General features: G+C 37.7%; 1 pseudogene; it reads right to left on the bottom strand.

Moving 5' to 3' along the window:
• Window positions 1-40,207: 40,207 nt before the first annotated feature.
• On the bottom strand, window positions 40,208-70,269 carry LOC101617709 (annotated as a pseudogene).
• Window positions 70,270-72,089: the final 1,820 nt, after the last annotated feature.

The following is a 72,089-nucleotide window of genomic DNA, read 5'->3' as shown; positions in this document are numbered from 1 at the left end:
GGAATGTGGAAGGATTTGAAACCTTGGACTAAGAGATGCCTTGCAATGCTGTAAGTACTGGACTATCTGGTCAGAACCTCATGACCTGAATAGAGTAAGAACTATGGACTGTGAGGTTTGGCTTATGAGGGTGAGAAAGAGCTTTGCTTGGACTAGGGTAGCAATTTGTGTGAGGTTTACTGTTATGCCTGTGTCCTATGAAATTGTGCAGGATTGCTTTGTGTAGAAATTAACTTGTGTGAGCAGAGGGATATGGCACAGAAAAAAAAAAGAAAATCTTTGGGTGAGCTACTGCCTATTCAGCTGCAATTGAGAAATTGCAACCTTTGAGATTGGGTCAGCTGATCTGCACTGGGGCAACAGGAAGAATGTAGACTCTTTTGAAGGAGCCTGAGTGCTCAAGGAGTGTCCTGTTCTTCAAAGTCTGCTTTGTTCTCCCCTGGATTAACAAATTGGCATCCTACCTTGTATTTTGGAGTATAAGAAATGCAGGAAAGGGAGGCTCATTGAGTTTGCAACATGATCTTGTATTTTGGAAATGGCCATGGGCAGTGTGAAGCAGGTTTGCTGGATGCCTGCATGGAGACCCCATGGGTCCATGAGGATGGACCATGGATTGCGTGGAGACCCAGTGGAGATGCCCGGACCATGAGATGGCTGCACATTAGAGCTGCTGGTCCAATTAAGTTTTCCAGATCTGTAAATAGCCTAGCTGGAGGGGTGGAATTGGAACTCCAGAGACTTGTTGCTGGTTAGAATTATCAGACTTGGAGATTTTTCACTGCCTAGAGTTGTTGGACTTGAAGCTACAGAGTCTGATGTTTGCCCTGGTTTTAACTCTTGTATTGGTTGAATATTTCTTTGATATGCACAATGCCATCTTTTGCAGTGTGAGTGTTTATTCTGTGCCATTATGGGTTTTTGTGGGACTTTTTGTATTATGCCTCAGTTAAAAGACCTAGGATTATGGGTTATATGAATATCATTGGAATTGTTAAAAAAAAAACTATGGGGGCTTTTAAAGTTGGAGGAATGCATTGTATTTTACATCATGGATGGTTATCAGTTTATGGGGATCAGGGTGGAATGTAGTGGTTTGTTTCAGGTGCCCCCATAAACTTAGGTGTTCTGAATGCTAGGTTCCCAGCTAATGGAGATTTGGGAATTAATGCCTCCTGGAGGCAGTGTATTGTTGGGGGCAGGCTTATGGGTATTTTAAAACCAGTTTCCTCTTGCCAGTGTTTTGGCAATTCCCTATGGTCCACCTTATGTTGGCCGGGGGGTGATGTCTACCTTCTGCTCATGCTATTGTTTTCTCTGCCATCTCAGAGCTTCACCCTTGAGCCTGTAAAGCAAAATAGACCTCTTTTTTTCCCCCACAAGCTGCTCTTGGTTGGGTGATTTCTACCAGTAATGTGAACCTGAGTGCAATAGTATATATTTCATAAAAGTTCAATATGCATCAGTAGTATAGCAAGACACATAAAATATCAATAATGAATGATTAAAATATAGTTCAAAGATTAAATAGGAAAATTAATTAATTTCCCCTAAGAAATATTTAGGAAAAGCCTTGTATGTTTAATTAAATATAAGGCTACTATCAAATTATACATATGTATATATCTGTTTATGTATATATAATATATATGTATATATATATATATATATATATATATATATATATATATATATATATATGTAACTATTTCAGATATTCAAATAACAAAATTAACAAAGAGATACATTGATTGTATACAATGCACTTAGCTATTTCTATAAAATGGATGTTTCACCACAATTATTATTAACAACATGCTTACCTGCAAGCTGCAATACAGACCAACCATGATAATTAGGTGTTTTTATGGCTTGGATGTGTGGAGTCTGTATTTGCTGAAATTGAATGATTGAGTAGTATTTATGGTATGAATCATTCTGAAGCTCATGTTTCTTTGTTGTGAGGACATTATATACAATGTGGTTCTTTAAATTTCAAAGCTGAGGAATTTGATCCCTAAATCTTTGGCATATTTAGCACTTGAAACCCTCTCATCATGAAATTCTTTCAAAGAATTAATTATTAACACCTTCCAAGCACTAGGAGTCTTCAGACACCTTAGTTAAAGTTCAAGACACTTACTTCAGAAAACAGATGGGGAAAAAGTGAAACCTTCGATAGATGCATCGCTTGGCTTTCACACTACATGACAAATCTAATTGTGTGCTACTTACCCTATTACAGGGTAATGTGAATGGCATCTGTGTGAAATACGAGTGCAATTAAGTGGTTTCCCACAGTCATGTATGTGCTGTGTCTGTCAGCTTGTAATTGGGTTTATGCTGAAGTAAAGGGACTCTGAGTAGCTTTATACACATCCTAGAATTACCACAGAAAAGTAATTCAACTGTGAGAGAAGGGAAATACCTTAGCATACCTTTTAACATTGGGAGACTCTGCATTAGTTTTCTTGAATCCTCTACTATTGGATTTTGAAGAAAGATTTTGAAATCAGTCATCAAATCCAACTTATACTTTGAAGTTAAATAAATAAATTGAAAGTGAAGTAAGAGGAAAAAGTTTTTGGAGATTTAAACTCTTGTTGTGGGGCAAGCATGAAGGGAGCAGCAACATTTTACACAAGTGTCTCAGTCTTTCATTTTCTGGCATAATGACATGGTATTTTGAGTGCATAAAAGATCTTTTGAAACTAAGAGAGAAATGACGAGTTCTAAGTCTGAAATACCAGTAAAAGTACCCTAATGGTTTGATTCAGGTGTCCCCCATAAACTTAGGTGTTGTGAATGCTAGGTTCCCAGCTGATGGAGATTTGGGAATTAATGCCTCCTGGAGGGAGTGTATTGTTGGGGGTGGGCTTATGGGTGTTATAGCCAGCTTCCCCATGCCAGTGTTGGGCACCCTCCTGTTGCTGTGGTCCGCCTTCTGTTGGCCAAGGGGTGATGTCCACCCTCGGCTCATGCCATCATTTTCCCCTGCCATCGTGGAGCTTCCCCTCGAGCCTGTAAGCCAAAATAAATCTCTTTTTCCCAGAAACTGCTCTTCGTTGGGTGATTTCTACCAGCAATGCGACCTGGACTGCAACATGGTTTGAGAAGGAGATTAAATAATCTTTTTTAAATTTATAGCTACTCATAAACCATGGGAAAATTATATAATTCACACCAACTTATTTTCAGAAGATTCTTTTTCTTGATGTCTGTGTTACTGACTACAACATCTGATTTCCATATAAAGTCTAGGTAGCATGTCTTTTGAAAATAGGAGTACTTGGAATGCTGAATTAGTCTCTTTGCTGTGTATATAGAAACTACTATAATAGATTTTGAGTTAAAGTATATGTCTAGGCAAAGGTCCTGAATGGGCTAATGTCCATTAACAATCAACAAATTAGTAAATTGCCTTTATTGAAATTTCTTTTCTCAACCTAATGGTTTGTTTAACTGATGGCTGATGTGACCATTAGGAGCTATTAGCCTGTTAAGAGGGTATTAAATAAAGCCAACAGTTGGCCTTAAAAACAAAAGGATAAACACAGCACAATTTATTATTTTGCTAGGCTAAGCAAACATGGTTTCAATACATTACTGCCTTCTAACAATGCCAGCAGTCATCTGCTGAATAAATATTCTAAAGATTCAGGAACAAAGAATCAACAAATCCCTGAATGATGAACTCCTAATTGTTTAGGCTGATTAGCTGACTTGCAGACTGTATATGTGAGCTATGTGTATTGCCTACTGTGTTGAACCGTGTGTGTTCTATTGTGTACTGTGCACTGTGTGTACTATGAACCGTGTCCTGTGTGTGCTGCCTGCACTGTCCACTGTATGCATCATGTGCTGTGTGTATTGTGTATTGTATGTAATGTGTACTGTCTGTATTGTTGAGTGGATGTATTTGCTCATCTAAACTTTTGTGTTGTCTTCCATTTTTAATTAATTGTCATTATTGCAGGCATGAAAAATGCATGTTGCAAGCAGAATGTGGATGAAACTGCCTTAAAATGAGGTTAGTGTCCCATGTATTCAACTTAACATATGTGATGGTGAAGGAGTGCCCAATTCTATTGGAAACATCCTATAGAATGAAATGTTTGAAACCCTCACATTGATTCTTTCCTGCTTCTGATACATATAGTATACATAGACTGTCATAGATTGTCTCTGCCCAGAACCAGAGATTCACCTTAGATCCCATTCTTTTGACCAGTTATTGTAGTCCTGCAGTTTTAATTGTTGGTTTTACAAACTGATGATTCTGAGGGAGGGTTCTATATTCCATGATATTCATGGCTAATATCTGACTATCTATTGCCCGCCTCCTCAGAAAGGAAATTTCTATTTGGCATCCGTCCCCATCACATTACCGGCACTGTCCTCATCACTGAGACTGTCCAGTGACTCCAACAAGAGCATAATCTCCATGTTTATGAACCTCACATTACAGTGGAGGAAATCACATGGCAGGCAGTCAACTGAGAGGATAAGAATGCCATAAGACAGTGCTGTAATCAAGGAAACAACACATTTTGGCAAGGATGCAGGTTAGATTATACACTACTATTGGTAATTCAATTAGTACAGCCACTGTTAAAATCAGAGTACAGGTTGCTAAAAAGAACAGAATAGGAAGTACTAGATGAGTCAACCATGGTACCTGTGGGTATTTATTCAAGGAATCAGTCAGTGTACAACAGAAATATCTGCATATCCACATTAAGTGTGGCACGATTCACAATAGAAAAGCTATGCAAACAGCCTAGATGCCCATGGGTAGGTAAATGGATAATGATAATGTATATAATCAGAATGGAATTTTATTTCATATATTAAAAATAGATTTAGATATATAATGTATAATCTGCATGTAATTGTAATATATATGTATTCATTTACATACATGGGTGAATATAAATATATGGATGGATATTTATGTAGTATATTATTATATATGTAGTATATTATTAAGTAGTGTATTATTGAATATATATTCAATAATAGAGACAATAGTCTCTGTCTCCATATGGCTCCCTGTGGTGGTTAGGGTGTTGTCAACTTGATTTGTTTAGTAATCCTTAGACATTCCTTTCAGTGGGTATCTAAGGTTCCTTCTAGGAAGGATTAACTGAAGAAGGAAGTCCTTCTCCCAGAGTGACCCCTTCCTCCAGAGTGGATGGCCCCTCTCAGAGGGGAACTTTATATAAGGAAGGTCTGGGGGAAAAGAGCCCTTTCTTTCTTCCCACTTGGCTGCCAGAGCTGCTTGCAGCCTTCTAGCGTGGATTGAAGACCAGCATGGACTGAAGACCAGTGCGGACTGAAGACCAGCATCGACTGAAGACCCACATGGATAGAAACCCAGCAGCAACTCAGGAAGCCTCCAGGAACTTCCAGTACCATTTTCAGTGCCAGATCGAGACTGCTGTGGCATCTGGCCATGTGGACTGAGCAGCTACCAGGTTCCTTGATTCTCGGGCCTGTAACTGCTATTGGACTACTGTAAGCTAATCCAATAAATTCCCTTTTTTAAAAAATTTAATTTATTAGTTTTCTTTTCAGCAAATACAGGCAGTTTGGTACCATTATTAGGCTCATCAGTGACCTACCTCCTCACTATTGGCCCCTCCTTGTTGAGGTATATGGGTCATGCATTGTGGAGTTAGCCCACAGTTATTGTTACAATAAATGTCTCTGCATATCTTGACCCAACATGTGGCTCTGACATTCTTTCCGCCTGCTCTTCTGCAAAATTTCCCTGAGCCATGTGGGTTAATTTTTGGTCTGCTTCAGTGCTGAGGTGTTGGGGGCCTCTGAGACTCTGGCTCTCTGATTTGGTAGGAGTTGATTTTTCTCTGTGTTGGTCTCCTTCCCCTTTGTGCTGATATCCGGTTCATCAGGAAAACAGCACCCTTGCTTGTTTCGCCAATTGTCCTTAGTTTCAGTCGGGCCCCTTTTGAGATATGTTGGGGCAGCTCTCTCCTTAGGATCTGCATCTATCTGAAAAAGAGAAGCAGATTCTCCAACGGAGAGTAAGTTAGCACCCAGAAAATTGAGATAACACTTACTTTTTGATAGAGAGTTTGATAGGTGTAGGCCCTCTTGTACCCCATGATTGATGGTAGTTTGATATTGGAGAGTAAATTAAAACCTATCAAAGTTGCTTGATATTGGAGAGTGGGCTTATGTTTGGGTATGGTTCTGACTTGTTTCCCAGCTGCAGCTATGGGTTTCGTACCACTGAGGGGATCAGTTAGCCAAATCAAGAGCAGTTGGTTCCCCACCATGGCTGTGTGCCACTATTGCACTTGTGTGGGCATCACACCAGGTTATTTGTTGATAATTAGGTTAGACCATGAGCTGCTTGGACAGATATTGGTCATTTCCCCCAGTTGCCCATGTAGCACCTTCTAGCACTAGACACGCTGACTGTCTGGGGACTGACTCTCTCCTGGCTTCCAGCCATGCCATTCCATTTTATGTGTCAGCTGCGTATGGAGTCTTCAGCAATAGGGTCTTACCACTGACCTTTGGTGGGTCATCAAGTACTCTGACAGAAATCTGTCATTGTTTTAGGAAACCTTGTAGGTTTCTCTGATCAAAAGCTCATTGTAGATGATAGCCCCTTGCTGGTATTAGGGGTTACAGGTCAGTGCCCACTAAGAAAATGAGGAAAAACATAACTAATATACAAGAGTTGGGGGGGGGGGGAGAGAGGGAGGGAAGGAGGGAAGATGTAGAAAATTTAGGTTAGTCTTGATCCTACCCTCTCCAGTGTCTTGTGGTTCAGGTGTTTCCTGTAAGGGCCTAGTGAAGGTTCAGCCATTTAGTCTGCCTTTTAGGAAGTAGAATTTTATAGTACCATTGCCATTTGGGTCCCTTTTAAAAATAATTCATTCTAGCAGTTCTGTCCCGACTAATACACTCCAGTTCTTATTTCATATATATAGCTCCCCTCCTTATTTCATTATAGATATATTCATGGGTCAATATATTCATGGATGAATATATCTATAATGAAATAAGAAGGGGAGATATATGTAGGCAAAGACTATTGTAAGGGAGAGTGTGGAACAACAGAAAGTAATGTTTTAGAAAGGCTAATATCATGCACTTCCTCTCATATACAGCACATATATTGAGCTACATACACACATATATTATATGAAAGCAGAAGATAGACTATTTGTGGGATTGAAGGAAACCAGTAAGAGGGAGTTAGTAGAGGAGCAAGAGAAGGTGATGAAGTGAATATGAGCAAATAACAATGATGTGCATGTACAGAAATGCCAACATTAAGTTAGTTATTTTGTCCCCTAGGTTAGAAAATGGAAAAGGATCATGCTATAACAAAATAAAACAACAATCTATCATAGTAACGAGGGAGGTGGAACAAGTAGACTTATATTTTAATTTATTTTTGGTGTGTGTGTGTATGCAGGCGTATGAGTGCTGTGTAGACTTGGATGAATGTAAGCACACGGTGGAGGCTGAAGGAGGATGCCAATTGTCTTTCTCTGACACTCTACTGCCTTCCTTCTCTTACGAGGCAGAGTCTCTTACTGAATCTGTAACTTGCTTTTATCTATTTATTTTTAAGACCAGATGACCAGTGAGCCCAAGTGATCGTGTCTCCATCCTCCTCAGCTCTGGGGTTACAGGTATATGCTTCCACACTCAGCATGTTTTCATATGGGTCCTGCAGCTTGCACTCAGGTTCTCATGCTTATGCAGCTAGAACTTTGACCCTCTGTGCCATCTCTCCAACCTCAAGTATTTTAAAGAGCAATATGGTTAACCTGACCGACACAAAAGCCAAGTATTAAAAGATATAAAGGAATTTGGTTTTTCTTAGATGTCAAAGGAAGGAACATGCTGAACAGAAGCAATCAATAGGAAGGATTTAAGTCAGGAAATTGCATGGCATATTAAAAAATGGACCAAATTATATTAGGATAAAGGAGATTTGTAGGAAACAAAGTCAGAGAGGGAAAAGTAGGGGCAGCTGATAGTCCTTTTGAAGAAATTTGGCTTTTACAATAAAAGTGACCTCACTTATGTTCTAAGGGAAGATCTCAGCCTGCTTATTGAGTCAACTTTAACAAGGCAATGACTAATTAAAGTGCTTCTGATCAGAAGGGAATTGAAGTTTTCCTAGGCAAAAGGAAGTGAGACCTGGTTATGACAGAGGGGTTAGCATGGCATGACAAGTAGAAGTTTATCTGATTCCAGGTATCTTTTAAAGGTAGAACTAAGAAGATTTGACTTGGTTTTGGAATGTGTGTGTGTGTAGTGGGGGTGGGGGTTGCAATTACCTTCTTGTTTCTAGGACAAATACCCTGTCAGATGCAGCTTATGGGAAAATGGTTTATTTTGATGTACTCTTGGGAAAACTTCATCACGGAAGAGGAAGCTAGCTTGATTCATCATCCATTCACAGGGCAGAGAGGAAAAAGAGAATGGCCAGAGCTAAAGCTGTCTCAGAACACTCATCTAGGACTGGTCTTCACCTCTAGGTCTGCCCCTACACCTGGTGATGTACTTCCTCTGTCAGGGTTCTATCTACCTCTCAAATGCTCCAGGCTAAGGACTAAGCAGGAAACTTAATCATGAACATCTGAGGTTATGGGGACATTTTACATTTAAATAACCATAGGGGCTAATAAAGGAAGGAGAGAAATCAAGGACTGATCTGTTCTTGATTATGGACTGGACACAGGAATGACATTTCATCTCTTGTGAAATGCTGGGTACACACTTCAACTTCAAACATATACTAGGCTTTCCATATTTACTCCATAAAACTACAGGGTACTAAGTTAAATTTAATTCTGTATTTATGTGGGAATTCAACTATATTGGCTCTGTATTGCATACAGTACAAATCAATGGAAATACGTGAAAGCATATGGTTTTCTGAGCCTGGAGTTTGGAGCACAACTGTGGGTTGATCTTATAGTTGTGTGAGTGTATTAGTTACTTTCTTCTTGTTGCCTGACAAGAAGCAACCTAAAGGAGAAAGGGTTTATTTATTTATTGTTTTAGCCTGGTGACAAATATATGATGTGGAGGAAATCATGGCAGAAGGAGCATGAGGCAGCTGGTCATATTGCAACTGCAGACAGGAAGTGTAAAGAATGAAAGCTGGTCCTCAGCTCATTTTTCTTCTATACATATAATTGACAACATCTATACTTACAGAAAACAAACCACGGCATTTCCCTCCCCTCCCCCAGTTTCCCCTTCATAACTCTGCTCTATGTCAGATCCCCTCCCTCTCTCCATTAGTCTCTTTTTTGATCTATTCCTTTCCAATTTGTATCCTTTTTATGAGTGTCTCTTGTCTTATTGCAAGAAGGTCGATGAAGGGCTGGAGAGATGGTTTAGTGGTTAAGAGCTTGCCTGTGAAGCCTAAGGACCCCGGTTTGAGGCTCAGTTCCCCAGGTCCCATGTTAGCCAGATGCACAAGGGGGCGCACGCGTCTGGAGTTCGTTTGCAGAGGCTGGAAGCCCTGGCGCGCCCATTCTCTCTCTCTCCCTCTATCTGTCTTTCTCTGTGTGTCTGTCGCTCTCAAAAAAATAAATAAAAAATTTTAAAAAAATTAAAAAAAAAAGAAGGTTGATGAAGGTGAAAAATCTGTTGTTTGGTCACTGTTGCTGCCTGGTGTGTCTGGCAGGGTGGCACCAGGTGCAGGCTGCAAGCCTCTGGCCATTTTCCTCCTTTCTGGTGGATCTTGGTCTCTCTGGCTTCTCTGCTGTGTCTAATAACCTGTACCCTTTCACTTTTCAGAAGAAGAGTGTATTTTACTGGGGTTTTGCTTAAATCCCTCCCTGGGCTGGTTTGGCTTGGCTCCTATGCCACCATTTTATCCCAAAAGTCCATTTTTCTCCTTTTTATTCCATATCTCAATCTATCCTATGGAATAGCAATGCCCACAGTTACATTGTCTTCCCACCTCAATTGATCTAATCTAGAACCCTCCTCATAAATGTGCCCAGGAATTTTTGTCCTAGGTGGTTCTAGATTCTGTCAGGTTGGCAAAGTTAACCTCCACATTGAACATGCAGATGGAAGTTGAAGCCATAAGAGGGTTTGGTCAAACAAAGAATGTGAGTGTAGCTAATGTCAGAAGTCCTGCCCCATTTTTAACAGAGACTGTTGGGGACTCCAACTTTGCTAACAACTGGAAAGAAGAAGCAAATGCAAGTAAGACTGAGAAGGAGAAGCCAAATGCTATCAGAAAAAAGTATGCTGTGAGCATGTGGAAATGAAGTAGCCCCACAAAGACTACTGTGTTTGAAGGAATGGTCTGTAACTGCTGAATCCAGTTACTGAGAAGCCACAGGGTTATAAGGTCTTTGGTTTCACATTAGTTGACATTATTGGTAAGTGGGAGGAGGTAAGGCTGAATTGGAGGAAGGAGCTTACTGGCCACATTCACTGAAATATATGTTTCCACTAGCCTCTTCCTTTCTGTTCTTGGCTGATTTGAAATGAGCAATCTTCTCCACCATACATTCCTTCCCTCATGATGTTTACCCTCTTCTTGGACCTAAACTAATGGGCCAAGGGACTATGGATTGAAACCTATGAATTTGTGAGCCCACCTTATATCTATCTTTATGCCTTTACTTCCATGCCTCCTAACCCATATCCCTTCTTAAAACATGATCCCAAACAAGTCTGTTTTTCCTTAATTTGCTTTTGTTAGATATTGTCACAGCAGTAGGAATAGTAACTAATGCACAAGATGTTGTGTTATTCAATGCACGTCCACACCAAAGTAGAGCATATAGGCATTTATAATGAAAATTAAGGACAGAATGTATCAAAGAAATTGTTATATGCCAGGTTTCACATAGTTTTTGTGAGCAGTATTTAAGTGTAGTAGACAGTTCAACAGTATAAGGGATTAATATATAAGAATTATTATGCTGAAAGTCTTTTCCATGGAGATGAAGAAAGCTACTAATAACTAAACCTAAAATAGGTGAGAGGTTTGTACATTTCATAATGACAGAAGTTCTAAAGAGCTTCTGAGAGTAGCTTGCAGATTCTCTCATGTTAAAAATTCATGCTCTGGTTATCAGCATTCTCTTCAAAATGTCTTAAAAGGAAGCCATGAGGTGGATTATGCCTCTTTTTACTGTGCATTTCAATTGTAGCTGCAAAAATATACTTTTGGTTGTATTCCAAACACTATGTGCTTAGTGAGGTGCATCCTGTAAGGACAGAGTTTTTATTCTGTTATTTTCCTGAGTATTTTGTTTATCCCAACAAGCTCAAAATCTGGAAAATGGAGATGGCTGATGTTCCTTACTATAAAAGAAGCTATGTGATGTAGCTACCTGCTTCTATAACCAGCCAGAAAACCCTTTGCATTGTCCATGACTCCTGTAAGCTAAATTCTGTCTAGTGAGATTTTCCCAAGAAAAGTCTTCTATTGAAGGCTAAAGAAAAGGAAAAGGAATTTTAAATCTGTTTTATTGAGGGAATTTTTTCTTGGACACTCAGTGAAAAAAATCTGTATTTTTAATAGTACTATGACTTTTTATGTAATCATTCAATAGTTCATCAACAGCAAAAGCTTAAATGCTTATTATACCTCATATTGTCCATTCATACAGTTGGCTGTCTGTGGTGGTAGTTTCACCAGCTTGTGGTGAAATAAGATAGACAAGGGAATTATGAGATTGCTAAATGTTCTTTCATGGAAAGACCTATAATTCAAGATCATATATAGTAATAAGCACTTGAGTAACTGCCTGAGTGAAAAGGTAAGAACCTGTTGCTGAAGATACCACATGCAGGTGACATAGATCATCAAGAGATCTGGCTGTAATCTAGAAAGACGCCCGTTTCCAGATGGTTAGCCCATATAGTGCTGGAAAGTGCTACATGAGCTGCTGAGGGAAGATAGTCAAAAATGGCATGGGCAAACAGGGGATACTGCTATATAAAGGCAACCAGCCTGACAAGACATACACACCTGTGCAATGGTAGCACCCAGCATAGGTGGGTAACCAATGGCTTTCTGATTGGCTAAGAGATATACTTAGTGGAAAGGAACCTATAGTTGAAACTGAAAGTTGAGTCATGATCCTACAGACCCCAAGATTATGGTCTCCAACAAGAAGCTCCCACTAGTTTATGGATAAAAAGAGTCTATACACATCAAAACCTCTCTAAATTAACAATGATTATCCTCTTTAATGTATTCTGATGTTACTTTCCATTGGGGAGTCTACTTTTTTCAGAAGGCAGCAAGAACTGAAGGCAACCAAATTCTATCAATAAGACATAAAAAGTTAGCTGACTCCCTGGAAGGAGATGAACCAACCCTCACATATCAACCAGAGACCATGTGAAACCACAGAGCAATTGATGAGATGAGCAAGAGTGCTGCTTCCATGGTGAGCCTGACAACCTGCACCAGGGTAATGGAGACAGACACTGAGAATACTCAAAATGTAACAAAGCAGAAATCCAGAAGCTGACAAGAGCATGGCACTAAAGTAGACTTGAAACATACCCACCATGGCTTGAAATTTGTGGAACAAGTGGTGGAAAGATTATAAGAACCACAGGGTGGGAGGGATTAGTCAGAAACATCGTACCCTCCCCCTAGTGACTGACTGTTGCTCTCAAAACTTCATGGTGAATACCAGCAATCCCACTGAGGAGGGCCCTCAGGGGAACGTGAGCAGGGAAGAGGGAAATGATGGTGCCAAAATGTGATGTGTCTGTACAAAGTTTCTATTTAATAAAAAAAAAATATTTAAAAGTACAAAAAAGGGGGTACTGGAGGGATGGCTTAGTGGTTAAGACACTTGCCTGTGAAGCTTAATGACTCATGTTCTACTTTCCATTCCCATGTAAACAGATATACAGTGATGTAAGCATGCATGGGTGCACATGTATACAAGGGGGTACATGTGTCTGGAGCTGAATTGCAGTGGCTGGGTGCCCTGGCATGCCAATTCTTTCTCACTCACTCTCCCACATAAGAAAAAGGCCAATTTATTGGGGTTGCCTCACAAAAATTTACGAAGCAAGACTTTTGGTCTTATACTATGCTTGTTTTTCAAAAGAGCTGGACAATTCTATTCTTTTCAGTTTGTTTTCACTATCTAATAGCTCCCCCCCCAATACAAATACATTGTCAATGAACTAGTTAGTCTGTGTATGATTCAATGAAGAACAGTGCATATGTAGGTGCTTGGGAATATAGGGATCTGGGGGAGAGAGCAGCCCTTGTGTTCTCTTCACACCCAGGTAAGAATCTGTTAGACTCCAGCTCAGAAAATTTATACTAGTGCTCTCAAATAAGTTTATGGCATATGCTTTTCAAATTATGTAGGAGAATGAAGATTTGATCATGGAAAGTGATTCTTCTGTGATTGATCTTTAATATCATTTATGCTTCCTTTATATGGAAACCACATGTTTACTTTTATGAATATGTATTTGCTTTTGTATGTGAGGCTGATCTAATACTTAAAAGGACAATGTGCCATAGGCAGATCCTGTACAGGATCTCAAGGCAATTCCCTCTTGCATTGCAAAGGTCTTTCTGGTTAGATGTGGAGATACCTGCGCAGATTACCAGAAAGAAGAGCCCCAGGATGCTCCTATAGAGAAATGAGTCACAGCACTGGCTGCCATTAAAGCTGAAGTCATGCAGATTTACTAAAATGAGTCTTATTTATACCTGGATAAGATTTCAAAACAAACATGAAAGAAATATTACCTCTAGGGTGACCATATCTGGGGAGATATGCTTTTGTTACAATATATACAAAATAACAAAAAAAAGCTTGAGAAGACAAAAGATGTTTTAAAGCTCCAAATTTCCCTTATGTTCTACAAATTTTTGATCATTAATAACAGTTGGCAAGTTTTCAGTAATAGAAAAGAATTTTTCTAATTATGAATATTAAGATTAAATTATATAGTTTCAAGTTGAAATAGTTGTCCTATGGGATGATTATAATAAAAACAGCAAAGAAAGAAAACAACTATTTGGAGCTTAAGTGTTTAGTTATAGAGTACTTGTTAGAAAATTGGTTATATCCTGGTATCCTGTGACATAGTTTTAAAGAAATAATAGTTCAGGGAAAATTTATATGCACTTTGGAATCAGACATTTCTGTCACAGCATGTCTCTCAGTTGCTATGTAAAAGGGGGAAATAGCTTAATTGTCTCATTTGGCTTTTGCAATTAGAAAATTTGAGTTAATGATAGTATATCTACATTATAATTATTGTTGAGAATAATGATAAATGAGATATTTGAATGATAGATGTCATTCTATGAAATTGTTAGCTATTTTAAAATAAAAAATTGAGGCCCATACAAAGAATTAGTAAATTACATAATATACAATGTTAGGTTACAGAGACAGTATATACAATTGGATTTTATAAATGGTCTACTCTTCACAGATATGATTAAAGCAAACCAAGCATACACAATATGTGTAGGAAAAATATAGACCTTTATAAATTCATATTCTGTCTTAAGTTAGTGTTTGTTTTGCCCAGCTGATTCAAAACTGAGTCTCAACTTTAAATTTGCAAGTTACCAGAAATGTCCTGCCCCTTTTACAGGTTAACTCTGTGATAATGCTACCTTGGAGAGGGACACGTGAGGGCTGAGACGAGGTTGTCTGTCATGCAAGTGCCCACAGTGAGCTCTGCTGTGGTCATCAAGGTTAATAGGAATTATAAATCTTATATTGCAAAAAAAAAGTCAAACATTAAACATATTGCTTGTTCAACTTCTGCTGCTTTGACAAGTTTTCACTTTATATTATCACCATAAGTCCTTATTGTACACAGCCTCTTGAGAATTCTGGAGGAAGTTTCCCTTTCTTTAACAACAGCAACAAAAAATCTCTCTGAGGAATAAATACACACACTTTCCTCATTAAAATCCTGTCATCCATAGGGATCTACAATATAAGCGCCCCCTGCTCAAGCTCACACAGTTCAAGTTATTAAAGAATGCAATTTCAACATCATCTCCAGTTGTTAGGCATGGCTTATGTAATAAGTTATAAAATTGTTTTAATGGTAACTTAGCAGATAGATGGAGGCAAATGAATTGGACTTTAATGTTTCTAAATTGTTTATTTCCACATTATAGCATTCTTTATTATAACATACCTAAGCCGGAATTGAACAATTTGGGAAAAAGAAGAATATTGAAGGACCATATTTTCTGTGCCTTTTCAGATTTACTTTGTATATTATGAATTGATATCACAAGAAAGCATTTATTCATTAGAGAGGCAGTGAAGTATTTTCCTTATGACACAATGAGTAATGTATGTATGAATTTACTTCAGTCATACATGGTAAATAGTAATTTGTAACTTCATCCTGACAAAGTACCTGTGGTCAAATTACCCAAAGCAGTTCATATTTATACAAGTTTATATAGTTTTCTATTAATGAAAAAGATTATATTAGAATGTTTTTTTTCATAAAATGCAATGAAACTTTATAAGAGGCATTTTTTTAGTCAATATATCTGTGATACATTGATGATAAGATTATGATATTACAAATTTCTTTAAATAACTCAACATAGCAAGAGTTTTGTTGACTTTTATAAACAAAAAAGATTAAACTATTGGTATGATAATAATATTCTAGAAACTTTCTGTTGTTACATTTTATATCCACTTAGCAATTCTAATGCTGCAGTAAAACTTGTAATTAGTAAATTACACCCTTCAGGAGCACCTGTGAAAGAACTTCACAAAACTTTACTTCAACTTAGGTTATGTCGAGTGAAATAAATGCATTTAATCTTCTCCAATACTACTGATATTCTCTTTCCCCTCTGTAAATAATCATACAAAATATCCCAGGACAGACTCAGGGAAGCAATACAGACTTTACTGAAGATTTGAGCAAATAATTATATAATCCTCTTGGGCATTAAGGTAAGGGATAAAGTAACTAAATATTTCTCAACAATAGTAGTGATAGACTTGATGGAAAAATTTTCTTATCTACATTCAAGAGTCCAAAATTTGACTCATAAATAATTAATGAAGAACCTGAAGATGAACCAGGTACAATTCTGGATTTCTTCAACTCAATAGTTTAAGGCAGGGGGATTGTGAGTTCAAGGCCAGTGTTGTCTACATAGCAAGACCCTTTCTAAACAAATAAATAAAATTAAAACTATAAAATTAAAAAAAAAATAAAGAAGTTAAAGGGCAAGAAACAAATGTGTGAGGAATTCAACTTGACTCCTCAGTGACTGGCTCCCCTTTCTCCAGTAGGCCTTGCTCACAAGAGCCACCTCACACATCCAAACTAACCCAAACCTTATCATTTCTCCACTTTTCTCCATGTTAGGGTATTAACCTGTGGCCTAGGAATAGATATTTAGCAAAGGTGATATTTTGCTTTTCTAATCTGTTTAGTCCCTGTTGGTTCATCAGGCTACTTCAAACTGTTGGTTCATCAGTTCTGTTATCTGTTATAGGAGGAAGCTAATTTAGGCAGACAAGTTGGTTGTTATACATTCTCAGTATTCTCTTAGACACTTACACATTCATATTAAGATAGTTGGTATAGTGTGTACAAAATCAAATAGTTCATGGAATTGTTTTTCTCTTTAACTCTGGAGTAACAAATATTTCTCAGAGAACATCTTGCTGTAATAAGGAGATAAATGAAATTTCCATTCCAACCCTTTGCTTTCTTTCTCCATCCACTCCACAAAATCATTTGTTTTGCTATGTAAGTTCTGCCAGGCCTCTCTACTCTACCCAGGAGGCTCATGAAGCACACAGGACTGCAGCTAGTTTCTTATGAAAGACCTGAGACATGGAGGTGTCAGTTGGCTGACAGGTGCATATAAAGTCAAGTCCCACTCAAGACTCCAGTGATGACTGAAATGAGGACTGTCTCTGGCATCAGTAATTAATGACACTCTTTTCTGAATCCAGCCCCCTTTCTTAGGATTTTCTCTGGGCTCAAGTCTCCAGTGAGTTTATTCCCTTGACATAAAGACTTCCAATTTGCACACACACACACATCTAATTAACAGTGAATTTGCATCTATAGCATTGATTCTCTTTTAGATTCTGAATTTGACACTTAGGAATCAACATATGCTACTAAGAGGCACTGGATTAGATCTTGTTTTTTAACATATTGTAGGGAATACACTGGGGAGTACAGTCGCTTAAAGTGAATCTCTGCAAATCAGTGGTTTAATCCAGACCTGTAGTTATTTTTGCTCAAATCTCTCTATTTTTATTCTAATGGAATTAAAATACGCCTAACTTTAATCAATAAAAAAACTGTATGACAATAACCCTACAAAGATAAAGAGGCATTTTTAGAAGCAAAGGGCACAATTAATAGTGACATTTAGGCAAACTCATGGTTACCTTAGTCCATGTTTGTATTGTGTGTCTTGAATTCTGACCAGAACCACCTTAGACCAGCTAAGGGCAGTCTCTGCCTGGACTCTGTTTCAGAGAGGATGAAGCACAGTCAGTGAATATAAACCACACAGCTGTCAATCAGTTGGGATTAGGCGTTCCTGACCTGTAACCCTTAATCGTCCATTGTTGTAAATAATATCACATAAGCCTCCAGTGAAATGATTGTTTCACTCATATTTTTGCCTCATGACATTGAAATAAAAGGTGACTTTGTGCTAATAATAGGGTGCACAGAATGATCTAGTACTACCTTCTAGCTTCCATGAGAACTGGTCCAGGATGGCCTAAGAAAGCAAGGTGAACATCAACCAGTTGTGGCCAGGGCAAGCCAGTGGTTCTTCCAGTGCCCTGAAGCTGGTCACAGTCACATGGCTGAGCAGAGTCAGGAGAACCACACAGAATATCACATTCCTAGGGCCAGATATATAGAACTGTGAACTAAATAGATACTCTTAAACAAACAAACAAACAAACAAACATTATTTTTAGTTGGCCTTCAGAGATATTAATTTTGGAACTTTTAAATACAATTTGTTATAGATGATTTCTCATTCCTCCCTTTCCCCATAATTCCTATTAACTCCAGTACCACTCTCTCCCCACCAATATCCTACCTCCTTTTGAGTACATGTCACAGGTGTCTTTATCCTTCCTTCACCTCTGTTCATGCTCATTTCTTTTTTGTAAGATTTATTTTTATTTATTTATTTGAGGCAGAGAGAAAGTGAGAGAGAGTGAGAATTGGCGTGCCAGGGCCTCTAGCCACTGTAAATCAATTCCACCACCATGTGCATCTGGCTTACATGGGACCTGGAGAAACAAACCTGGGTCATTAGGCTTTGCAGGCATGTGCCTTAACCACTAAGCCATCTCTCCAGATCCTCATGTGCATTTCTTTATCCTCGCTCTTGGCTACTATTCTACCTTTATAGACTTTACTCACATTTGTCCCCTATGTATACAAACATATAGACATAACAAACTAGGATCCACACATCAGAAAGAACATGTCATTTTGGAATTTCTGAGCTTGAATTACATCTCTTAATATGATTAATTCTTGATCCACCCATTTTCCTGAAAATTTTCAAACTGATTTTTTTTTTCTGTTCAGCAGAATACAATTCCACTTACATATCTAGCACATTTTCATTATCCATTTATCTGTTTGTGGACATTTATGACAATCTCATAGCCAACATTATATTAAATGGAGAAAAATTGAGACAATTTCCTCTAAAGTCAGGAATGAGATAAAAAAGTCCCCTACTACCACTTCTGTTCAACACAGTGCTCAGAGTCCTTAGTACAGCAATAACACAAAAAGAAGATGTAAAATAAATAAAAATAGGAGAGGAAGAAACCAAACTGTCTCCTTTTTCATCAATTATATCAATGCTATCAATTATAATCTCCAAGAAAACTTTTAGAGCTAAAAAAGAAATACTTTCAATAAAGTTTCAGGATGCAAAACCAGCAAACCAAAATCAATAGCTTGCATATGCAGAAATGATAAACTGGTAAAAAATAAAACTGAAACATCCTATTCACAATAGCTACAAAAACTTAAATGCCTTTGAATAAGCTTATTGGAAAATATGTAAGACCTCTACAATGAAAGCTTAAACACACACACACACACACACACACACACATGAGAGAGGGAGAGAGAAAGAGAGAGAGAGAGAGAGAAAGGGAGAAATCAAAGATGATGTTAGATGATGGAAAGATCTCTCATATTCTTGGATTGACAGAATTAATATTGTGAAAATGGCATCTTGCCAAACATAATCTATAGATTCAATGTAATCCTCATCAAAGTCCAACAACCTTCTCAACAACTGATCTTGGAAAAAGGAATACAAGAATTCCCATGGAAGCATCAAAGATTATGACCAGCCAAATAAATCCTAAGAAGAATGAACACAGCTGAAAATATCACAATATCTGATCTCAAATATAATACAGGACAATAGTGACAAAGATAGCTTGGTCCTAGTATATACATATACTAGGACCATATATATATGTGTGTGTGTGTATGTATGTGTATGTGTGCATATATATATATATATATATATATATATATATATATATATATATATATATATATATTCCAGTGGAATAGAATAGAAGATTGAGAAATGCATCAATAATGCCTTGGACACTTAATCTATGACAACCGAGTCAGAAACTTACAGTGGATAAAAGACTTCCAATTCAACTAATGATGCTAACTAAACTGGATATCCAACAGCAGAAGAATAAAATAGATTCCATATCTTTAACTCTGTACAACTATCAACTTGAGGTGAATCAAAGACCTTAATCTAAAACCTGAAACGTGAGAACTGCTAGATGAAAAATAGGGAAAGGTCTGTTCTGTATAGGATTCTAAAAGCATAGCAAACAGCCCCAAGAATTAACAAATGTGACTACATGGAACTAAAATATTTCTGCTCAGCAAAAGAAACCATCAACAATGTGAACAGACAACCTATAAGACAGAAGAAAATCTACCAGCTGTATTTCAGACAGGGGCCTAATAACCAGAATTTAAAAAGAACTGCAAAATTTAAATACCAAACATTAAAATTTCCAATCGGTAAATGGACGGTGAAATAAACAGACATTTCACAAAACAAGCATCACAAATGGTCAATAATGTTCAACGTCCACAGCCATCAGAGGAACGCAAAGTGAAACCACTCTGAGGTACCATCTTACTCATGTCATAATGGCTAGCATCAAGAAAACTGACAACAGAGGCTGGCAAAGATGTTCCAAAAGAAGATATTTTATTGCGGGTGTGAGTGCAGACTAACTATTATAGCCATTATGGAGATCAACATGGAAGTGTCTCTAAAAAATAAATATGACTCAGCTGTATCACTCCTAGACATATACCCAAAAGACTCCACACACTACCACAGCAATAGTTACACATTCATGTTCATTGCTGATTTGTTTACAATAGCTAACCAGTGGAACCAGCCTACGTATTATAGCTTACTAAATTTTAGAATTGTTTTTAAACTTTCTACAATTGACATTAACTGATGTGTTAGTACAAGGAAATACAATTGAGTTTTATTTAATGGTCATTTCATTATGTAACCAATGTATCCTCATAATTTTCTGGGTCTTTTTAATATATCATAATTTTAAAAAATCATAAAGAAATAGTGGCAATTTTACTATTTTCAGTGTTTATATCTTTTATTTCTCTTTCTCATTTCATTCTGGTTGCTCAAACCTCTGTTATAATATTGAGCTGTAATACTGAAAAATTATTCATGTTTCATTCCTAATATTAGGAAAGAGAATTATAGAAGACTTGAAATACCTTTTTAACCACAGAACACTTTCTCAGTAATCTCTTTCTCCAATAGTCATAATGGTAGTTTTACTGTCTTCAAATTAGACTCTCAATCTAAAATAAACCGTTTTTGCTTGCTTTACCTGTACCACGTCAGCAACTGCTTCTGGGGAAAGTGACTGAGAACCTGTCAGCTACTGCTCTGGGATTCTTCTGCAGAACTTCAGCCTGTCTAGCCCTTTTTGCTTCTATGGTATGTTTTAATAGAACCTCACTCTCTCTCTTTCTCTCTCTCTCTCTCTCTCTCTCTCTCTCTCTCTCTCTCTCTCTCTCTCTCTCCCTCCCTCTCTCTCTCTCTCTCCCTCCCTCTCTCTCTCTCTCCCTCTCTCTCTCTCTCTCTCCCTCTCTCTCTCTCTCTCTCTGATATCTTTTAACAGAAGTTTTTCTTTTTTCTGCTAGTGTTTATTTAATTAAGGCTGTGGTAACATACCAACTATATCATCCTACTAAGAAATTTAAGTTAATTGGTCTAATAAACAAGTGAATTTGTTGCAGGTGAATGATAAGGAAGATTTTACATGTTCAAAGATTCATGCTGTCACTAACTTGGCTTATATGCCAATCACTAATTTTATTCTATAAAATTTGCTTTGCTATTTATATTACACTAGAGATCTTATTTATACTTTTATATATAGTGGATATAATATCACCAACAGTTAGTTATGTAAATAAATTACAGTATTTTGTGTTGTTTTCTGAGTTAGGACACAGAACATGTGTTCTCATTATGATGGAAGGTGGCATATAAAGTTTTTCTGTTTCTGAAACTAACTGTGGTCTTAAGGTAATAGGATACATAGACTCCACTCATAGTGTTGTTCCCAATCCTCCAAATAATGGTGTCAACTTTAGATAATATAATGGTGCTAGAGTTATTTTGAAGCTTTTTTTTTATCATTGTCTATATAGATGTGCAGGATTATTCTTACATTGCAAACAAAATCAAATCTTTTTGCCTTCATTAACTGTTATTTCATTTTATTCTCTTGTGTCAGAATCACTATAAGTATATGCAATCATTATAAGAATAAAAAACTTATTGTATGAATTAGTGTATCATTATTAGAGAACATAGGACTAAAAAGAACTAATCAAAGGGCCATGGAGAATGTGAGATGAAGCCTAACATTAAATTTCTCCTGTTTTTTTTATTTCTATTTTCTATTTTTTTCTTCTTTCTTTTCCCTTGGTGTTGGCTTCTAACTCCCAGTACCAGGATGTAGTTAACACCCACAATGAGCTGTTGATCAGAAAGATCTACAAGGTTTCCCAAAACAAGACAGATATCTGCCAGATCACTTGACTAGCCACCAAAGGTTAATGGTAAGACCCTGCTGCTGAAGACACCATGTGCTGACTGTAGGGAATATGGCTCGAAGAGAGCCAATCCCCTGAGAGCCTGCCCAGTGCTAGAAGGCACTAAAATGAGTTACTGGGGGAGAGTGGCCAACATCTGTCTGAGCAATTGAAGGTCTAGGCTACTCAGAAGCAAACAACCTGACTTGATGCTTACACAAGTGCAATATGGCACACAGCCATGGTGGGTCACCAACTGCTCTCAGATTGGCTAAGAGATCCACTCAGTGGAAAGAAAGCCATATCTGGAATTGGAAAACAAGTCAGAATCATGCCCAGATAGTGATTTTGCTTTCCAATATCAAGCTAACATTAATCTTGGGTTAGAAGAGAGTCTGCACCCATTAAATTCTCTCTAAAGTAATAATGGTTATTCCATTTAATCTGTGCTGACTTCACTCCTCCTTGGAGAATCTGCTTCTCTTTTTCATATGGCAGGGGGACCTAAGGAGAGAAATGACCCATGGCTCTTCGGCCCAGCACTATCTGAAACCACAGAGGAACTGGGGAAATGAGCAAGAATGCTGCTTTCTTGGTGAACTTGATATAAGCACAAGGGTGAAGGAGATAGACACTGAAGAAACTCAACACCTACCAAAGCAGAGATCCAGAGGCTCCTAAGAGTCCATCACTGAAGTAGACTTAATATGCACCCCACATGGCTCAGGGAATTTTGCAGAAGAGAGGATGGAAAGATTGCTAGAGCCATACCTTGGGAAATTATGCACAGAGACATTACCTTTTCCCCATAACTGAGAGCTGCCCCCACAATGCATGACCCACAATCCCCATGGGGATGACCTGCATTCCTAACTATGAAGGACCTTTTGGAGAAGGGGCAGAGATGAGGGAAAGGATGGTACCAATTTGTGTTGTTTACATATTAACTATGTTGATAACTAATGAAAAGAAAAAAAAATTACACATTTAATTGAGTTATTGAACTATAGCCCAGTGGGGAGGGATAATAATTAGAGATGTAATTACTGAGTGAAGTGCAGTATGACCCACGATCATCCCCAGGGACATTACAGTGTCACTGGTGTCTGGGACCCTGTTGTCTTCTTAGATCAGTGTGGTCAACATCTCACCTCTAATGGTGTGCTGATTGCTAACTTCATACCATGATTTTTGTTCTTATACATAGGACCACACTTGGATAGAGAAGGACATTTGTCCAGAAAAATCATTCAAGTTTTGATAGAAATTATACAGCAAGGGATGGTAAGGAACCAGAGCAGGTCACTTACACTGAGGCCATCTATTCGGGGAGAAAGTCATTTGGCTACCACAGCACTCTTCAGGACATACCACAGCCTTTCAAGGAAGCTCAGACTCCGCTCCAGTTTCTCTTATAAGATCTTCTTGCCTTTCTGGTGTTGTATTTATTCCCTTTTTCCCTCTCATCAAGGCCTGAAGCCTCGCCTGCCGTCCCTGTCACTCTGTACCTTCGTTCAGCCCTGAGCTCTCTGCAGCCTGGCTTCTTTAGCCAACACACTTCCATAGACCACAGAGTGCCTCATAATTTCTACATCAAATGTGTATTGGTTATTTTACAGGATTGTCATATTTCTATAGAATTTACTTGTTTTCCCTCTGAAAATTTAATCTTCCTTCTTCCTTCCTCTTTCCTGTCCTTCCTTCTCTTCTCCACCCCTCCTCCTCCTTCCCTCCCTCTCTTCTACTTTCCTTCCTTCTTTCTTTCTTTCCTTTCCTTCCACCTTCCTTTTCTCTCTCTTTTCCTCTCTCTGTTTTGACTTATATTTTCTATATATTTTCTATTTGCTCCAATTAACATTTTTCCTACTGACCTTTCTGAGTTTACTAATCTGTGTTCTGTAGTGTGTTGTCTGCAATTAATTTTCCACAGTCATTTTTTCAGATATTATAAGTTTTAGAATGTATATTTAATTTATTATGCATATTATATTTATCTTGTTTATTCATTTTGATAAGAATTAGCTGTGACTATAGTCACTTCAAGATTCCTGTATACTAAGTCCAATATTTAGAATGTTTTTGTAGTGTCTTCTATTGTAATTTTTTTTCTCTTTTTCCATTTACATTTTCCTACTGCTTCAAATTTCCACTAATTTTTTCCTTGAATACCTGTCATATTTTAAATATGGTATGTTCTAGCAATAAGTGTTCCCTCTACTTCTTTTATTTTTCCCTTTTAGAGAGGGAATGATAACTGATTAAGCTCAGATATTGAGTCAAGCTGTGACTGGATCACTGTTCTGGACATACTCAGTCCTTCTCAGGTTTGTTTGTGTTCACTGTACACTGCCCAGGACTATTGAAAGCATGTTATGTCTCTGACTTCTGTTGTTTTAAATACTCCATCAACATGGTTCTGCTTTTCAAAGGTGTGATGTCAATTCATACAGGGCATATTGTTTCCACAGATTTCTAAATTGAAAATGTAAGATTTTATGACTTTCCAGATTTTACATAGATAACTCTGGAAGAGCAGTGAGCTGTCATACCTTTGGCAGCTGACCAGAGGCTAGAGAGATGGTCTAGTGGCTAAGACACTTGCCTATGAAACCTAATGACCCAAGTTTGATTCCTCAGGACCCACTTAAGCCAGATATACAAAGTGTCACATGTCTCTGGAGTTCATTTACAATAGCTGGAGGCCCTGGTGCACCCATAGTCTCTCTCCCTCTCTGCTGTTTCTCTAGCTCTATATTGCTTTCAAATAAATAAAGAAAAAAGAAAAAAAAATAACAAAAGGTGACCTTGATGTACCTTTCCTCTCCTTTTGAGATTCATTTTAATATGAAATCATCTGGGAGAGGGGTAGCATCTCTGATTTCGTGTATTGAATGGAGTTGTCACCTTTTAAAACATACCATGCTGGGTGTGGTGGTGCACACCTTTAATCCTAGCACTCGGGAGGCAGTGGTAGGAGAATCACTGAGATTTTAAGGCCACCTTGAGACTACATAGTGAATTCCAGGTCAGCCGGGACTACTGTGAAACCCTATCTTAAAAATAAAAATAAAAATAAATAAATAAATAAAATACTCACCATATCCTTGGGCTGGAGAGGTGGCTTAGCACTTAAGGTGGTTGTCTGTGAAGACTAAAGCCCCAGGTTTGATTCACCAGTACCTATGTAAGCCAGATGAACAAGGTGGCACATGTATTTGGAGTTTGTTTGCAGTGGCTAATGTCCTTTGCATGCCCATTCTCACTCTCTCTTTTTCTCTCTCTCTGCCTCTCACTCTCTCTCAAATAAATAAAATATTAAAAATACTCACCATATCCTATACATTAAAAAAGCACTCATTATGGAGAATTGTGACTTAGGTTATACAGTTTTGTTTCTGAATTTAGGGCTGAGAGTGTAGCTCAGTAGTACAGTGCTACTTAATCTATGCGAGTTCCCCTGGTTGATTCTGTGCTAGGAATACTTCATTTTCTTTATTATTCATGAATACATTTACAGTGCTGGGGATTAAACTCTGGTTGTTTCATATGCCAGACAAGCATTTTTCGCTGAATTATATCCCCAGCTCCCAGCATTACAAAGAAATAATGAAATACAAAAAGTGCTTCCAAATGTTAGCATGTCCTTATGGAGTTCAAACTATTAAAGGGATTAGCAAACAAAGTCACATAGGAATAGAAGTGCTTTCTATACACCCAATCTAAAAATAATGCCCAAATCATTTTATCTTGTAACTTCAGTTATTTTTCTTCATATATATATATGTATGTATGTATATATGTGTGTGTGTGTGTATGTATATATATATATATATATATATATATATATATATATATATATATATATGTTTATTTATTTCAAAAAACATTTCTCCTAGCTTGTTATATGTGCCACCCATGGCTTCATGATTCATGAAATAGAAACAGGGTCAAAACTGTGCCAGTGAATGAATCCAGTTCACATTACGCTTTAATCTGAATACCATAACACTTATAAACTTAGCAAATCTGGCATAAAGTTGCACTGACTTACCAGAAAACATAGCTTTGAAGATATAGTACTAAATAATATCCAAATACAATTTGCCAACAGAACCAGTCAATAATTTCATGAACCCAAATTTAACTACTTTGAGAGCTAGAATGCGATATGGGCATCTGAAAATTCTCAGGTCAGACAAAAGAATCCATGGTCACTTGGCAAGCTTCTTAGCTAGAGACACAGATGTGACTATCAAGGGCAGGACCATGCGAAGGAGGCAGGAACTGTGTGTTTTCTACCACTGTGGGGACTCCATGAGGCCAGATAAAAGCAATGAAAAGGTTATGTACCCATGTGCATCCAAACACACAGCGCTTTCTGGGACTGTTAATTTCATTTTTTTCCTTTACTGCTCCTTCCTCCTCCCTAAGCCACTCCTAAAGTTTAGTTTGGTTCATTTCACTTACACAAGTAAATTATCTTCAGATGCCAAAATGCTGGCTGAACATCTATTTATCATGTAACTAAGTTCTTGAAGAAAGAAACTCTATCAGTGTGACAGTTAAGGTGTTGTCAACTTGATCTGTTTAGTAATCCACAGGTTGCTCCTAGGAAGGCTCAACTAAAGTAAGAAATCTTTCCCCCAGGGTGAGCCCTTCCCCCAGAGTGGGTGGCCCTGCTCAGAGGGGGACTTGATATAAGGAAGCTCTGGGTAAAAAGAATTCTTCCTTCCTTCCTCCCTTCCACTTGGCTGCTGGAGCTGCTCGCTACCTTCCAGCGTGGATTGAAGACCATTGTGGAGTGAAGACCAGCATCAACTGAAGACCAGTGTGGATTCAAACCCAGTGGCTCCTCAGGAAGCCTCCAGGCTTTCTGGCACCATCTGAAGTGCCTAGTTGGGACTGCTGAGGCTTCTGGACACGAGGAATGAGCAGGTACCAGGTTTGGTGATTCTCAGGCCTGCAACTGCTATTGGACTACTGTAAGCTAATCTAATAAATCCCCTTTTTAAATAATTCATTCTAGCAGTTCTGTTCCTCTAGAGAACCCTGACTAATACAACCAGTGACTCTCTTTTTTTAAAAAAATAATATTTTATTTTTATTTATTTATTTATTTGACAGAGAATTGGGAAGTGGAATTGGAGTGCCAGGGCCCCCAGCCACTGCAAATGAACTCCAGAGATGTGTGTTCCCCCTTGTGCATCTGTCTAACGTGGGTCCTAGGGAATCGAAGCTGGGTCCTTTGGCTTTGCAGGTGAACGCCTTAATCGCTAAGTCATCCCTCCAGCTCCCATGACTCTTTTTATAAGGGCAGAAATCTTTCCCCACAGGTCATAATGTGAGAAGTACCAGAGTTCTGTATCCTGGGGAATAGTTCCTCTACCTTATTTCCTAATCTTTCCATTCCTCTTGAGTGCAAGGAACAACGGATGGAAGCAGCCTTATCCTCAGTTCCATGGTAGCTGTGAGAATGCAATCTGAGTGATGGGCTGGACAGAGCAGTCGTCAGTGTACTGTGCATTAGCACCTCATCGCTGTTAAAATGCTGATTCCTCGGCAGTACTGTCAGAGTTCCTGACTCACCATGTGCATATGGCAGAGACTCAATATTTTCCACTTTACAATAAGAATAGGAGGTGATGCATTTAGGAAGAATACCATATTGGAATCACATAAACAACCATTTTTCATTGGTTCAGTGATTTCATGACTTTAACATGCCCCCCACCTGTAAGTGGTAAACTAAAAGAACTATGAAAGAGGTTACCTTTGGGGTTGAATTTGTCATAAATAACCCTCGCATGATTGTTAAAACTTACCTTTAGCAAATAAAAAAAAAAAAAGAAGGTTTCCTGCTACATTGCCTACCCATACTTAGAATACTGCAAAAAATTTCTGCATAATTACTTGTATTACAATGAAAAACAATAAAAACAGCCAAACTTTTTTTAAATAAATGAACCTCAAATATATTTTAGGGGCTGGAGAGATGGCTTAGTGTTTAAGGCATTTGATGGCAAAGCCAAAGGACCTTAGTTCAATTCCCCAGGAACCAAGTAAGCCAGATGCATAACGTGGTGCATGCATTTGGAGTTAGTTTGCAATGGCTGGAAGCTCTGGCATACCTATTCTTTCTCTCTCTCTCTCTCCCTCTGTGACTTCTCAAATGAATAAATAAATAAATACAATTAAATTATATATACATATATATTAGTATATATATATATATTAGTATATATATATTAGTATATGCAATTGTTTAAAAGTTTTCACTTAATCTTGAAAGAAAATCTCTGTTACTTATCTATACATGTACAGATGCCATTCAAGTTATGAAGAGGTACAGTTCCAACCAACCTCATTGTTAGACTGCATGTGTTGTGCGCTAACAATGCGTATGATAAGCCCCACCCAGAGTGCCATAGACCAAGCAACACGGTGTACTGTGGAGAGCCGCTGGCTGCACTCATAAGCGTGTAACTGACAGCTGGGGCCTTTGCCATTGTCCAGCACCGTAGGGAACATGACCTCACCTATTACTAGCCTGAGAAAAGACCAAAACTCAAAATATGATTTGTAATTTCTATGTAGTGATTTTGTGCTATCATAAATTAAAACTCATATAAAACTATCACACCTCACGGGCCATCTGTAAGACAAAACTACAACATATTTAATTTTTTTTTAAATTTTTTATTTATTTATTTGAGAGCGACAGACACAGAGAGAAAGACAGATAGAGGGAGAGAGAGAGAATGGGCGCGCTAGGGCCTCCAGCCTCTGCAAACGAACTCCAGACGCGTGTGCCCCCTTGTGCATCTGGCTAACGTGGGTCCTGGGGAATCGAGCCTTGAACCGGGGTCCTTAGGCTTCACAGGCAAGCGCTTAACCGCTAAGCCATCTCTCCAGCCCTATTTTTTTTTTTTTTTGTTATTCTTTTGAGACAGAGTCTTGCTGTGGAGTTTAGGCTGGCCTAAAACTCATAATCTTCTTTTCTATAATTATAGCTTTATGCTGTCGTCAACATTTAATGATAGCCAATATCCTTTATTTTTGATGCTATTCTAGGTACCTCATGGTGTTCTGATGGACTTCACAGTGGATTAATTTTATAATGAAGAGCTAAAAATAATTATTAATTATTTCAAAGTTGCTTTTCTACTAAATACTGAAGCAAAGTGGACTTTCTTACCATGGAGACAGGCATGCTTGAGGATTTGGTTTCCATCTTTCCCTTGCTCCTGATTTTTTAGAAAATCATTTTCTCCTGCTAGTAAAAACCCTTTATGAGTAATTTTAATTGGACTTGGCCTTTTGAGCCTTGTTCACAGTCTAGTTTAAACCATGGCCTCCCATAAACTTTTTAAAAATATTTTGTTTATTTATGAGAGAGAGAGAGAAAGAGAGAGAGAGAGAGAGAGAATGGCCTACAGCTACTGCAGATGAACTCCAGATGCATGATCCACCTTGTACATCTGGCTTACATGGGTCCTGGGGAACAGAGCTTCAAACCGGGGTCCTTAGGCTTCACAGGCAGGCACTTAACTGCTAAGCTATCTCTCCAGCCCCTCCTATAAATTTTATTTTATAGTTTTAATGTCTCTCCCCAAATGTATGTTTTGGAAATAATCCCCAGTGGAACAGTCTAGAGAGGTGAAGTGTTCTTAAAGGAGCTTGGGTCATGAGGGCTCCACCTTCACGAGCAAATTATTGATGTTGATTGTAAAAGGCCTTGAGGCTATGAGCTTGATCTCTTGCTCACTCCTGGCCCTCTCTTTTCCTTCTGCCTTAAACCATGGGAGAATATAACCAGATAGCCAAAGCAAGATGCTGACCCCTTGACCTTGGACTTCCCAGACTCTAATACTATGAGCCAATAAATGTCCCTGGTTTATAAATCACACAATCCTAGGAATGTTGTAGCAGCAACTGAAAACCAAGTGAAGGGTGTCCTGAACTAATCAGAGAAACTTTTGACCAGTGTGTGAGCAATGTTAAATTTATGGACTTCTGAAAATTGTGAGGTCCAGAGATACATGATTAATATCTCAGAAATAAATGTGTGCACACATGTCTGTACACACACACACACACACACATACACACACACACCACTTGAGTAATATCTAATGGCTGCCAATGTGATAGGTTTAGCATAGTCACTCTCATTTAGGATGGAGAAACTCAGCCACAGAGTAGAGATTTAGTAGATAGCTCCCATTCTCCTCACACTTAGCCTGGACAACTTGAGAAGTATTTTAGATTTGTACAAAGAACCCAATAGACTTGGGCCACATTACCCCAGGGGTAGAAAACTCAGATCACTTTATTGACATTTTTTTCATCTTTCCTTAGTTACTAATCTACTTGTTAATGAATATTTCCTGGGGCTTCTTCCCAAATAATTAATTTTTTATCATGTCTCAGGTTCTCTTTCTAGGGAGGTTAGAACTAAAGCTTCATATCCCAGATATATTAGCAACTTTACATTATTTTATTTTACATTTTAATTGGAAAGACACAAGGAAATGGCTGTTTCTTCATGATGAAGATAAAAAAAATAAGTTTCAGAATGGTTAAGAAAATAACTAAAGGCTATCTAATAGTTTGCAATGCATCTGGAATTCCATTCTAGGTGGATCTGGCTCTGAGAGTTACTTTTTTGATATCACCACAAATACAAGTCACTAGAAATGATAATAGAACAGCTAGGGAATAATGATTGTAATTTGAAATTAATCATCATTAATTTGCATTGGCCATTTTCCATCTGCTTTCAAAGATAACAGTTTGTCTATATTTTTACATTTTAAAAATCTTCTTAATTGACACTGATTCAAAGTTTAATTGGGTTTGTCTTCCTAGGTTTGTAACCCTTCCCTCAACAGGCAGAACTACAGTTTTGACATCACAGAATATTTCTAGTGAAACTGCGTACATTTTATCTTCCTACAGTACTTTAAATTTTTATTATTAACTTTACTTTTGAAGAGGATTACTGGACTTAACACAAATATTAGGTATTTCTTGTCCAGGTGAGCCTTGTCTTTTAATTTCTGCCACTATTATCTACTGTGGTAATTTCTAATATGTGTTCCATGGATTAAAAAAAAGATGATGTGAGTTTTCCTTAAATAATTAATTTTGAATTATATGTGTATGAAATTTGAGTGGTTATTTTTAAGTGACATTCCTTAGAGAAAAATGGCAGAAAGTCACCAACGTAATAACATTATGTGGTATCATTAATCAATTGTAACTAGTGAGTAAGAGCCATTTATCAATTTTAGTCTTAGATTGGGAAACTATGATTATATTACATTTGCATAAATTGTTTACACATTATGTGTTCATCCCCAAAATTTGCCAAATATTTTGATAATATTTTGGTCTTTATTGACATATTTTTGTTGCAACTAATTAGTTTCTGCTAGAAATAGATTGCTTTTGATTTCTTCCATGTCTTCAGCTATTGTTCATTTTATTCGTTGGTGCATTGAAAAAAAATTTCTTTGCTGCATGTGGCAACTTATGCTTGCAATCTAGCACGTGAAGACTGATGCAGGCTGATCACCATGAGTCTGAGGCAAGTCTGTGACAATGTGGATTTTAACCCACCCTGCCCTGCCTTACAAGACTCAAAGTTGTTCTCTGTTTTACTCACTGTATATATGTCATTTTCTCATTGCTATGAACATATACCTGACCAGCAGTAAGCTGAGAAAGCATTTGGTTGAATTTGCCCTACAGTTGTAAAGGGTTTTTTTTCCATGCTGGTAGGCAAGGAATGGGGGTAGGATCAGTGAGCCGACTCATCACATTGTAGTCAGGAAGTAGAGGACAACAGTAAGTGGTGCCAAGCTAATAAGTCTCTAGGACTGCCCCCCCTCTTACTCCAGCAAGGTTCAACCCCTAAAGTTTCTACAACCTTCACAAATAATGCTACCATGAGGGACCAGACATTTAACACATTTTTACATCCAAGCCATAGCATACTGTATTTTTACATATTTTCTGTTACAACCATAACATTACTGTGTTATTAATCAAAATATGCAGCTGTTCTTCTAGGTTAGGTATTCCTAAGTTTATGCCATCTTTGTGCATGAGTTTAGCATATGATATAGATATTTAGTGAAAATATAGAGAATTACATAACCTTCAGAGTGACTTTACCTCTCTATTTCTCTTCTTACCTTCTATCACTACAACTCATATATTTTGTTTTATATCTATCACATTCACCATCTACCTCCACAATAGAAGATGTTTTGTAACTATTTTGGATATGAATAAGCAAATGTGAATGAGAAAGACAAAGCATATTTTTGTAATTTTAAAAATTATTTTATTTATTTATTTGAGAGTAAAAATGAGGCAGATAGAGAGAGAATGGGTGCACCAGGGCCTCCAGGCACTGCAAAGGAATTCCAGACACATGTGTCACCTTGTCTGGCTTACATAGGTCCTGGGGAATTGAACCTGGGTCTTTAGGTTTCATAGGCAAGCTCCTTAAGAACTAAGCAATCTATCCAGCTCAAGAAAGACATAGTTTTGAACTTAGTGAATTTATAGCCTACTATTAACTATCACTGGGCATTGTAATTAGCTTTAGGAGATATGTTGTTATTGTTACTTCAAGTTGCTGACACAAAGCACCTGATAAGCATGAGCAGCTTGTGGCAGGAAAGGGTTTATTTTGGCCTGCAGAATTGACGGGAAACTCCATGACTGCAGGGGAAAATGTGGCATGAGCCAAGTCTGGACATTACCTCCTGGTGGACATTAGTGGACGACAGGGGACTGTGACAAATACTTGCAAAGGGAAACTGGTTATCACACCCATAAGCATGACCCTAACAATGTACCTCTTCCTATAAGGATACAATTCTCAAATTGCCATCAGCTGGGAACCAAGCATTCAGAACACATGAGTTTATGGGGAATACTTAATTCAAACCATTATGTATGTATATGTATGTGTGTGTGTGTGTATGTATATATATATATACATATATATATATGGTGGTTTATATATATATATGTGATATATATATATATTCTCATATACCATAATAAAATTTTGAAAAATATAGCTATATACAGTAAATGATATATTCTCATATTTAAGCTATATGTAGATATGTAGATCTCTTTCTACATATACATATGTATGTTTATACAAATATATATGTATGATGTTAGCACACACAAGTATATATATATATATATATATATGTGTGTGTGTGTGTGTGTGTGTGTGTGTGTGTGTGTCCCACAAGTTTTGACTATCACTGATGTATAAGGGATTGTGTCACATGATCACATAATTATTTTAAGATCTGATTATTCTGGATTTGAAGGTAATTAAACTTGACAGTGTTATGATTAGTTTTTATTTGGCCAGAAGCAAATAGATAAAATTTGCTTATTATAAAAAACTTTAAATAAGATTAGGTATATCTGGTCAATATTAGACAATGCAAGAATTTTTATTTATAAATGTTATTAAATAAATATGAAACCCTGACAACTTTTTTATCAAAATATCTTGAAAATGTAAACTTGATTATATAACATTCTGTATCATTTCATCTCAGTAACGCCATCATCTCAAGTGGATTATAAAACCTTGCAACTTTTATAACTCCAAATTGAGGGCACCTTGATCAAGCAGGTTTAGAAATCAAAATACCCACTGGACCCATCTTCCCTTAGAAGCTCACATGCTCAATAAGAAATTAAAAGGCTCTAATGTTGTTTACATACTTAATATGTCCATATCTAATAAAAATGAAGAATGTTAAGTTTATTTTACTTATTGTTTTTACAAGTTCCTTTAGCTTTTAAAACCATTTCTGTAGGACATCTAGACACATCCTTTGTCACTATTATTTTAAAGCACATGGTAGCATTGGTTGACATTGGAGCTTTCTGACATAATGTGATGTAATTGTCCATTTAATTTATTGAAATATCCTGATGAGTGGAATAAGGAGAAAGATCAGAAATTTGCTTCAGGCTCAACATCTTTTTAACCCTGTCATAAGGACCCTGGAACAAGGAAAGAACAGAGTACTGATTGCTTCAAGGTTCACTGTGGAGTCAACTGGGATAAGAACACACATAGGTCTCTCAGGGATGGCCACATAGTGGCCATGAGTCAGAGATAACAGTAGCTAGGAAATGTCCTTGGAGAGACACTATAGAAAAAGTGTTGTTCTTTCCACAAGAAGGGTACTCACTGTCTTCTCAGGGCAAAGTCAGCTTAGCTCCTAAGTTGTCAAAGTACTGGATCAGAGTGAAATCTCCCAAAGGGATTTCTGCTTTACCTGTGGGACGCTGAGGTCTACCGGTCACCAGAATTTGAAAAGCGCTGGCCATTGAAGATAATATGTGAACCCCCTTCAAAATTGGATTATTATTTATTCTCTGTACTCACACACAATGGACAGCCATAAAATAGCTGTAGGTCTGAAGTAAATAGCCTGTGGGATAAGATAGCAAGCATCTGCACAGGCAATGTGAATGAAGGATGTGTCATCCACAGTGTTTTAGGGAAATGGTTTATTTCATGTATTTTTGCTTTGTTTTGAGCTGGCTATAAAGGGTTCATTTATGGATAAGCTTATTTCTTCTTTGCTTAGGTGTATTAGAATTCAGCAAAAGAAAAAAAGTTTAAAATACCTTGTAATGATGTAAGGATTTATTCAATGATGACAACTTTTCCTTGATTACTTTATATCTTTACATACTTCAGGTAGTATATAATTCTTACTGTCTTACTGTGTAACAACCATTTCTTGTATGATTAGTAGACTTTTTCTTTTCTTTTCCTTTCTTTTTTTTCAAGGTAGGGTCTCACTCTAGCTCAGGCTGACCTGGAATTCACTATGGAGTCTCAGGGTGGCCTTGAATTCACAGCAATCCTCCTACCTCTGCCTCCCAAGTGCTGGGATTAAAGGCGTGTGCCACCTCGCCTGGCTATGTTTTTTTTTTTTTTTTTTTGAGGTAGAGATTCACTCTAGCACACGCTGACCTGGAATTCATGATGTACTCTCAGGCTGGTCTCCAACTCATGGTGATCCTCCCAAGTGCTGAGATTTAAGGCATGCACCACCACATGCAGCAAATCCTCTCTCTTATCTCTCCTCTCTTTCTCTCCCTCCCTTCTTCTTTACAAACATACACACATACACATGGGGTGGTGGGTTGCTCTGCTCTGTATCCATTCTGTGGGCAAAAGGATCCTGACCGATGCATTATCTATGTTGCTATCCCAGCACATTGGCCATCATTAACACCAAAGTGCAGTGACCTTTTGCTCTGATTTCATCCAAACTACAGTGTCCAGAATATAAAATAATCATTTATTTTAAAAATAAATCAATAAGTTTTCTTATAGCTTGACTAGTAAGCCAAGTCTAGACTCTGCTTCCTGGTGCCTTCCCCATCATATGAGTTAAAAGAAACCCCCCCGGGCAGTAACATGTAAGGATGATTCACATAACAATAAAGTGTAAACAACCAATGTTGCATAAGAACATTATCAAGAAAATGTGTTGTCATAGTTTGAATTTGAATAGTGTTCTGGGCATGTTACAGAAGGTGGTGTTTCTTTCATTTTATTAAAAATGTTTATGAGACGAGGGGAAAATTTCAGCCTTCTTTGGTTTGGCAAAAAAAGGTCAATCCAAATGATTTTAGAGAACTTTACTCAGACTAAATGTTGAATATTTTTGCAAGTTGTGCATTTGTGGTGAATTCATTTTCAGTAAAGCTCTTTGAGGACAAATGTTCTTGAGCTATTTAAAAGACATATGGTCAAAATCAACTTATCATTCTCCTCATGTTGTTTTGTCTCAGAGTATAATAGGAACCTTCTTAAATAGGTATGCTTAAGACAGTTTTTTTTTTTTTTATGGTGATAACAAACCCCAAAGATAGACTGCTTAAATCAGAGAATCTCTAATGTTCTTCTATTGACAAAGTATTGGAAGAATAGAAAATTATGTTCTATCTCCATGAGCCTGGAGTTATTTCTGAAATCAATCTCTTACTCAAACGCAGCATGTACTACTCTCGCCCCTTTCTTTAGCTTCTTGCTTAGAGCAAGGCCAATGAGCTTTTGAGGTGCTCTTGTTATGTTAGTTTATAGTTTTTTCAAAGGCATCATTTGCAGTTGGGACTTTGATTAGGTTTAACTTGTTGAAAACTGAGATGTCTACATGTGTAGTAGAGATAAAATGCAGTAAAAATAGCATTATGCATGGTTGATATGTGGGTTCAGAACTTATCTTATAGGTATTAATCATTGACTCTAAGTTTTGCCAAAGTCAAGCATGCTTTAAGCATAGGATATATATAAAGTTCATATTATGAAATGTCTATACATCATAGTCACTTTAAAGCCTAAGAAGCATTCATAAGAAAAAAAAAAGATTTCAAAAAAAAATCAACTAAAACACTGAATAGTGTTTTATGTTTTTTTCTAATTCCCATTTACATTATTTTCAAGTTAAGCTGAATTTCATCATTTATTTTTAGCCTTTAATTTTTATATTTTAAGATATATTAAAATGAATATATGTTTTAATATCTACAGATAGTATGGAAAGACTTTGAATTGTATGAATTGTTTAATTCAAAGAAAGTAGTATCTCTAATGACAAATATAAAGGAATGCAATCAATTTCTGTTCTTTTAAGAAGTACAACTTAATCATACTTATTTTTATCATAGACAAAGCCTAAAGCTGCAACAATGACTACAAGGCAAGTTTCTGGCTGGACATGGACCATCTCATGCTCCCAGTTCAAGCTCCAGTTGGTATAGTTTTTAGGTTACCAGCCACTCTACTTTCTGAGATCTATTCTCATTGTTTACAGTTAATATGAGGTTTACCCTTTGGGCTTGTCACTAGGCAGTGGACTCAGACAGAATAATGCTCCAAGACCATTTGTTGTTAATGAAAGTAATTTGTTATGAGCTGAGGGGAAAGTGTCCTTTGTCTGTTTGCCAAAATAGCCCTGTTCTGTTTTGTTGTCGTTCAGACTAATATGGATGCTATGAGATGCTTGAAGACAAAAACATTAGTGGACAGATGCAAAGCATTTTTTTTTCTAAAATGATGCCAAATCCCAGTGCCTATATGTAACATGCTTTCAGACATCTATTATGAAAAATGCTTAAAATTCATTGCTCTTAATTGTGTTTTCCCATATGATATTTATATGACCCCATTATTCATGAAATAAAATGGTTTTTTGAGGAATGTTATTCTTCAGGGTGCTAGAAGCAATTGTGCAGGTGAAAATAGCACTTATGGGCTACACAATTTATGATTTATATTCAGTTCACCTTAACAAGTTTATAACACATCATTATATTTTATGCTTAATATATCCTTCATGTTAAAATCATTTATGAAACAATCTATAATCATACTTGAGTAGTAGGTGAAAATGGAGCCTAAAATATTAAGAAAGATAGTAAATCATCTTACAGGGGAAATGTATGGTTAAGTCATATGAGATGTTGGCATGCCAAAGACTTACTAGTTATTTACCACATTGACTTAAAAATAAATACCGTTAAGAAGAACTATCGCCTAGTTTGGGCTTCTGTATTATTAGTGGCATAGGTCTGAAATCTTAGTCCAGAGACTGAGTTTGATTTTTTTTTTTCACATTTCCTTGTTGTACAGTACACATAGTTGTAGATGCTTATTTCAAAAGTTTTGTAGTTAGTTCTTGTGAAACTTACAGCTTTAACCATACATCCTGCCCCAAGTCTCCCATGAGGAGGGTAAGAATAATATACTCAGCTTAATTTTGAAAATGAAATAGAAACATATTTTTAAAAATCTATAGAAATTATATCTAGGCTGGTTCTGAATGACACTGATATCATAAGAAACAGCTCTCCATTGAGAATATGTGTGAATCTAGATGAATGACACTTAGCAGTGGAATGAATGAGACTTAGTTCTGTGTCAAAGACAAGGAATGTGTGCACCCGGATGAATGACACTCAACAGTGATGCCTGCTTTGCCATATTTACCATACTGGAGGCAGTGAGTCCTTTTCCTGAGAATTTTTTGTTGTCGTTGTTTGGTTGGTTGTTTTGTTTTGTTTTTCAAGGTAGGGTCTCGCTTTAGCCCAGGCTGACCTGGAATTCACTGTGTAGCCTCAGGGTGGCCTCAAATTCATGGTGGTCCTCCTACCTCTGCCTCCTTAGTGCTGCAATTAAAGGTGGGTGCCACCAATCCAGCTACCTGAGAGTTTTGAAGACATTGGTGATTTCAACTAGCTGTGGGAAGGTCTCCCAAGTTCTTGCCTTCTGGTAATTGTTTTGTGTTGCGCAGTTAATTTTTTATATAAAGATTTTATTTTTTCTTGTTGTTTTCACATTGGGCTTGCTTTACCTTCAATACAGACTTGTTTTTGGGACATGATATATAAGAAATGTTAACCTGTGATATTTAAGTATAACTTTTAGCCATTTAGAGCTATAGTGTTCTCTTTGTACTTAAAAAATATCTTTAGTGATTACTAATTTGCCACTGTAAATTGATGCAATCTTGTTTAATGTCTTGGTTGGCTGGAATAGCAAGGTGCCATCTGAATTTCGGTCACAACATGCTTGCTCCCACAATATGTGTTTCTTGAAGAAGCATTATGGAAAATCAGGAGGAATAATGGGGTCATATCATTATGTACCTATGTAACTCTATTTATAAGTCTTGTTGAAAGTATTCACAGGGGTATCAACCAGGATCAACTGTGATATGGGATCAACTACTGCTAAGAAATGCATTGAGCTGACCATCTTGAAATTGTCATGAATAGAAAAGACTTGTGAACGCTTTCAAACTATTACTAATCAGGAATTAGTTTGTAATATAGAGGATAAGATTTGATGTGATATAAGTGACATATCATAGTAAAATAATCTTATTGTTTTCTTCTTATATTAGTAAAAACATCTTGTCAGAAGAATTTTGTCAGGAGTAACTGAAAACTGGAACATAATTTCATATGGCTTACAGAGTCTTCTTCGTGGCAACAATAGTAGTAATGACACACATTAGCTAACAAGATAATTGTGCAGATAATTGGAAGATGTACTTCCTCAGCTGCAATGTTTATACTGAGGCACAATAATGTTGCTGAGATTCCATCAACATCCATGAAATACAAATTAATTAATGGATTCATGCTGCATCTAAGCATTAACACACATTTGTGTTACAATTAAATTATAGGGCAGGCTTGTACAAATAGAAGATAAAAGACTGACAGTTTTCGTTCAAATTTGAGATGATAAAATGATGGGGAAGTTTGTTCTTGCACTTAGAACACATATCCCTAAAACATTAATAGGAAGAGATAAACAAGTATAAAAGTCTAACTAAAGAAATTGTAATTTCAGAAGATCAAAAGACATCCAAGCACAGCCATTTTGTTCCTACATGCCTGGTACTGACAGTAAAAAATATAAAATTTTGACAATTATTCTCTGAATCCCACATATTGATTGCTTGAATTAATTAGTTGCCCTGCAGCTATTTAGTTTTATTTTTTTTAAAACATAAAAGGCTAGTAAGCCAATATATTAAATTTTAATTTATAACTGCCTCCCCCACATTGTCCTCTACCGCATTGTCTGTCCTGTTTCCATTTTTGCATCGTTGCTTCATTTTGCTATACAAATCATCTCCTTCTATTGTATTAACTTGCTGTGGATAAAACACAAGCAAACCAGATGCGGAGAATGTGGATAAGGTGTTGTTTATGCTGAGCCTCTGCAAACCACATTTTAAAATTTGTTCTTCATCAGTCTTGTCTGGGGATACTCTAGGAACCGGCTGGGGTTGGGACAAGTGTGCAGCAGGGACCTGTCCTGTGCACTCTGCAGTTTGGAGAACCACTGGGATGGCTGTTGCCTATGCTCTGCGCAGAATTCTAACCTGGCAGTGAAGTCTGCCATGGACAGCTGGTCCAAGGCTTCCCTTGGCTGATTGGTTTGTAGGCATCATCCAATCAGATCATCTTCATCCTCACCATAGCTGTGTCTTTTTCGTCCTTTACACGCTCCATGTACTGGGTTGTCTGAAACAGGATACAGGGGCAGGGTGTGCATACACTGACCATCTTCTCTGTTGTCTGTTCCCTTCACTATAGATAGAAAATCAGGGGGTGCAAAGTGGAGAATACCAGTATCATGATCTTAATGAATTATTTTGGTAGACATCGACATTTTCTTTTATCGAAAGCTAATACAGAGAGGGATGGAAATCTGAAAAGTAGAAGAAAATCTTAAACTGCAAGAATATTATATTTCCTGATCTAATGAATTTATATCATACAGGTTTGATTCAAGTTTGACTCAATGTCTGCATATTTTTGAACTAATAAATTTATATTCACAATTAACATAGTTTTTGTGTATATTTTTACTAGATTTCTAATTGACCAATAAGTAACACACTGTAAATTTATCAGAATTGAAAAAGGACATGAAGACATATCATTCAATATCTGCTTGAAACTCATTTTCAGTAACAAGATTTATTCTCTTCTTTTCAATCATCCTTATTCCCAAATGACATTTGCTAGAAATAGAGACTAATCATTTCTAATTCCCTTAAAAGCTAAAACTCTACAGCAACATGGAAAGGGTTCAGGTACAACTCTATTATTGCTGTAATAAGCATAATTTCAATGGCCTGTTGTACAAGACTCTTACTGACAATCTTTTGAATCATTTGTTGTTACAGAAAATTTCCTACTGGGCTGTATATTAACAGATAAATTCCGAATCTATAGGATATTTTCTAGTAGAAAAATAAGATTGAAAATAAGTAAATAATACAAGCCATTGTTTTATGTATTACAAAACAAAATTTGCTTTAATACAGAACTTTATGAATTTTTCTAGTGTAAGCTTTAATTGGAAATGCTGGTCTATGTCATTTGATAAAATAATCTACTGAGTAAAAAGAATAGTATGAAAGGAAGAAACTTTAGTTTTTATAAATGATTTTTATCATGCTGTGTTTTATATCTGCAGACATTTTCCATGAAATGTATATGTAGACATATGAAGCAAAAAATAATTAATTTTCTCTTTTACAAGCATGGACATAGTGTTATTAAAAACAAGAAATGTAAAATACATTAATGATAAGTTTCTATTTGCAGAATTATTTGCCATGCTTATCAAATTTTTAATCATATTAGCTATGTTACTAGCACAAGTGACTAGGACTTGAAGTTTAGAAAATTATACAAAATGAGAATTTGCCAGCATAATTTTTTTAAAGATAAGCAATAAAGAGAAAAGGGTAAAACACATCATCTGGGACATTTTTGTGTACAATTCAAATTTTGTATCTTTATGGATTTTGCCATTCAGTAGATAAAAACACTTACCCACATATTAGCTGCCTAATATTAAACTGTTCCATTATTTACTCTTAAAATTTTATAAATTATTCATTTAACTAGATATTAAAAGAACGTGTCTCAGATGTGAGATGACAACTCTTACATCTTATGAACTCATATGCTTCTGAACTCAGAAACTTCACTTTTGACTTCAAAAGCATAGTCTCCCAAGAGTTGGAGAATTGAGAAGTAATGAAAGGTAAAGAAAGATTGACAGTGGGAATCAAGTAAAAGAGACAGTAGATGCTATGAAGGAATATCTTACAGGATGGGAGACCAATTCAATAAAAAGTGAAGAATTAGCAAATTGGATGGTAGCTTCTCAGCTCTCTAGCACACAAAAGCCCTATTAATTAGAATACCAAATATTTATAATTTACTTGGTGTTTTACTAGAATTTTACTAAAATTCACACATACAAATTCATTTGATTTTCCTGTCAGAAAGTAAGTTTCATGGTCATTCTCTTTTAAAAATTAAACAAAAAAAAAATAAAAAGAAAAGATAGAGTAGGTGGGTATTATTAGTTCAAACTGCTCAGCAAATAATTTACAGAGCTGAGTTTTAAATCGTGGCAGTAGGGCTCTGAGATCCCTTGTATAGCATTATACGATACTAATTACAATTTTACTAATACAGTTTTGATTTCTATATAATCTTCCCAAATAATGTATTGTGTTATCCCAGATATTAGAGGGATTTTTTTTTTCTTTAGCTATTTGATATTCACCTGGCTTTCCATTTAAGCAGCAGAACCAGGAAGCCAGCACGCTGAATTTGCCTATATTCTCAGGAATTCACATACGAAGAGACAAAGATGGCACACCTTGACTGGCAATTCAGTCATCTCATTGTGTCATGTTGCTTTCAATGGCTCACATGGGCACAAATGGCTGTCACCTCACTGGAAGTTTCTTTCATAGTGAATAGTTCAGAAGAAGGTTATATTGAGTCCAAACACCTTACATTCTTTATATAAAGGTTATCCAAGACAATAACAACCCCTTAGTATGGGGTGTGATTGCGAATTCAGGCTTTGGAATCGTGAACACCTAACCAGTTTTTTTATTATGACATTGTAGTTAAGAGTGGACAGTCTGGAGTCATAATTTAGCAGTTAAGACTCCCATCCCAATATGACTTAGGATGAGTGTGGGGAAATTTGATTCTCTTCATGTAACTTGTCAATCATTCTCATCTACGAACTGGGTAAAATATTAGCAGGAGTTCATGGATCAGTACTCATCAGATGAACCAAATTTTAATGCTGTCTGCATTCTTGCTAAACCTCCATAAATATATATTCAAGGACTGAAGGAATTTGAGCTTTCTCACCCATGGTACAATGCTACAACTACTGCCCCAGAGAGTTGCTCTAAGGCTTGTAGGCAGGAATCAATTGGAGGTGCTTCATATAGCAACTGGCAAAATGCCAGTGTCCAGTGACTGGGCTCTTATTATCACTGTCATCCTGCTGTGTCCCCACTGTGCTCTTCTGGACATATCAGCCCAGAGGCCTGTTCATAGGTACAGACTCTCACCAGCATGTCTGTTGTTAAGCAATCCTACAGCTGGGATGAAGAAAGGGTATTAGGAAGGTACAGAGAGATGCGTAGAACCAAATCAGACCAGTTGGTTCAGAATTTGGAAGAGGCTGAAGCATCAGTGAAAAGCCCCTCATTTTGGAGCAGGCCTGAGAATGGGGTGGGCCACCACCAGCAGTATTAGCATGTGGCTGACCCTCTGCTGGCTTGGATGACAGCCATGGGCTGTTGGAGAATGTTTGGAAATCTTCTGTCTGGTAGGCAAATCTTGTTGGCTCTGTACGAGATATATCGTAAACATCCCAGTGTTGGAGCCAACATGAGTGAGTGGATAAAGTGGGCAGTGGGCAAATGAATATACACATATAATACATACACTACATATCACCAGAATGGCCAATGCATAAAACTAGGTAGATTCTTCTTGGTAAGAAGCATTTTCACTTGATGAGAGTATATGTAACAGTCGTGTGTAAATTTTAGTAGAGACACATAATTTCCTTTTTTAGTTATTTAATTTTTTCATTGTTTATATTCATTGTACATGACACTGTGTTACATAAGGACATCTCCATACAGGCATATGTTGTACATTAAGCATCTCCCACCCGTACATCTTACCCCTTTCCCTCCTCCCATGCCTTCCCTGTGTTCTTCTAGACAATTTGCTTCTACTTTCATGTTACATAAACATACATGGTTTTTATAAATCTATTAAAGTCTAGGAACAGAAATGAGAGAAAACCTTTGTCATTCTGTAGGATATCTTCCCTTTGATATGAGTTCTTTTTCTTATCTTTATTTATTTATTTAAGAGAGAGAGAAAATAGAGAAAATGGGCTCAACAGGGCCTCCAGCCACACTGCAAACAAACTCCAGATGCATGAGCCACCTTATATATCCGGCTTTATGTGGGTACTAAGCCCTCTTTTTCATTCTGAATATGGCTTAATTTGCTTAATAGGATTATTTCCATTTTCCTGAAAATGACATAAACTTGTTCCTTTTTTGTATGTCTGTGTGGTGTGAGTGCATATATGTCTGTATATGTTTCTGTATGTGTGACCATCTGCATGTGGATGTCAGAGGTTGGCAATGGCTTCTCCTTTATGGCTCTTTATCTGGTTTGTTGGGATAGGGTCACTCACTGAGCCCACATCTCACTGACCTAATAGGCTTTCTAGCTAGCTAACTGTGGTGATATGCCTATCTCTATCGACCCAGTGCTGGGATTACAGGCCCCTAACACCACACTTGGCATTTATGCAGGTCCTGGGGATCCAAACTCAGGTCTCCAGTGCTTGCGCTGCTGACACTTTACTGACTGAGGCATCTCCCCAGGCCCCTTACCTATATCCTCCCTTCTGTTTCCCTTTCTCTTCCCTTCCCTTTCCTTTTCTTCCCTTTCCCCTTTTCTTCTTTTCTGTCTGTCTTATTCTCCCTCTCTTCCTTTCTCTTTTGTTATTTGAGGCAAAGCCTCAGTCTAGCTCAGCAAACCTGGAACTCACTCTAGCCCAAGTTGGCCTTGAACCCATCCTACCTCAGCCTCCTGAAACCTGGGATTAAAGGCATGAACTGCCATGCCTAGCTTCTTATACTCTGTTTTCATAAAGACACATCAAAACATGGAGAAAGTTACTTAGGCATATAGTTAGGAAAGGATAATTCATCTTTAATATTTTGTATCAACTGTATGTAATGAATATATGTATATAAACTTTGTTGATTTTTATGCAGACCACATTATTCACCATATAAAACCAGACTTTATACAGGAGAAAATGCAGAAAATAACTATGCCAAAACAACAAATGTAAGACCTATAGAATACCCAATATAAGGTAGGATGTTTATTACTTTCTAGTGAGTTTTTTTCTGGGTTTGCCAACCTCTCTAATGATCTTTGTCATGCTAAAGTCACAATGAGACATGTAGACAGAACATATTATTGCCTGGTATCAGTCTATGAAACATCACAAATGAAACGTGGCTGCAGCAGTGCGCAGTGGCTGCAGGAAAACACGTCATACTGACCATATACATGGTGACTAGATGAGAATGTCCTACATCTGGACTGTACACAACCCTGGGAATATGCCTCTATATCCTTAGCCCATGTGAATCATTTCATTTGCTAGGGTTTAGCTATCTTCCCCAGATGTCCTATGAATTTTTTTTTTCCGTTCTCATAGAGCACGAATTTACTGTAAATTAATGATGCAATAATAGGAAGAGAAAAGATGCAACAATGGCTTTCATGGTCATGCCTTGACACAGTTGAGCTCCAGCACACATCTTTGGAGTTATGTTATGATTCATGTTCCAGGAGTTTTCTGTCTTATGGCTTCACTCTCTTCAGAGTTCCTGCTAGAGAAGAGAGGGAGCAGAGGGTTTACACAAACTAATTCAGGTAGTACATGTCACCACCACCGACTCCATCAGAAAAGGAGTCTAAGCAATGCGCTAGTTGGAATCAGCATGGACAGGGGATGTGCGTGTTCTTCCTTGGCCTGTTAGCCCTGCCTAGGTCAGGTACTCACTACTTTCCTTCTCTTCTGCCAGTTAGTTGGGAAAGGAGGTGGTGGCTAGGGACACATATTTTCATTACCTTCTGCTTTTTCTGTATCCGTTTTATGCATTTAGAAAATTAAGGTTAGGGGAGGTAGAGACTTCTCAGTGGTTAAGGTGCTTGCCTGCAAAGTCTGGTGACTACAGTTCAATTTCCCAATACCTATGTAAAGCCAGATGCACACAGTGGTACATGCATTTGGAGTCCCATAGCAGTGGCTAGAAGCCTTGGCATACCCATTCTCTATGTCTGTCTATCTTCTATCTCTCTGATTGCAAATAAATAAAAAATATTTCTAAACATATTTTTAAAAATCAAGGTTAATAATTACATTTTCATCTAGGTAAATGAAGAAAATGTATTTACTAAGATTTAATATTTTTTCTCACTCATACTTTATTAGTTTGTCTTTCTCTTTGTTAGACTGTATTAAATCTGCCACCTGGTCTTCTAGCTGAGATATTGTTTCCTCTCCTTCATCCATTCTACTGGTGAGATTTTCTACAGAATTTTTTATTTCATTAACTGTGTTCTTTATTGCTAACAATTCTAACTGGTTTTTCTTTATTATTTCTATTTCCTTATTTATGTCTAGTATTGACCTCTTTATTTCATTAATTGGCATCCTGTGTCTTTGCTCCCTTTGATTTCTTCGAACATATTTATAATCATCCTTTTGAAATCTTTCTCAGGCATTTCCTCTAACTCATTCTCACTGGAGGTCATTTCTGATGCATTAATACTTTTTGGTGGATTTACACTGTCTTGATTTTGGGTGTTTCTTGTGTTATAATGTATATATTTTTGCATCCTGGATTATTTAATGATTAGATTTTCTAGTTAGCTGGGTATTATTAGATGTATCAATCAATCTGATGTTATATATCTTCAGGGTAGGAGCTTAAGGCGCTAGGTGTGGCTCTCAAGACTCAGAGTATCTACAAGAGTGACTCTAGGTGTTGGGTTGCCTATTATGAGAGTATTCAAGTAGGCTGAGTGGAACCAAATACAGTTTCCAAAATCTAACTAAACAATATGCACTTTCAATGAAAAACAGCACAGCACCAGGAGTAGGTATTATGACAACCAGATCCTCTGTCTGTCCCTCAAGCTGTTTGGTGCCTCACCCACTCCCTTAATCCTGACAACAAGGAGGTTAAGATTCTGGTCTGTAGAGGGTTCCAAGTCAGCTTGTGACCAGGTGTGAGACCCTTCCCTAAATGTATAACAGAAGAGTAAACAAAGCCACTATAAATCAAGAAGCAACAAATAAAAAGCCCAAAATACAACTTATTTACTAATGGCTATTCTGACCATCCATCAGATTTAACATATAATTTATCCTGATATGGAAGGTGCAATTAGCACTTCTGGTTCAGGCCTATATACCAGGTTTATTAGGCGGGTACTGACCTGGTGTAATCCCCGTTACATTTGGGATGATTTGGGTCTCAGTTATGCTTAGGTCCCGCTGTTGGTTCAAGTAGGCATGGCCGGGTGCCTGGACAGGTTGCTCTGTTTGCTGGAGCTGGGCACTCGTGGTGGGGGAGGGAGCCGGGCACTGGCAGTAGGGTAGGAGAGGCTGCCCATGCTGCTCAAGTTCTCTCGCTGTTCCACGTGTTCTTCTACCTTGTGATCTGCTCCTCCCTTGTTCACTGCTGCTCTCCCTTCACGTTTCTTGAGTTTGCAGAGAGCTCCAGTGTGAGTGGAAAATCCCCGCACCTGGCTTTTTCTGAGGCTCAAGCTGAGCCTGGTGGCTGGCCGTGTGCCTCCACCCTGTTCCTGTGCTGCATTCCAGAGGCGCTTCTGCTGGCCTGTGTGGGTTCTGGATCTCTCCTACTTCTCCTCTGCCATTTCAATTTCCTATACACCTCACTTTTTGGTAAAAGTGTGTATTTGCTTTTTTTTTTTTTTGGCTCCCCCCCCCCCCAGCCTGCTTTGGTGTGTTACCTACATAGCCATCTTAACCAGAAGTCTCAAATTTAATATTTTTCAATAATAAAATTTCTGAGTAATTTGGTTACAGATGAATCATGCCACACTATAATACAAAATGTTATATATAACAAATCCATATGCAGCAGTCTAAATTGGGAAAAACTGAAAACCTTTCCACTAAGGCAGTGACAAGATAAGGGTCTTTACTATCACCACTCATTTCAACATAATACTAGGAAATTTTAACCAGTGTAATTAAGCAAGAAGAAATAAAAGGCATGCAAACAGGAAAGAAGGAAAGGAAAGGAAATTATCTCTATTTGCAGTAGATTCTATGGAGAGAAAACTATAAAGATTCCACTGAGAGCATTAGAACTGATAAACTTGAGTAAAATAGCAATACAGAAAAGAAACATACACAACTCAGTAGCTTTCTGTCGACCAAGGATGAACAGATTCAGAAAAGAAACAGGAAAGCAATCCTATTTGTAACCATTGTTAGGACACAGATACATCCAAGAGACTACCCAAGGCCAAGTGGGAAATCAAGACCCATCCCCTGATGGCAGGGTTCTTAAGGCCATCAACTTGTAACCTTGGGTCCTAGCTGGTGCTTCCTTGACTCCTTCCATGCCATCCAGTGCTGCTATGGCATACAATACATAGGTTGGCATATGCAGTGTAGAAAATTGCCCTCTCCTGAAAATTATACAATGAATCATCCCACTTTGTTCCTCAAAACCAAAACCTCTGTCTGTAGTGTTAGGATCCTGATATGCACCCTTCCACAATAAACCTATCCCCCAAAAGATATCCAAGTGTCTCTAAATCAAATCTGCACTAACATTTTTATTAAAAAAAAAAAAAAACTTAAAGTGGTCACACATACAAAAATAATATACCTATGAATAAACCCAAAGATGTGAAAGACCTTTACAATGAAATATGCAAAGCATCGAAGCAAGAAATTAAGGCCAAAAAGAATTGGGAAGACCTTCCACGTTCATGTATTTAGAGAGTGAGCATTTTAAATATTGCTGTATTACTCATAGCAGTCAACAGATTCAAGGCGAGGCCCATCAAAATATATTTTACAAAGCTAGACAAAGATCTTAAAGTTCTTAAGAAAGGATAAAAGACCCTGGGTAGCTGAAGCAATCCTAGGCAAGACCTGCGAAGCTAGAGATAATGCAGAATGCATGACAGAGTACACGGCCTTGCTGCAAGCTGGTATGACACTGTCCTAAAACCAGACAGGGACTCCAAGGTAACAGAAAATTGCACCCAGAAATAAATGGACCCATTTTTAGCCTACTGAATTTTGACAAGGATGGCAAATATTTACATTGGACAGAAGACCACATCTATTGAAATGCTGTTGGGAAAACTGGTTATCCACATAGAACATGGACTGCTGCCTCTCATTTTATGCAAAATCAACTCAAAACGGGTCAAATAGCCTAAGAATTGAAATTCTGAAATGACTAAGAGAAAGTATGAAAGATATGCTTCAAGATATCGACACAAACGACAATATTCTGAATTAAAACAAACAAACAAAAATACTAGAGAAAACTTGACAACCAACAAATGGAATTACATGAATTAAAAAAACCTTCTAGGGGATGTAGTTTATTGACAGAGCATGTGTCTAGCATGCACAAAACCCTGAGTTCAATCACCAACTCCACAGAAATTATATATACACAAAACTAAACATAAAAAGAAATCAGTATGACCCAGCTATAGCGCTCCTAGGCATATATCCAAAGGACTCATCTCATTTCCTTAGAAGTACATGCTCAACCATGTTTATTGCTGCTCAATTTATAATAGCTGGGAAATGGAACCAGTCTAGATGTCCCTCAACAGATGAGTAGATAATGAAGATGTGGTACATTTATACAATGGAGTTCTACTCAGCGGTAAAGAAAAATGAAGTTATGAAATTTGCAGAAAAATGGATGGACCTGGAAAGTATTATACTAAGTCAGGTAACCCAGGCCCAGAAAGCCAAGCGCCACATGTTCTCTCTCATATGTGGATCCTAGCTACAGATGACTGGGCTTCTGCGTGAGAATGAAAATACTTAGTAGCAGAGGCCAGTAAGTTGAAAAGGAGACATAAAGGGTGGAGAAAGGAAGGGAGGAGGATACTTAATAGGTTGATATTGTATATATGTAATTACAATGATTGTAATGGGGAGGTAATATGATGGAGAGTGGAATTTCAAACGGGAAAATGTGGGGGTGGGGAGGGAGAGAATTACCATGGGATATATTTTATAATCATGGAAAATGTTAATAAAAATTAAAAAAAAAAAGAAAAGAAATCAGAACAGGGCTGAGGAAATGACTTAGCAGTTAAGGCATGTGCCTGCAAAGCCTAAGGACCCCAGTTTGATTCCCCAGGACCCATGTAAGCCAGATGCACAGGGAGTGCATGGCCTGGAGTTCATTTGCAGTGGCTAGAGGCCCTGGCATGCCCATTCTTTCTTTCTTTCTATCTGCCTCTTCTCCCCGCTTTCTCAAATAAATAGATAGATAAATAATAAAATATTTGTAAAAATCAGAGCAAATGGGCAAATGGTCTAAAAATACAATCTTAAGAGAAGAAAATTGGGCTGGAGAGGTGGCTTAGTGGTTAAGCACTTGCCTGTGAAGCCTAAGGACCCTGGTTCGAAGCTCAATTCCCCAGGATCCACGTTAGCCAGATGCACAAGGGGGTATACACGTCTGGAGTTCGTTTGCAGTGGCTGGAGGCCCTGGCGTGCCCATTCTCTCTCTCTCTCTATCTGCCTCTTTCTCTCTATGCCTGTCGCTCTCAAATAAATAAATAAAAATAAAAAAAAATTAAAAAGAGAAGAAAATCATCTAATAATTATGTGAAAAATATTCAACATCTTTGGCTACCATGGAAGCGCAAATGAAAACTGCAATGAGAATCCATCTTGCTTCAATTAGTATGACTAACATAAAAATTTATCAACTGGATTTGGAGGCACATGACTGTAATCCCAGCACTGTTGTTGAGGATCTGAAGAAAGGTGAGAAAGCGAGCCCTGTATACTTTTGATGATAAGGTGAATCAGTACAACCACTGTGCAGAACTAGATGAAGTTTCAGTTACATCGTAAGTGCATACCTGTGCTATAGTTAGACCATGCTATATTTGCTGAATATTAGATGTCACTCACAAATATATAGCAAAATTCTAAAAACCATGTATGTTCTTGGGATTATAAATTTCACATCTAACATTTTCTCATAAGAAAATTTTAAGAGAAAATAAGCATATTTATATTTACGCACACCAACTCATGCATGTAACTTCAACATAGTATTCTTAATATAAAGCATGTTAAACATAATATAAATGTCCAACAATATGTAATTTTAGTAATGCAATCAAACACAACTGTCAAAAGTAAATCAGGAAACCTTTGTTTTTTACTTTGGTTTCTGTTGTCTCACATTCCTCCTCTGAGGTACACATTGGGTTGTTTTTATAAAACAAGTAAAGATCAAAAATAAAGGAAAGGACTAACAAGAAAATCTAACATTTTAAAAGCAGTATCTCAAAATGTGACTATACAGCTGGATTTTAGCTCCACAGTGCAAACGGCAATGCAGCCTTGTTTTCTTGCCCATGTCTGCATTATGGTGTGTTAAGGGATTTAACAACGTCAGAAAAGTCTTGTGGGTGACTCATTTTATCTTGAGACACAGGCAAAGATTAAAATTAAGCTGACCACAGCCAAATAATAATCTGGGCAATTCTTTAGATGCAAAGAGAAGTCTCAAGATTTCTGCTTTATGAATCTAAACTACCCAGTGTAGTATTTCTATAGAGTTGAAACTATTTTTCCTGAATCAGTGAAAATCACCTTCTCACTGAAGGCAACAAATGAATAGGAATAGGTGGACTGTGTTTTATTCACAGGACTTATCATAACTCTCTGAGTTTGGCATCTCCTACAAGAGAAATGCCATGTGGGGCTCCAGGATCACTGGAAAGTCAAAAAGTTCTAATCTGAACCAGAGCAAGGAATACAGAGCACCTTCTGGCTTATGGTTAGTGTTCTGAGCACGCCTTCTGGATTGAGGATGAAGTTAGAGGACTGCTTGCCCTCTAAATAGTGGCTGAGGATTTCAACTGCCAAAACTTAGCTAGCCCTGCACCATGTCAATATGAAGGAGAATGTACACTCCCTCTGATAGTAAGAAAACCAAGGAATCTCCATATTCTGAAGAACTTCGGTAGGACCCTATCCTCCCACCATCAACACAGAGTCTCTGACTACCACAATAATTGTCTAGGCTCCCACATCAGTGGCTGCCAACAATCTGTTCTTCAGAGGCATATGCTCAGGCCTGAGTCCTGTGGAGCCTTAGTTGTCCAGCATTCTAAAGCTGTCTCCTATTGCCGGGCCAGAACAACTTGAAGCACTGGGTCCTCACAGTCTGATTTCCTATTCCACAAACCTGGGCAAGGGCCCCTCTTTTCTCTGAAGCCTCATCTTCTTAAGGAAACTGATGCTTCGGATTCATGACCCCTATTGGAACAAGATCAAATACATTTTTTCACTTTATCACGACAGGCTCTATCCAGATTTACATACCCAGCCCCTAAACACTGAGAGAAAGTGTTCTGTATCTGAAATGGATGTATTACTACCCTTTTGCCTTTTCTGGGGTTCTGGAACATCCAATCAGTGACACACTGATGTTGCTCACCATGCAGAGATTATACCCACAGAAAGACTCCATGATTCCTCTCTCACTTGAATAAAATTCACTTCAGCATACCATGTGCAGTTGACCTGTACTCTATTAAATTTATATTTATTCATTGTTAATGTTTTATTTATTTATGAGAGAGTAAGAGAAAAGAGGTACGGAGAGAGAGAGAGGAAAAAAAAATGGGTGCACCAAGGCCTCTAGCCACCGCAAATGAAATTCAGACTGATGTGCCACCTTGTGCATGTGGCATAGGTGGGTACTAGGGAATAAAACCTGGGTCCTTAGGCTTTGAAGGCAAGTTCCATGAATCCAGCTATCTATTAAAAATTTTTAATTGCTACTATTATGTCAAAGTATTTTAGCCAAGTGTGATGGCACATGCGTTTAATCCCTGCCCTCAGGAGGCAGAGGTAGGAGGATCACAGTGAGTTTGAGGCCACACTAAGACTACGTAGTTAATTCCAGGTCTGCCTAGGCCAGAGTGAAACACTACCTAGAAAAACCAAAATAAATAAATAAATAAAAATAAAAAGTATGTCATGTAGCTGGGTATGGTGGCTCACGCCTTTAATCCCAGCACTCAAAAGGCAGAGGTAGGAGGATTGCCATCAGTTTGAGGTCACTTTGAGAATATATAGTAAATTCCAGCCTGGGCTAGAATGAGACCCTACCTTGAAAAACCAAAGAACAACAACAACAAAAATATGTCATGTGGTATTTGAACTGATAAATATGAATTTCCAATTATTTTTTTTTATTTGTTAATTTTTATTTATTTAGTTGAGAGTGATAGAGAGAGAAAGAGTCAGAGAGAGGGAGAATGGGCCTCTAAATATTGCAAACGAAGTCCAGACGTGTGCACCCCCTTGTGCATCTGGCTAACGTGGGTCCTGGGAAATTGAGCCTCGAACCAGGGTCCTTAGGCTTCACAGGCAAGCACTTAACTGCTAAGCCATTTCTCCAGCCCCTGAATTTCCAATTCTTAATTGAAACAGCTTGGCTAGAATTAATGCTATATGTTGTGTTAATTTTAAATGTTCACATAAAACAAAGATGTTAAGAAGTTATGAATCACATCATTAACATGCATTTATGCATGTTTCTTTGCCTCCACAGGGGTTCACTTGACTTCACTTGAAAGCTAATGCTCCTAGCCAGCAAAGGTAGAAGGCAAACAGGGATTTGTTTCATTTTGAAAGTGGTATTGGCCAGAGGACAGGCAACTCCTGTTTTATTTGGGTGTGATGCTAGAGACTAAGCCACTGTTCCTCAGAAGAACACTTCAGGACATTAATAAGATGATTTTCAGGCTCCCAGGAAAAGTTTTTTCAAGTGTTTCAAAGATAGTCTTTGTATTTACTTGCTCCTGTTTTTTGAGACCGTTTTACTAAGTAGCTCAGACCGGCCTTGGATGCAGGGTTCCTGCGCTAGCATCTAAGTGCTGGCACTGAGGGTGTGTGTCACCATGGCCTGTCTTAAAGCTCCTGCTTTTAAGCTAAACAGCCAGATGGCCTCCAGTCACCCCTTGAAAAAGAAGTAATATTTTGAATATAGAAACAAATGTCTATGTTGAAGTTCTAAACAATTTTGGCTACTGACATCTGGCTGCATGGTTTTTTTTTTTTTTTTTTTTTTTTTTTGCTTGTTTGTGTTTGTTTTTAGATGAGGTCACAGGTGACTCGGGCTGATCTCAAACCCAATATTGCAGCAAAAGTATAACTTTTGTATGACATTTGCCAACTAAAATTTTTTGAAAAAGAAATTCATTAGAAAAGAAGTTGCTGAACCAAAGTCTAGAGGATCATTAGCAAAGTCGGATTTAACTGGGTGTCTAAGAACCAAAACCAATGGCTATACTCATATCCATTATGAGGGGCATGGCCTTCTCAATGCAACAGAAGTGGAAATGCTTATCCACATGCTAGACTATGAAATGTTTGCTATAGCAAGGTAAGGCATATGTTTAAGACTGAAGTCAATTGCTGGGGAATGTCTGTTCCCACAGGAAGGCACTGGGCATCAATGTAATGAATAATTGAAAACATGATACATCCTACAAAGAATGAAACATTTCTTTGGTTTTATAAGATAAAAATCTATCCTTCCAGGCAGGAGTTACAATTTCCCTTATGAACATGATATCCCTACTGCCAATTTATCATTCTGGAAAGAAGGAGATCTTTAGCAGAAATGGAGCCTGGTTCACAGAACTTACATGGGAGAGAGAGAGGGAAAGGACCACATGATATTTGAATGTGGACTCTGAGGCATTCTACTTTAATGTGCATAAACTGCCCTCTTCTCCAAATCAAGAGATCAGATGATCTTCTGGGAAAGCGAGACTGTCAGAAAGTCTGAGCTGGGTCTCCTGTGAGTGAGGTCTCCAAATAGGCACAGGGGACTGATTAATGCTGTATACCATGCACCTTTGGATACTACTGGAAAATATTATGGGATATACCATTGTGGATTCAGAGTATAAGTAGACACCTCTACAGTCAGATAGTAAATCTAATAATTTGGGAAGACCATATATCTCTGGCTCAGCTGTTCTACTTTGCCAGTGACACGTGGAGGCAACCATAGATGATGTGGTAATAATTGTGTCTGTGTTCCAGCAAACCTTCATAAACACTAGGAGAAGAACGTGGAGGGCTGTAGTTTGTCACCCCTTGATTTAGAATCAACTGTTTATTCTGTGCTGAAGTCATTGGTAAGGGGATAACTGACTCGCCCAAATGCTCTCTTCTCCAAGGTCTTCTCCTCCAACTGTAGGAGGCAGTTAGGAGAGGATGCAATGCAGTCTACGGTAGCCACAGGAGGATGGATGGAGTGCCCAACCTCTGAAGACTCCTGAGAGATCTCAGGGGACAGAAGTCATGTCCTAGCACAGAAAGGCTACTTAGACTTTAAGGAGTCCATTCTCTTTCTGGTATAGGTGACACAGTAGTCTTTTTTTTTTTTTTTTTCCACATAGTTCCACAAAAAGTAAAATGTTTGGAGGTATGTTAATATTTTCCCATCTCTTCAAAGTCTTGATATTACATATGTCTGATGGTCTAATTGTGATATATCATCTGGAATTATCAATCACCATTGATCTATATAATTAACCAGATAATTCAGATAATAAATAATCCATTTATATTTCCACTGCTGCTTCCATCTGGCTGGCACAACACAAAGCACAGTAGAAACCAGAAATGTGATTCAGCCACTTGGGGGTGAGAGGAAGCACTGTATTGGTGAATATTTTATTTCTGTGTCTCCTGTGAAGTAGCAAGGCTACGGTTATGCAGAAAGGGAAACACATAAGTCGTGGATACTTGAAGGTGGCCATGTCACAGAAGGAGACAATACTTACACTGGCAGATCATGGTGTTTTTGAAGAACTGTTCAATGGCAGTGGGTATCGTTACTTTTTATTTTTCTCTGTTTTCCGAGGTTGTTCCTGTTAACATGCTATTTTCTCTTGGGCTGGGATTTTGATCTTTGCTCTCACAGACTGAAGTTTCTTCTTCTGAATCAAAATGTCACTGGCTGAGTCTTGACATTTGCCAGCTGAATTTTCCTAGCCCAGTGCACTCAGCAGGCCAGTGAATGGCCTGTTGGAGAATAGACAATTCCCAGGAAGGTACTGTTTCTCCTAGATCATTGCTTCTCTCTTCTATGTTATTTTCTGGGAAGGGGATCAGTATGATGAACTGGACTTTGAGATTCTTATTCCTGCTCTCCAGAGAAATTTCAAAATGACAGAGCTCTACATTCACAGTTCTGAGAAAGTCTCTTAAAAATTTTCTAGCATATTTTTAGGAATTGAACTAATAGTATAATGATTTCAGATTTAAAGAAGAAACAAAGGAAATAATACTGTTTTATTACAGGTTCTGTAACAGCCCTTGGTATTTCTAGTCCCTCAATCACAGAATCCATTTAAATATAGTCAGAATTTTAAAGGTTATAAAACACACTACCAAAATCCAATACATTCTTAATTAATTCATTATTGGTATTGGTGGACATTATTATTTCAGGCTTTTAATATTATTTCATAAAACACAAGGTACAAGCAAGACAATATCGCATAACTTCAATTTTAATACATATGACTTTATTTCATCATAGTAACTTCAAAATTAAATGCATGCTGATAATAAGGAACTAATTTTCCAAGTATTTTGAACTCCAAATTTTATGATTATTTTTTAATCTTCACTTATAGTCTCATGCATATATACTTTGCCTTTTATTAACTATCTCATTGTTGTTATATTTAACACAACAAATTTGAAGTTAGGCTTTTCATAGAAAGGTAAGCATTTTATTAAAAAAAAAAAAAGTATGTGCACCTGGGCATGGTGGCACATGCCTTTAATCCCAGCACTTGGATGGCAGAGGTAGGAGGATTGCTGAGAGTTTGAGACCACTGTGAGACAACATAGTGAATTCCAAGTCAGCTTGGGCTAGAGCGAGACCCTACCTCGAACCCCCCCACCCAAAACAAAGTATGTGTTTTCATGTGTTTATGCGTGTGTATGAGTAAGGAACATGAGTAGCACAGCGTGCGTGTGGAGGTCAGAGGACAACTTTCAGCTCAGGCCTCCCGTCTACTTCATTTGATGCAGGGTTTCTCTCTGGCTCTCTACTCGTCTTTGCCAGGCTTGGGCTTCCCCAAAGTTCTGGGGAATTCTATCGTGTCCACTTCCCATCTTTCCATCTGTGTCAGCATACTAAAATAGTAGGATCCTGCTAGGGCTTCTGGCTTTTCCTTGGAACTTGTGGGTGACCTTGAGCATGCGCTGTGAGTGTTGTGTCCACTAAGCCATGCCCCTAGCCCAAGACATTTTTTTTTTTTTTTGGAAAAAAAAAATCTCCATAATCCAAATTCATTTATTTAACATTTGTTTCCCAAGGATGAATGCTACTTTAATTTGTAATATTTTATTATAAATTCATAAATGCTAGTAGGACGTGGGTAGCTCAGGATGAAGCAGATGCAATTACATTTTCAGTCTCAAGAAACAACGAGTTTTCTTCCTTTAAAATTTTTTTTTGTTCATTTTTACTTATTTATTTGAGAGTGACAGAAAGAGAGAAAGAGAGAATAGCCGCACACCAGGGCTTCTAGCCACTGCAAACGAACTCCACACGCATGCACCCCCTTGTGCATCTGGCTAATGTGGGTCCTGGGGAACCGAGCCTTGAACTGGGGTCCTTAGGCTTCACAGGCAAGTGCTTAACTGCTAAGCCATCTCTCCAGCCCAGAAACAATGAGTTTTCTTATAACTCCTACCTCTAAGGCTTCTTATCCCTATTAAAATCACACACAATTCATCCCACCTCTCCACGTATTCTGAGAGTATCTGATAATACCACTCGTTCTTCCTCGTGGTTCACAGAAGCCTTATTTTAGGTAACAATTAAAGACGGTTAACTAAACGTATACATCTCAATCTCACACCATGATTTTTAGCACACGCTTTAATGATTCATTCACCTCAAACACGACAAAGTGTATTTGCTAATCTTATGATAGTGATCCTCACCCCTAGAGAGATGCTGGTGCTCATAAAGTAATTTTACCAAAAATCAGTTTTGGGTTAGAGAGATGGATCAGTGGTTAAAGGAACTTGCTTGAAAATCCTGACAGCCCATCTTTGATTCCCCAGTACCCACGTAAATCCAGATGCACAAAGAATCACGTACATCTGGAGTTCATTTGCAGTGGCTGGAGGTCCCAGCAACCCTTTATTTTTTCCTCTCATAAATAAATATTTTTTTTAATGAATTTCAGCATTTTTCTGTTTGAACAGAGTCAGAATACTTATGAGGCTTACATAGAACATGGCTGGTTAGCTAAAAATAGACTGAATTTTTCTCCCTTCTACATTTGTATTCTGTTCTGGCTACAAGTTGGAAGGGTGATCACCCACATTCATGAAAGGTCTGCTGATTCAAGGGCTAATCTCTGCTGGGAACACCCTCATAGATGCACTTGGGAAACATGTTATAACCAGCTCTCTATGTCTCCTTTAGCCCATTTAATATGACACGAAAAATTCAGTCCCTATATTTTTTGCATAGAGGCTGTTGCACATAGTCTATTTATTGCTAAGTGACTATGCTGTGGATCATTCGCTATTCTCCCCTTCCTGGGCTTCGTAGTGCCATAGTCGCAGCACCGTGAACAAGAGTACTATGCATCTTCTGCTGTTCTTGTTGTTGTTGTTGGTGGTGGTTTTCATTTTGTTTTGACACACACCACCATGAGTGGGCATAGAGTCCTTTGGAGAAAGTGTTTACTCTGTTTAGAACTCCCCAAGCACTTCTCCATAGCATCTGCACAGTGCAGAACAGAGTGTGAGATAACGCAAAGTCCCAGTTCATGCTTTTGGGCACATTTCTATGTAGTCATTTTGATTTAAGAATTTTTGCTTGATGTTAAAAAAAGGCATAGTACTGTTGGGCTGGAGAGATGTCTTAGTGGTTAAGTACTTACCTGAGAAGCCTAACGACCCTGGTTTGAAGCTCAATTTCCCAGGACCCACCCACATTAGCCAGATGCACTAGGGGTTGCATGCATCTGGAGTTCGTTTGCAGTGGCTGGAGGCCCTGGTGTACTCATTCTCTCTCCCTCTCTCTCTCTCTCTCTCTCTCTCTCTCTCTCTCTCTCTCTCTCCCCCCCTCCTTCCCTCCCTATTTCTCTCTCTGTCAATTGTTCTCAAATAAATAAATAAAAATAAACAAAAAAAATTAAATAAAAGAATTTTCACTTGCTGTTAAAACATACATAGTAATGTTGGGTTGAAGAGATGGCTTTGCTGTTAAGGCATTTGTCTGTGAAGCCGAAGGACCCAGGTTTGATTCCCCAGTACCCACATAAGCCAGACACACAAGGTGGCACATGCATCTGGAGTTCATTTGCAGTGGTTAGAATTCCTGCTGCACCCATTCTCTGTCTGCCTCTCTCTCTCTCTCTTTCAAATAGATAAATATAAATAAGCATAGTAATATGATCTTAATTTCCATTTCTGTAATAAAAAATTATATTAACCACTATGAGCTCATTGGATATTTGTGTGTCATCCCTCATGAAATGCCCTTTTGGACATTTTTGTATGAAATATTTTTATGTTCTGTCTTTTGTAGGAGATTTTTTGGTATTTTCCACCCAATAGAATTACCTTATTCAATATGCATGTTAGAAATATGTTCCTCTCTGTACCTTGTATCTTCACATTATTCACAATATCTATTGATGGGGGTTTTATTTTGAAAAGGTTTAATACAATTTATTATTTTGTTTCTTCAGATAGTGGCTTCTCCCTCTCCCTTTGGTTTATCAAGGTAAAGTCTCACTCTAACACAGGCTGACCTAAAATTCACTCTATAGTCTCAGGTTGACCACAAACTCATGGCAATCTTCCTACCTCAGCCTCTCAAGTGCTGGGATTAAAGGTATGTACCATGCCTGGCTAGGTAAGTGTTTGTTTAACATCATTTCTAAGTGCATATTGCCTACACTATTCTCGGTGGTTTTATGTGTCTATCTTATTTAGCCACATGAAGTCTGATATTTGATCAAACCTCGTTTGGGTAATACCAGGGTGCTCCCTGGTATAAATGGGCATCAGCCCATCTGTTGAAGACCTGGGTAAAATAAATGGCTGACTTTCCCCTCAGTGAGACAAACTCTTCTGACCTTCAGACTGGAAGTAAGTCTCAAGTCTCAAGCTGGGCTACTCACTCTAAAGATCATAGGATTGCCTGCCTTCACGATTGTGCAAAACTGTTATTTGTTATAAATACTTTATACAGCATACACAGATGTACACAGAGATAGAGAGAGAGAGAGAGAGAGAAACACCAGTGGTTTTCCTGAGGACACCATGGTTTGGATTAGTAATGTTCCTATCTTACATGTCATCAAAGTCTACAGGATTAAACATTAAAGACACAGCCAAGAAACTCAACACTAACAACCACAAAAGCTGGTATTTATTGTCATTCCATAATGGGCCTAAATCTATGAAAAATAACATTTCTTTAAAATTACTACTTTTCTCCTCATACTTCTGGTACATTTGTCCTGGCATTGCCACAGATACCAATGTCCTCAAATGCTTTATTTTTATAGAAGTACAACATTTTAATATAACATATGCATATCCTCCCATATATATCAAATAATCTGTAGTACCTATTACAATGTAAACATTATGTAAATCATTGTTGTAGTATTTAGGAAATAATGCCCAGAAAATCTGTATATGTTCACTACAGAAACAAGTTTGAATTTATGGCTGGTTGAAAGGGAATGCAGAACCGGCAAGTATGGAGGCCAATTATGTATCATTTTATTTTTTTGAACAAATCTGTTAAAGAAGGTATTTCTTCCCTTTATAACAGGTGAAGAAATTGAGGTTAAATTGCTTGCCCAAGGTGATATAATTTTAAAGAAATAGAGCCAGGAATAGTTCCATGACTCCTGACTCAAATGCCATATATCTATGACTATGTGAAGTGACACACTGCACTAGCTTGCCAGGATGGGAACTTGCAGTGAAAAAAAATAAAACAAAAAACCTGGAACAACTCCAGGCAAAGAATGAAAGTAAATCACCCTGTCACCCTGCAATTGTGACTTGCTTCCTTTGAACAGTATTCCAATGTTGAAGTAAAGTGGTCAGAGTATGGAAAGAAGATGTCACCACAGAATTTCCTAACAGGACTTCAGAAGGAGTCCTGAGGTCCTGAGGTTTTCAAAACTTTCAGGGTCCAGACCATTTTCATTGAAAACACAATTTATTCATGATACTGCTTTTTTTTAAAAAAAATACAATATATTGCAGATTCCATATTATAGTACTGACAAAGCACCTGATCAAAAGTAGCTGATGGGAGGAAAATTTTTATTTTTGCTTAAAGTCTCAAGAGAAAGCTTCGTGATGTCAGGGGAAAACATGCCAAGAGCAGAGGCTGGACATCACCTTTTTCACAGTGTAGGCACAAGAGCAGCAGAAGAGTGAGTTGCACTCTGGCAAGGAAGAGCTCACTACAACACACCTAAACACACCTAACAACACACCTCCCCCAGCAAGCCTCCACCTCCCAAATTGCCACCAGCCTGGGACCTGGCATCCAAAAACACATGAGTTTATGGGGAACATCTAATCCAAACCACCACAGAATACTTTAGGTAATTTCAAAAGGCCTGTCAGCACTAGGGGAAAAAAGTAAGAAAACATTATGTTTCAGTAGTATCTAAAAAGTTTTATGGCGTAGACTTTTCCTTTCCTTAAAGAAAATTTCTCATCCAAATCAGGATAAGGACTCCTTTATTTTAAGAGAATGGGAAAGCTACAAAGTGTACCTTAACAGTAGGTTTGTAAGAAAAGCCAAGGTAATGCGTAGGAAACAGTAAACAGACCCTAAGAGAAAAACCTAGGAGAAAATCTATTTGGTATCCTGATAAAAAAAAGAAGAAAAATTTATATATATATGATATATATGAAAGCTTACCTTATCATTGGCAAAATCGGCATTCTCCAGGTTTTCCAGAAGGAAGTTATTTAAGTGGAAAGAGTGTGAGGCATGTCTCCAGGGTCTTTGTGCAGTGTGAGGAAGGAAAGCCAATGAATGCTCAGGAATGGAGGTCTAAGAGGAGCTCTCCTCAGGGCTGGGAGAAGGTATGTAGAATCCTCACAACTGATTTGTAATCAGGATCTGATTAGATGAAGCATCTAATGCAATCTCCAAGGACTGATAATTGCCTTTCCTCCCTGCAAGGTTTTCCTTCCTCCCTCCCTCCCTCCCTCCCTCCCTCCCTCCCTCCCTCCCTCCCTCCCTCCTCCCTCCCTCCCTCCCTCCCTCCCTCCTCCTCCTCCTTCCTTCCTTCCTTCCTTCCTTCCTTCCTTCCTTCCTTCTTATAACTTTACCTGTTTACAAAAAACAGCAACAACAAGAAAAACAAATAATTGGTTGCCAACTATTGGAATAGTTTTGGGTTCTATTTTTGTTGGTTTTACGAGAGGATAATTTTTTGCATTTAATCTTTTCCCATTTTAAAATGGAAATTTATTGCTTTTATTTCCAAAGCTTTGAATTTACAAAGCAGTGGCTCAAGGTGTACAGAGATCTTAGTTCATAGTAACCCTGCACAGGTGAGGCAGAGGCTGCCTTGCCACAGTAGTGGCCGCCCCCTGACATTCAGTACCAGCTCTCCAAACTCGGGACTGCCTCCTTCTGCAGCCCCTGTCACAACATGCTTGAGATGTTAGTCAAGTTACTGGAATAATACAGAGAACTGGTGGTTGTTTCTGTGTGTAGGGGGGGGGAAGGCTTTTTTGCTTCCTGGTATAAAAAATGAAATTTTCAGTTCATTTCTGAAAAATAAATTGGTCAATAACTTCATTTTGTTCCACTTTTGTTCACAAAGCTTCACATTCAACCCGATTCCTTTCTTCACTGCATTTTCTTTTCTGCTCTCAGGGTTCGCCTTTGCTGCTATTGGGCTTCTCCCTTTTTCACTGTGGATTTGAGCAAATCCCAAGCACCAGGGTCCTTCATCTTCTCATTGTCTGCTTCTTTGACTAGTTGGTTAACAAGCTTAATTAGCCCACCAACTATTTTCTGAAACTTGCCAATTTTTCCCCCAAAGTCCATGTACTTTTCCTTGAGCTCATGGTCTGCTGGGTAACCGCTAGGTCCAACACCTGCATCTTGTTCAGCTCATCAAAGTGCAAGCCACCTTCCCCCAGGATGTCCTTGGCCCTAGCTGTTTCCCTTCCCCGTTCCCTCGAGCAGTTCTGCTCTGAAGGGGTGATAGTGGCAGTCAGATGTGTCTTAGGAGCAAGGTTCAGGAAAGAATGAACTCCAGTTGTTTGTCATAGGCATAGTTCATTCAGCATTTTTGAGTGCCTAACCATATGCCAACACTGCTAGATGCTGAGTGCCACAGGCATCTGCCCTGGAGGAGCACATAAGTTAGCAGCTGAGCCACCCAGGTGGCTCCCTGCGGCCATGGCTCCATTTTATTTCTTTCATTATTGTTTTTGGTTTGGATCAGAGGTCTAAACCTTAAATTTCTAGATGGTTTTTGAGAAAGCTGACAGGGCTTAATAGATACTATATATCTATATCTATATCTCATCTATCTATATGGTGTGTATATATATATAATATATATATAACATATATAATATAATATATATATCCGGGCTGGAGAGATGGCTTAGCAGTTAATGTGCTTGCCTACAAATCCTAAAGACCTAGATTCAACACCCCAGAACCCCTGTAAGCCAGAGGCATAAGGTCACACATGCATATAGGGTGGCACACACATCTAGAGCTCAATTATCATGGCTAGAGTCCCTGGAAGTCCAATTCTGTATCTCTCACTCTCTCATTAAAATTTTATCCACTGTTAGTTATATGGAAGAAATAATATTAATCCTTTTCTGATGATATTTCATTTAATCCTTCAAATAAACATTGAGTTTGCCCACATCTTATTGATGGGGAAGCAGTGTGATAGAATTTATGTAACTTGATCATGATCTCCTGCCTAATGGATGGCACAGAAAAGATTAAAGCATTGATGTGCCAGTCTCCTAAGACAGGCTCAATTCCTCACAAATGCGTATATGCCTAATGCTAAGTAAGCCACCAAGATACAGGCATAGTAAATGAGAGTGCAGAAAGTTTGGAGTCATTTTTTAGGAAAGAAATGATGAATACCACTTGTTATTTTAAAACCAACAGCAGTTTATCCTGCTACCCTTCCCTTTCTGTGCATCCTCTCAGAAGGAAGGTTGGGGAACTCTGACAGAGCATCTAATAAGTACATGGAAAAGTAGGTCTACAGGGGTCTCTGGGACCCAGCAGGCGGACTGTGAAGATGTTCTCATTGTCTCTTCCTTTCAGGAGGAACCTGCCATTTCATTGCGCATTTGGCTGGATGACCTTTAGCAATTAGCTGTAAGGATTCACTACATTTTTTGAATCTGAGACTAGCGTCTCCTCCACGAGGCTGTCATCCAAGCCTTGGCCCTTTAGCCAAATATTTGCACTGTGGCTTAAATATGAGATATCCCTCAAAGGCTCATGGGTTAGGGGGTTGGGTCTGTGTACTTATGAGTTCAGAATATCAGTATTGGGAGTTGGTGGAAACTAGGAAGTGGAGCCTACTTGGAGGAAGTAGATCACTGTTGGCATTCCTTGAGAGTTGAGTTTTTGCCCCAGGCCTTTATTCTCTCTTCTGCATTCTGTCCATCACAGGTGTGAAACGCTTCCATCCACCACCAGGTTCCTGCTGGGTCTCATTCAGGTCCACATCAATGGGAGCAACTGACCATGGACTGAGTCCTCTAGAGCCATGAGCCCAAATACATCTTACTTCCTTTGGGTTTTTATCCTTAGGTAGTTTGTAAGAGCAAAAAAAAGCTGGCATGCCTAGACTTTGTTAGCAGACACTCTGCACTATGGCACTCTGATGGATTGACCAACTAGGCTTGGTCTGATTTTTACTGTTGTTGAGTTTCTCCCTGAAAAAATGCTTTCTTTTTCTCTGCAGTAGCCACAGCAGGACAATGACAAGGTGGTCATGTGGAAGGCTCCACACAATCTCATCCCAAGGTATCATAATGTCTATACCAATAGAGGGACTAGCTGTTGGTGAATAGAATCTGGCCTAGGCATTAAAGCAAAGTGATAATACAAACTTGTCAATTCTTGTAATGATCTTTCTTTGTTTCTGAAGGAAATGAGATTAGTCAGAACTTAGTCAGAAACAAGTGGTCCATGCATCTATACTGGTGAATTAAAGTGGGTACTGAAGTGTGGTTCAAATTCTCTCTTTAGAGCCCCAGCATTCTATGCAGCCCAGTTTCTTGTATCTGTGATTGCTGAGAACTTGGAATTGATGCCTCTATTAGGAACTTAGCATGACCGCAGGAAGCTTCAATGCCTGCCTGTCCTGCCTCCCTTGCAGAGAACAGAAGGAATAAAGGAAGGAAGAATCAAGGCTCTACAGCACCCTCTCTCCCTCTCTGACTCAACAGGGCTGTACCAGCCACCAGCACCTGATAAGTTATATTTCTTGACCTTATTTGAACCAATAAAATTTTTAAAATTAATTGGTTTTGTAGGCATAATCATTTTAATTTTATAAAATGAAATAAAATGATGTTGGAAAATAAAATTAATCAGCAATAGAACAGAAATTATAATTTAGTGAATAAAAAAAATTTTTTAAAGAGTTGTGAGTAAGGTAAGGTGGATGAGGCACTTGTCACAAGGCTAAAATTTAGGAGGATGTCAAGAGCTCAGTACCATGAAGAGTAATATTTATTGTGATGTCACCAGTAGACAAAATATGCCAAGTATGTGAGAGAATGCATATGTTAATAGCTCTCTCAGTCCCTCCATGATATATACACATTTCTAAAATTCATATTGGGAATAATAATAAATGCTTGTAATTCTTGAAAATTATAAAAAAGAATCAAGTTAAAAAATACAAAAATGGCAAGCATGAATGATCGATTCTTGAATGATGAATGAAATAACATGATTTTAAGTATATATAATCACTTCCTTTTGCCTTTTTGATTCTGGCTTTGTTATATTTTGTCAAGAGACTTTATGTTAGTTTTTTGCATTGTGAAAAAATACCCGAGATAAACAACTTAAAGAAGAGATGTGCTGGGCTCATAGTTTCAGAGGTTTCTGACCAGTGCTGCCTTTGGTGTGTTTGAGAGTGGGAAGCACATGGTAGAGAAAACCTGCTCACTTCATGCCAGCCAGACAGGCAAGGGAGGGAGGAAAGAAGGGAGAGAAGACTCAGACTCAGGAAGGGGCAAATCCCAATAGCACCTTTAAGGACACACCACCACCAATCTCACTTCCAGTAGGCTACACTTCCTAAAGATTGTACCATCGCTCAACATGGGCGCAAACTGTTGAACAGTTCTTTGACACACTAACTTTGGGGCGGGGGCATTAAACATCCAAAACATAACAGCAATGTTACAATGACAGTGATAAATCTCCTCCACATTGTGTAGATGTCCCATAAAATGTCATTAGGATGCCATTAAGAAGCTGGTATGGAGAGTAATTTGTGTAATGGATTTGTGACCTTAGAGACATATGTTAATTAAAGGTCCATAGCTTTTTACCTCCCCATGCAGTTTGGAGAAATTTAGTTTCTTATTATAGAGTGCAGGATTTTACAAGTAGTTTGGTATCTTTTTATTATATTCAATGTTATTGCAAAATAAAATCTGAAACTGGGTGTGGTGGCACATGCCCTTAATCCCAGCACTTGGGAGATAGAAGTAGGAGAATCACAGTGAGTTTGAAGCCATCCTGAGACTACATAGTGAATTCCAGGTTAACTTAGGCTAGAGTGAAACCCTACCGTGAAAGTCAAGAAAATAAATAAAAATAATAAAATCTTATAGCTATATTATTGTTTAAATATATAGATATTTTTACTTTGGGATAACCCCATATTAGGTAATTGTCATTGAGGTGTATAAAGAAAATAATATATTTTATTTGACTAATAATCAGTCTAATAGGGTCAGAAGCAACAAAATAAAATACATTCTAGAAACAGGTATGTATTAGTTCATGATATTTTCATTACTAATAAATTAAAAGTGATTCTAACAAGAATTAAATAATTTAAAGTGTTACACGTAATTCACTGAAGAAACAGTGCTTCAGGTCAGACTTCTAGACAAAAATTGTGAAAATGTGATTTCAGTGTCCATTATATAAAAGAAAACCAATTAAAATAATGTTGTTCTAACAAAATAAAGTTTGTGTTTTAATTTTCTTTGTTACTAATGACATTGTAGATTATTAAAACTAAAAGACTTTCAGAAATCCAATTTATTTTCATTGTTTAAGGTCACCATTGTCTATGTGTATTCTTCTCAGGTTGGAAACAATATGAAGGCAGGTTCCATTTTCTTGTCCTATTTACTTTCTGTTCTTCAGGCAGTATACTTATTTGATATACAAGGCAGGAAACCTTTCAAATAAACCAAATATTGATAATAATGATTAAAAGTGCTACTTGAACATTTATAATCTAACTAAAAATCTACTAAATTCTTCATTTAATTTGCCTAAAATTACAATGAGCATAATAGTGACAAATAAAAATATGTGTGATAATAGACTCCCTGGAGTTTTTGAAGTGTAATAGAATACTTGCATTTCAACAAAAATGATAAATATATTTATTTTGTCAATGAGAAATAGCATCTTTATAATATTTTGGTAATTATTCTTTAAATAAATATTTTATTTATTTATTTATTTTACACACAGAGAGAAAGGTACATAGTGAAACAAAGTGAATGGGCACAGCAGGGCCTCTAACCATAGGAAAGGGACTCCAGACACATGCACCACCTTGTGCATCTGGCTTACATGGGTATTGGGGAATCAAGTCTGGATCCTTAGGCTTTGCAGGCAAGCAGACGGACCACTAAACCATCTCCCCAAACTGGTAACTACTTTTAGTTGAGAAGGCATATATTAAGTACCATAGAGAAGGAGCTATCCTTTTAAATCTTTTACTAATAATACTGTAGGTGTCAGCTGAGGACACTCAACTCCTACCAACCCAGAGATCCAAAGGCTCCTAGGAGCCCATTCCTGAAGTAGACCTAAAATGAACCCAACATGGCTTGGAGAATTTTGCAGGAGAGAGGCAGAAAGACTATGTGGGGCACAAGTTGGGACATTACGCACAGAGATATTGCCTCTTCCTCACAATTGATGGATACCCCCACAATGCATCACTGACAATCCCCATGGGAATAACCAGCATCCCCAAGAAGGAGGGTCTCTTTGGAGGGGGGCATGGATGAGGGTAAGGATGGTGTGTGCTGTTTACATAATGAGTACATATGTAATGGTAAAAACATTTTGGCATATAATCTTGAAGATATATTTATATTCTTATTTCTCTGAATATAGGTATTTTTTCCTGTGGTTTTTTTATTTGGCATTGTATATCAATGATGTTTATTAACATTCTCAATATTTCTCCCAAAATAGCTTTAGTAATTACATGTTACTGATTAAAATTGTCAAAATATTGTTCTCCTAATCCTATACTATATGATATTTCTATTTTCTCATTTTCATTTGTTTGTTTTAACATAATAATTGAGATGAGTATTATTGGGTTAAAAGCTTTTAATGTATCCATGGTTAGTTACATCAGCTACCTTGTAAGAAGTTGAATTGCTATGATAATAGGTTGGAGTATATTCTAGATTTAACATACAGTGATGTGTTATCCCAAGAAGACAAAGTGATTTACTTTCCAGGCATCAGTAGAAAAGAATGCTTGGATTTAGCACACACTAGAGACCAATGAGCTTGATCTTTTGTTTAACACTTGATTGCAAATTCTATAGGAGAAAAATGGTGCCTTTTTTTTTTACGTTACATTGATTTAGTTACTAGTTAACTTAAGCACAAGCACACGCGTGCCATATTAATCATTTCATTCTAGTGTCCTAATATTTATTGATGTTCTTTCTTGAATTTTGCATATTTTTGAAAAAAATTGCACTTATTAGAGAAAGAGAATGGGTATGTCAGGGTCTCCAGCCACTGCAAATGGACTCCAGATACATTCATTTGGCTTATGTGGGTCTTGGGAGATCGATCCAGGGTCTTTTGGCTTTGCAGGCAAGTGCCTCATCTTTTCAGCCTGATTTTTGCATATTGTATTTTCTTTTTATATCTACAAAGTTAACTACTTATCTGCTATGTTAGTTGCAAATGTTTCCATTTTTTTTCTTTTAATAATCTTTAAATCCTTCCTTTGTGTGTTGTTTTATATGCTTTTGCTCCTATCAGTATTTTCTTGGGTAGCATAATTTTTCAAAATTATCTATTTATTTATGCATTTGAAAGAAAGAGGGAGAGAGAGAGAGAGAGAGAGAGACATAGTTTGGGCATGCCTGGGCCTCCTGTCATGGCAAAAGAATTCCAGTCACATGTGCTCCTTTGTGCATCTGGCTTCACATGGGCCTAGGGAATCAAACTTAGGCCATCAGACTTTGCAAGCAAGTGCCTTTAACTGCTTATTCATCTCTCCAGCCCAGGAAGTGTATGATTATTGGAAGAAAATTGGAAATATTTTCTTTTGTAATGCATGATGTTCTTCCAACCTAGTCACTAATTTTTCATATCCTACCTTCATCTCTCCCCCTCTCTTTCTCTACTTCTTTGTTGTATATTACATGAGAAAACTAATTAAAATGTTAAAAAATAAAAAAATAGTATTATGTAAACATGAATAATGCATTTCTATTTTTAAAGGAATTAAAGTAAATTATAGAACATTCTTTAAAATAAAATATAAAGAACAATTTACCCTCCCATTTAACCTTGTTGACTAGGTCAGTATCCCTTGTTGAATTCATTTTAGATGACTCAGCCATTCAGTAAAATGTGTGGTAGTCCTCTGTGTTTCAACCACTGTTGCAAACACTGGTAATGCTCTCAATAACTTCCTTCCCAGAGCCATACTTGTGAATTGAAGCACTGATGATTAGCAGTTAACACACATGGAATCCAGGTAATTTCAGACAGTGGTAAATGCTCTAATGGAGGGGAAATACATTGGGCAAAGACAGACCTGGAGGAGTCGTGAGGGAAGAAATTTCATTTTCACCTCTTGCCATTCATTTCTCATTACATATATTCAACTCTAAATGAAGAATCTCTGAAATGGAGAGTGGGTGGGGCGGGGGCAAACTCAGGCAGAGAGAAGAGAGATAGATGAAGGAAGCTCCAGGTGGAAACAGACCGACATTTTGGAGAGGAAAACAAGCACCAAAGGTTTAACAATGAGAGGGAGAAAAAGGAAACCAAATAATTCACAGGCAATTTCCCTGAAGATTATTCTCCTGGCCACGTTCCTGTCCGCTTCTCAGATCCTTGGTCATCTCTGCTGCTGTGGAGCGCATTGGGATGTTTTTCCCGTGTAACCACTGGCAAGGGTATGAGGACTGCTTCACTTCCCATTATGGGCCTCCTACAGACAAGTTTAGTTATCTGTGCTGGTTACTTCTTGTTGTGATCAAGCACTTGAGAAGAAGCTAAGGGTTGGCAGGGTTTTGTTTTGGTTTACAGTTTTAGAGGATAAGCTTTCCCCCCATTTAGAATAAGGTGTGACGTGCCAGTCTGACTCAGCAGGAAACACGTTGAATTGATCTTGACCTCTTTCTCTTCCTTTGCCTAGTCATAATTCTTAAAACATTGTATGTTCTCTGTTATTTTTGTTCTTAGTGCCTGGTACAGTATCTGACATTTAAACATGTTTGTTCAGTGAATTAACGATAATCAGTGCTACCACCTTTAGTATAAATACTAGAATCCGAGCTCTGAACTTTTATCTGTCTACAGAGCAGAGTATTTAAATTCTATCCACTTACCCTTAACTTGATTCTCACAGTGAAACAATTTAAAAACATATTTCAAAACCGAGAGATAGCATAATGAAGATGGTGCCCCTGAGGCAATGTTAGGAAGAAATATGAATCTCTTTGTTACAAGTAACTTGTCACATTTTAAATATTTTACCACCTTTGAATGATGAACAAAAATTCAGGGAGTTACTTTTCAAACATGTGCCTGAAGCAAGTTATTTTTTTTTTCTTTCTCTTGTCAAGGTATAAATTTAATTTGAAAGTCAGAAGAATACTGCAAATATTTTGTTGTTTACATTGGTTTGGTGTTCAGGAAGAATTTAAAATATTGGCATATTTCATAAATTAATTTTTAGTTAAAGTTGCAAATACGTTTAGGTAGAGAACTTGTCATATCTCATAAAGTAGGAAGCATTTACTTGCCTGTCATTACTTGTAATATGCTCAAATTTTCAAAGTCTAAAAGAGAGTGAAACGGACAGTTAGGAGGAGGATCAGGCATCACTATGTGTGATGTATCTGTATTTTAGACATACTGTAACCCTCAGACAATTCTACATCTTAGAAAGGCATATATGGTTTGGTATTTATTGGCAGGGGGATTTTGGCATCATCTCTCAAATAAATCACTGACAGATCTTGGTGGAGATGAGACACACCTTATTTGGAACCTAAGGAAATTTTGAAGCCTTTCATGTAACTTTTCATGACTCCCACTCTTCTGCAACCAATTTTGCTTTCTGTAGCCATAAAGGCACATGTGTAGGGAAGACTTCTTTCCCGTCTTCCCACTTGTGCTCGCTCATTTCATCTATTGGCCTGCAGCAATGGGTTACAACTAGTTTGTTTCTACCTTCCTCCTGCTTCCTATCGCAGTGCCCCAGTTACATTTTGTGTGCTTGATTGTTAGGAATCATTCCCCACAAAGCTTGAAATCCTGTGATTTTTTTTTTTTTTTACAAACCTATCCTAAATGTACATTATTGACTTAATCCAATTTCAGTGCCTGGCCTCTTCCTTTTCACTTACAGGGAGACTGTTGAACGCTCTGCATTCACCACAGACTATGCCAAAATAAATGCACTTATGCTCTGCTAACTTGTTCTTGAGTTGTATGCAGTGTCTCCCATATTTTCCACATTTTTGTAATTTATTCTAAGATACACATGCAAACAGTTCTATAACCTTTGAAGTAGGAAATCTG

This window comes from Jaculus jaculus, chromosome 7 (genome assembly GCF_020740685.1).
Source record: "Jaculus jaculus isolate mJacJac1 chromosome 7, mJacJac1.mat.Y.cur, whole genome shotgun sequence".
In the NCBI taxonomy this organism is placed as follows: domain Eukaryota; kingdom Metazoa; phylum Chordata; class Mammalia; order Rodentia; family Dipodidae; genus Jaculus; species Jaculus jaculus.
This window is presented reverse-complemented; position numbering and strand designations above follow the sequence as displayed.